We start from the raw sequence: 72,089 nt of genomic DNA, 5'->3' as shown, positions 1-72,089 counted from the left end.
TTTCTTTTTGTTATCTTATTTTTGCTTTGTGTGGACCCTTCGATCCACAACCGTGACGAGTATAGCCTGTCGAATCGCTGGGGTTAAGCCGGCCCCAGAACGGCTCTCAATGTCCCCTTCTCCTTTTTATATCGATCAGGAGAAAAATCTCTCTCCCTTTGCTCCACTAAATTTTAACGTTTGCGGGGGGAAAATTTACAAACCCATCTGGCGTCCACTGACAATTCTAGGGTGTCGGGGGGAATTATCCACGCACGGGTTTCCAGAATGCATTACTGCCCATTTTCTCCAACACCCCCACGTCTCCTCCTTTTGTTCACTTGAAATATTTATGTGATTAATGAGTCATTTGGTGCATCGCCCCTCCCCTCATTCCTTCCTTTGGTTTCTCCCCTCAATGAGAGGCACGTGGGGCACACAGCCGCAAATAAAATTCCGACAAAATCATCGACAATAGGAAAAGCTGTGTATGCAACGTGTTTACAACTATTCAGGACCGTTCATTGAAATTTTTGGGGGATGCTGACTCTAATTGTGAAATTGACTGTGATTTATGATGAGAAGAAAGAGGCTATGAAGGAACAATGTACAGTACAATGGAGGTCAACAATTTGGACACAATTTGGCCTAGATAGTTGGGAAGCCAGGGAAATGTCCGGTTGGAAACTCGATGTGAGGCAGTAATTTCAAAAATTCATAGATAATCTCGAGAAAGTGATCAATTGTCAAATTGTTTCTGCTTTACCAAGAGCGGAAACTCGGTAGAGTATAATCGAGATCTGATAATTAGATCTATGGTTTTACAGACTCGATGTGGTAATCACTCACGAAATTCGATGTCCCGAGTGGAAATTTCACTCAGTTAGCTTGTGTCTCTTATTCTAACCTGATTTGAATTTCCACTTGGGGTGCAGATGGTCTTGAAATCTTTTGGAATATCAAAGAAGATCTTTTCAAGTCCCTGAAATCTTGAAATCTCATTGACATCTATGACATATTGGATAAAAAATTCTTTAAATCTCATGAAATCCCCCAAGTTCGTGGAGAAATTAAAGAATTTGGCAAAATTTTTGAAATTCTCAATCTTATGTCGAATTCAAGACAATATGTTGAGAAAGGGATTTAAACGGTCCTTCAGTTCTGCAACTACTTTCGAAGTGAGAACACGTCTTAATAAAAACCAAGTTCACTTGCTCAAATGAAGAGTGTCTTTTATTTATTCCCATGATTTCCAATGAACCAATGATCTTGAAATTTAGTATACAAGTTTTTTTTGAGTGATTACCCCCTCGCAGACGAGGTTTAATTACAGAGTTGGAATAAATTCAAACTCAGAGACAAAAAAAATGATATTACCATAGGATCTCGCCTCTGTTAATTTGATAATTAAATGTACATCTGATGTCGAGGCATTAGACTTTCTAATGAATATCACAATTAATCTCTTCTCCCCTACCCGTATTATCGTCCAAAATGATCGGCCATTGGAAAAAGAATGTCGTCAAGAATAAAACGAGAATGAGGCGAAAAAAGAGGATCCCAGAGTGAAGGAAGATCTCTGTCTTCCGTTTTTGTTTTTCATCATTTTATCTCTCGTCGTCCTCGGGTTCTTAGGCCCCGAAGAGGAGTCCCTACCCCGATACCACAGCATAACTCCGTCCCTGTCTGACACAGTGAAGTAACTCCTCGTTCTCCCTGGTGAGAGGGCCCATGATGCCACAGCACCGGCGGTGGTCCCCAGGCTCTGCTGGTGGCCCGACTCGCACTTACACACTCGATCGCACATTTGATCTTGGTTCCTCTCCCTTGACTGTGGACCAAGCAGAGTGGCTACAGCGGCTCACCGCGGGAGCATCGCTCTTCACCAGGGATCGATCCTCACGTACCAATACATTTGCACATGCTACCTAACACATATGTAAAATGTATGCCCTCCTCCTCTGCATCACCTATGGCTAAAGTCAAGGGGATTTTGGCGCTAGTCAACGGGTGGTGAGTGGAATTAAGCAGCGCCAGCAACTCGATACTCCCTGGAAGCATCTCAACCCTCCTTCACCATTGGGGGGCAACGTCATGCGGGACCTTGAAGTGTCTCAAAGCCCCCAAAAAAGAAAGAATATAGAGACAAATGTAAAAAAATCCTCAGTGGACCTACCGCCATGTACGCTTGCTTGCGTTCTTCACTGGCGCTTGCTCGATTCCGGTGAATTCATCGGTTGGAACTTTAATTCGTCAACAGAGAGATTCCCCGGCGTTTTAGCCACCGCCAAGCAAGAAGTTCCTTATAATGCTTAAACGACAGGTATTAAAGTTCGAAGTTGGGTGGTATGGGAATCTGGGAATTATCTCGACTTATCGAGAAAACAAGAAAGAAAGTATGCGAGGCGGTGATTAAACCGGAAGAGGATAGAGTTGTGTATGATGATTACGGAGGAATAAAAAAAAAAAATGAAAGAAATAAGAATATACAGTGGATAATTTCAAGTGGAGTATAGCGGCTTATCGATTTTTAACGAGCACGAGGCTCGATTTACAACTGAGCTATTCGTTAATCAAGCCGGCAAGGCATTATGGATACAGCTGGGAAGTGATCAGAGAAATGGATAAATTTATATTTTAAAAAATGAAAGCAAAAAGGAGAGGGAAAAAAAGAAAATAAAAGTCAAGAAAAAAAGGAAGTTCCGAACGAGGACTCAACAAGCGCCGACGGACGCAGGGAGGTCACATTAACCTAATCGTTCTGAGCTCCTCCATCCTCGCGAAAATAAATTGACTGATTTGCATGGGAATTGGGAAAGTCGCGAAGACGACGGTAAGCACATAGTTGGACACTTTGGCATTACTTCATGTCTCCTTCGTCCGGAGTTTTGCCTCTGGGGTTTGGACCAAGCAGAGTGTCCGACCATACAAGACGTCATCGACGAGTATTTAGCTTTCGTTTTTGCCACGAAGGCTTTGACCCCAACTGAACAACTCGTTGGGTCATTAAAAAACCCACGATATTTTTCAATAATTAAATGATGTTGTAAAAAGAATTTTTCAGGATGAGTCTGATATGAATTTAATTTGAATTTATGTTTGTGGGCTTTTTTCGACATACCAAAAAAATATTTGGCATTTTTTCGGCTACTGCCCCCATATTACAGAGGCTTTCGACGGTATAAAAAGAAATTAATGCGACCAGATGAAATGATAATAAAACCGGCAATTACTTTAAAAAGTAAAGGCTAATATACATGGGTGATAGCTTTATTAAGAATTGACTTCTGGGGTCCGAGTGTGGGTAAGGAACACATCTGCCTGTCAGTGATTTGCATCTAAAAACCATTATGTTCTGCCTCGAAAAAAAGAATGCTGTGAGAAAAAGTTATGACAATAAATTGATGGTTTTCAGCATTAATTTTCTTCTCGTCTTCTCTTGAAATTTTTCGGTAGTTTACATAAGATTTACACAAATAATTAATTCTGACTTGATGAGTTCGCGTCCGGTGCTGACATATTACATTATTTGCACCGGTATTTTCAATCTTGAGGGTACACAATAAAGTAAATACATCATATGGTAAGAAAGAAATAATGTAATTTCCAGAGGTCAAAAGCATTCAACCCCCGTAGCTTTCCTCGTGCAAAACGTTTTGCCATAAACTTTTAGACTGGCTCATAGTTGCATGCCTTGACTGTACAGTTATACGGTGAAAAAAGACATAGAGTTGTGAGTGCCTTAACCGTTTGTAATTTCCGTGTAAGATGCCTTACACCATGCTGACGAGCAATTGCCAAGAAAATGAAGAGAAACGAATATAATGTCGAAAAATGTATGAAAATATGAATAATAAGAAATAATCAGTGACAGCAGAGAGCGAGAGTCAGCCACCTATTGAGCGCCCCGTGGGCTCGATAATTTCGAGTGTTTACGAGCCAAAGTTTGCGTTTATAAGAAGGCGGGAGACGTTTTTACGGACTTTTTACGACCGTTATTATTTTGTGGTGTGTGCGGTGCCACGGCTTATAACCCAAAAGAGCGCGTAGCCTTGTATCGGTCGAGAGCAGATTCCCGAAACGTGAAATTAAACGTAGACGCGCGCCAGGCGAACCAGATTTCGTTGGGGTATTCCCCTCTCTCTACGTTGTTTTCTGGCCTCGTTAGTCTCTCGTGTAAACCACAGGGCAACTCCTAGCCTGAGAAAATTTCGTTGAAACGACCTTTTACCGAGAATACATTGAAACTCAAACAAAACAAAAAATTTAATTGTTTGTTTTTGAGCGGGGAGTTTGGACAGTTGGCTACACATGGTAGGGATGTTCAAAATGATTCAATAAATTGGTCCAGGTATATGTCGAATCGTCAATTCTTACCATCCTGTTTGAACATTATTTGCTACCATCTCCACCCGAAAAGTCGTCCTGAATCAAGGCGAAAAATCAATCTGAATTAAGTCAAATCATGCCGGGAATCGACTTATTTCGTGTTGAATTGACGGTATGAATCCCGTCGGGCTCGGACAGGGGGCCTATTCTCGAAATATTTTCGTGCGCGGAATCGACTTCGTTGACGGAACGCCTATATGATTCCTATACGCAATTCGTCTACGAAGCCACTTCCGTGTACGGAAATATTTCGAGAATAGGCCCCCAGATGTAAACCCATATAGCGGTCTAACTCCAGTCGATTTTTCGACTTGATTCAGGTCGAGTTTTCGGCTTGATTCCGGCCAAATGGTTGACTTGATTCAAGACTACTTTTCGGTTTGATTTAAGTCGATTTTTGGGCTTGATCCAAGTGGATTTTTCGGTTTGAAATTCGTTAAAAATATTAGTGGAAATTGTACATTTCAGTTCAATTATTCAATGAAAATTCATTAAAATCAAGAAAATTCAGATGAACATAATCTGAAATATGATTTTGGAGTACAAACATCATTCTATTGAATTACTCCCCCATCAGAATTTCGACCAATAGAAGTATTGACGTTTTTACGGGTTAAAAGCCATATTCATACCATATCTTCATCTATTTTAACAGAAAATCTCCATCCACGGTGGCTATGCAACTAAATGGAAATAATAATTCTATCCCCACTGCTCGACAAAAAGTTAAATACTGAATTTCTATTGGTTGACATTTACATGAGGGCATAATCTGTAAAATTTGACATTTCATGATTTTTTTCCGTGAATCGAACTTTATGTCACTCTCATAAACAGACCTATTGAATTCTCCATGAAATTTAGATTTTTTTCCAACAGTGTATCTTTCCGACTTGGACCAAGTGTTGATTTGACTAAAATCAAGCCAAAAAAGGCTTGATTTAAGCTCGCTTCGCTCGATTAAATCGGGGTTTTCGGGCCTAATGACAAAAAATATTGTTCGACACACAGCGGTGGGAACTTTTCTACCTCATATGATTACAGAACTCGCCTTCGACTCGTTCTGTAACCTCATATTCGCCAGAAAAGTTCCTCACGACCTAGTGTCGAAATGTACTATGTCGGCTCATATCAGACCCGGAATTCGGATTGGCGTAGTCTGAGTCACTCGTCTTGCATCAAGTCGAAAATCAACCAGAATCAATCCGACATTGACTTGAACCTGTATTTTTTTAGGTCGTCATCTTGGAAAAATGAATGAAACTTGAATTTCAATTATTATTATTCAGCATTGTTTGACTCGAAACAGAAAATCTGCTTTCCTCGTTGTTGTGCGTTTACGTGGACAAAAAACATATAATTCACTACCCTATGATACATCCAATTCTCATCCCTTCGAGAACTAAACCCCAGATTAGAGATTACTCCCACAAATTTTCTTTTTTCATTCACTGAAACATCGAGAAAACAATCGGTAGATTATATACTATTAGATGACTCATCGCACTAGATACTTCAATAGACGTAGGTTCCCTCGAGTGAGGGTAGCGTAGTGGGTGGATACACACTACACAAAGAGATACTATAGAGTGGCGTAATCGACACCCTTGAGCATCAACAGGAGATGAGAGTTAAAGCCCTGTGGGATAGCTAGAATTGCGGGTCCTCTTGAGTTGCCTCAAGCCCTTTGAGTGTTCCGTGTAAATGTAAGTAAAACTGGGGATAAAAGGGGAACGTTGGACAAACCTCTATCTATACATATATATCTGTATTGAAACTCTCCCGGAAAAGAAAAAAAATTGAATAAGGATGGAAGATTTGAAATAGTATTTGGAGATGGAGGAGGGTATTATCTCCCTCGGGGCACCATCGTCGTTTACTCAGACGCGGTGTCCCTTTCATCGTTGGCTTTTTCCAATTTTTCAATCCCTCCATTCCCTTTCAGACACGACAAAATGACTCAGTTACACCAGCGTTGACAGTTATACCTTTTTTATTTATTCAATGAGTGAATTTATGAGTTCTTCTTTCATCTTTATATGAGGCATTATACAACGTAATAACTCTATAAGTTTTTAAGGTAAAAAATTGATAAATAATCTTGGATAACGGATACAACGGGGCATCTAATAATTCGCCGTGGATGGAGCTCGATGATAATAAACGTGGCAGGAATGTGCACACTCCTCCATCGTTACCATCAACAAACTCTTGAGCAAAGAGTAGAGTGGGTTCCACGTATATGAGTGACTAGCGCATTGCTCATGGCGATCTCCTGGGAGTGCAGTAGATGATGTGCTTGGGAGTTTATGTAGTGTGTGGTTCCTTATTCGCTTGGGATGGACGGTGGACGAGAAGGCCCACATATATAGCCCCCGTCAGCAATGTGGCGATGGTAATCACGAATAAAGGCGCATATACCCCCACATCGGTGAGTATCGCTTCCTAGTTGCGAGCAATTAGCTTCTGATCGGAAGGTTAATTAAGTTGAATTTCTAACGTCCCATAACGAATAATTGCTGATTACATGGCGAGATATTTTACAAGCAATTTATTTCAGAAAATTTTTAAGCGTAATTTGCATAATTTTAGGTGAAATATTTCGAGGAGAATTGACGTGAAATATATGGGGAGAAAGTACTAAGATTTATTTATAGATTTGACCTTGAATATCGGGGGAAAATTCTCGAAATCTAAGTCAACTACATTTTTATAAATTAAGAAATCATTTTTTTCTCTCATGCTTCACTACAAATTAATTGAAAGTCCTCTATTTCAAAACAGCATAACATCTTGTCCATGTATAATAGATGTTTATTGTCAACGATATTTTGAGTTCATTCATTTTCCAAAAATTTCAAAATTTTATTCTACTCCCACAATTTTCAGACGAAATGGAAGAGGGTGGGGCAATATGGACACCAGATTTAAATAATGAGTTGATTTCGATCAAATCAGGAGTTATAAGGTAAAGCAAAAACGGGGTAGAATGGAAACTTCGATTTCTTCCTCAATTTTTATATTTCAACAATATTATTCAATTTCTGAAATGCTATAGTCATGACTGCGATTTTCAAATAAAAAAAAAATCATTTTTGACTTTTGTCGTGGGGGATGGTAAACCAAATTTTTCTTTGCCCATTTATCCTCCCTCCTCCCATTTTTTAATGGTTTTTTCCTTTGTGAGTAGGAAAATAGCCATCTTACAAATTTTGCAAATGGACAAAAGGTCAGTTATTGTGCAAGGCGTGTAATTGTTCATTGAAGAAAACGAATAATTTCAAAGTTATTTCAATAGTAAAACAGGAAATCCGAAGCTACTCTACATTTCAAACTTCAGTGTAAAATTTAATAGAGTTGAAGTTTATTTGTTAATATCTCTTCCAACTCTAATTTCTCTCCATAAAAAGATATCGACACGACTCTGTTGAAAATTTTCTTGATTAAAAGCTGAATAGGACAAACTTTTTCGGGTGTCCATTTTATCCCACTCGTGCCTAATTTTTCGGCTGTGGACTTTGCCAAAAAGCAATTTAAAAAAATTAAAATATTGAATTTTTTTTTTTAATTTTTTGAGCGCCCATTTTAGTCTATCCTACGTGGATTCATCAGGTGTCCATATTGCCCAATGAACCAATTTTAAAAAATTTGAATTGAAAAAAACGTTTTTTTCGCCAATTTTTCGAGTGTTCGTTTTACCCCAGAGATCCCTATTGCCCCACCCTCCCTTAATCAATCATATTCCGTGCTTTAAATTCCTCTATTTGGATATTTACACACTTGAATGAAGCGTGACTTGATTATATTTCTCACTCGTTTTTCACCTCGCCCTCTTTTTTATTTATTTCTTTTCGCGGTTGAATCGATCGTCGCTGAACCGCGTCCACTGCGGTGTTTTTTACAGCGTTCGGCCGCCACAGCAGTAAGAAACACAAGGTATTTGTGTGCATGTGAACTTCACGGTAAAAGGCAAGATTACACAGAGCATGAGATTTTACGTCTTAATTTCATACTTGATAGAGTCAATAATTTCATCGCATTGGCGGTGAGAGAAGCTGTGAGCGGCCAATTACAAATTGCAAACAGGATCGAGAGTAAAAGAAAACATTCAAGGTTCATTATTTAAAATTGATCATAATCATTTTTTAATTAATCCTTAATGAATAAAGAGGATAAAAGGGATGAGGGAATTAACGTTTTTTTTTCATTTAATTTTTATTACGATCATCAGTACTTTTGGATGCGATTAAAGCTGAAAGAGTGAGTAATCAACGAGGATTATCGCGATGCACTCATTTCGCAACGCCGGGGGAATGTAAAAAATTATTAAATGAGAATTTAAATTTTATCCCTTTTTCCTTCCAACCCCGCAATGTTTTTATTAATACTCAGGTCATTAGGGATGGGTAACCGTGCTGGAATATATGGAGTCAAAACGCCAACTACGGCCCCAGCGACTATTAAGGGTACACACAGAGTGATTACGTATCGTGCAAGCGATATTGTACACGGCTGAGGATGTTTAAGAGTCGACACACGCAGTCATTTTAATATTCCAGAGATGAATATACTACCTTAACCGAGCTCGTAATGACCGATCAGTGCCACTGAATTCGCGTGTCCTTATAAAATTTTTTCTTCATCATGGAAAATCATTAAAGATGTTATGGTTGGGAGATTAAAACGTTGGAAGGAATTCATGAACAAAAATAGGCAAACTTTCATATAAAAAGTTACTAAATTTTGATACTAATGAATTGAAGTTTCTTTCAATTATTGTAACCATTAATGATTAAAAAATCCTGATACACTGTTAAAAATTTTCGTTTCAATTTTCCGTGCCAAATTCCGGGAATTTTTATCGTGTTCAAGTTCCACTGAAATTTTAGGAAATCTTATCATTGAAAAATCAAATATTCCATTGATTTTCTGTTCAAATGATCTGAAAATCGATAAAATACTTGATTTTTCAGTTCAATTATTCTGTGAAAATTCATAAAAATCAGGAAAATTTAGGGAAAAATTGAAAATTCATGTCATTTTGTTTCTGAATATTCATGTTCCATTGAAAATTCAATCAAGTTGTGAAATTTCCAACTCGCACCCACTGAAACCTTATGAATTTCCGGGAACTCTACTTAAACTTGAAATTTCATAACTATTTTTTCTGTAAATCCGATTCAATGTCACTCTCATGAGATTTACTATAATACCTTCCAAGAAATTTCAAAAAATTTCTAACAGTGTAAAATAGACATTCAGAACACATGGAAAGAAAACAGAAGATTTTTCAATGATCGAAATCACGTGGCATAGCAATAAAAAAAGAGAATTTGGCAAAAAATAAAATGGTGAAATCGTTCGAAATTTGATCCATTTTGCCTCTCCTGGGCGTAGGTTATACATCCTTTTTTTTCATTCACAACTGCGTCTGTGTCGCCGGTGTGTATCCAACAAATAAATTTCCCGCCCACCCTCTCCCTCTTTCCCCTACATTTACATATTTCTTCCTTTCTGCGTTGAGGTGTCAACACCGCGTAGCACAAACCATGGAGAAACAGTCTACGCTTGGTGTGTATAGAGAGAAAAGGTAGTGGCGCGGTTTTAAATAAATGTCCATTGGTGAAAAGGCCCCGCCGTTGGCTACTCTGTTTCTTCCGCGCGTTTGCAACACGTTAAATAAATCGAAAAAATGTAAAAAAATGGGTAGATAGAAGGATTCCCACATTCCACCACAACCACCTAGAAATGAAGGAACAAAAAGAGTGACGGAGTGAAGAATAAAAAAAATTAAAGAAACTCGAGGATTCAAGTGTTAGATCGTGGACATAGATTTATCACACGTTATGTGTTATGCATTCTTAATATTTTTTACCTATTGTCTTGTCTTTAGGGTGATTCACAAAATACCGGAACGCTGGTCGAAGGTGTGGAAGGAAACTGCGGGCGTTACAAATGAAAAATAGAAGAAAAAACCAAATGAATAACTTTGGGAGTTTTAAAAAATTCAGCTTGCCACCCGATGAAACCGAAAGGCGGAAAGAAACTCGCATAAAAAAAACCAAAACGAAGGACTTAAATAAATAAACGAAAAGAGGGAGTTGGGGTAGCGGCGGTGTTTTTCGATTCGAATCGGAATTCAGGGCGCATTTGTGTTGCCGCCCGTTGGCTGCTGTATAGTGTTTTCAGAGATTTACGAATCCTCCAAACTGAATCCTTTACCCAGTTTTGGTCAACGTTTACACATATCGAAAGGATCGACACGTTTTTATACAACTTCTTTCCCCCTTTTATATCCCCCACTGAAAATTAATTCAATATCGAATGGAAATAAAATGAGGAGAAAATCATAATGCCATCAATCAGTCTCTCAGTGAGTTCAAAGTACCTCAAAAATCAATGTAATCTTGTGATAATGCTTAATAAAGAAATGAGGCCTTGTGCATCACGAAATTTCAGGGTGATCTGGACGTCACGATCGTCCTCCCAAAGTGATTGGGTTCGTGGGGCGCCGGGAGGGGGGGGGGCGGAGGGGAATGAAAGGCAAAGGGTGAGGTGAAATAAAGGGGGGGGAGGGGTATGAGGGTCCCAGGATCTCATTTACAGTACAAATTAGTTGTAGGCCGGTCCCGGGCGGCTTAATGGCCGCGGAACACGCAAGGAGGTTAGGTTTAATGAAGACCGCGCGTTATCCGTGACGAAGCCCGCGTGGCCAGTTGTGCATTTTACCCCTTCTGCGTTCCCAAAGGTAACCCACATACATGTGTATGTTACTCTATGAGGTGAGTTGGAGTGAAAGAAGGAAAGAAGGAAAATAGAATGAGTACTACAGTTGAATCACGGATATTCCTTGAATACGAGTTAAACGAAGATTTATGCTGCAACGCGTTATTATCACCAACAATGAGCAATCTCGCTCTCATTGTCCGCAACGTCGCGCCGGTGTACTCAGGGAGTTGAGGGAGAACTGGCCGATAATAACGAGATAGATGAATTTACAATCTCTTAATTTTCTTGTACCCCAAAATGTTGAAATGTTCACTTTTCCCTCAACCTCTGATTTTATATTTTAACTGACTTTTTACCTCCATTCCTCAAATGTGTGAGAGACAAATTGTAAGAAAACAAGGGGGAATGTAAATAAAGAGTTTACTCACACTCAAGTCATCCATTCTGCAATTTTCTTGGTGAAATAAATAGCCTCTCAAACTTGAATGTAAAACCGACGGCAGTGGATTATTCTCAACCAAAACAATCGGTTGCACACGCGACCACTAGCTTAATCCTCTGCTCCAGAAAGAAAATAAAACACTTCCCACACGTCGTGACACTTCAATAGAAATCACTTCACAAGAATTACCACGATGATGAGTTTGTGTTTGAATTTTTCAGACTTCATATTTAGCTTTATCACCGAAGGTGACAGTGGGCGGCTGGTGGAACTCCAGGCGACGCCGGCGTCGCTGACAGAGAGTACCGGCGAACAACATCGTCTACCTATCGTCGAAATCACCGTTGCGATAAACTTTTATGAATGAACCGATGAATCACCTCATTCGTCACAATACCAAATACATATTCAGGACCACGTTGGGGCATTTAAAAAATTCTTTCATTCAGTGATTCGCTTTTACTTGGTCATTCATATTCAGAAGGAAAACTTCAATCCAAATCCACCACATCACGACCATTGAATTAATTTCAATTAGATAAAATTCACTTTAGAGATATTTCTAAAAAAAATGTGATTGCTAATTTCAATCATTCATAAACCATTTAAAATAGTTTAAAAATTTTGAAAAAACGATTGACTGACGGATGGCAAAAGAAAGTCAACTGAGAACCCGTAGCCCACCGATGTGTTCACCGGCTCGGTCTGAGGCTCACTGACTCGAGCAGCCAACGGGCCTGTATGTAGCAGTGGCGTACACGCTTGCCAGCCCATGGACACTCTACCCCAAAGAACAGAGTAACTTCGTACGCACGCGTAACGTAAGAGTGAGAGAGACAACAACTGCGTGTAGTTGGAAAACACTGCGAAGCGGGAAGCGGGAGGGGTTGGAGAGAAACCATACTACACTGGACAATCTCCCAGAACCCTAAAGCACATCGTAGAGGCGACGAAGATGAAGATCAGCGGATGGTGCCAAGGGGTTTGTATTTACGACTCGCGTTATCGCCTCTAATCCCATATTATTGATTTTACGTAGTCACTGGAGTGCCAGTGATTAATCTGATTACGAGATAATTGAAGTAAACATGGGCGATGTTTTTGTATTATGCTTGTACGAGGGGGAAACTGCAGATGCTGGGTATTACGCTCCTTTTCTTTCTTATTCCCTCAATTCGTGATATTATGTATATGTACACAGTGTGGTGTTGAAATGAGGAGTGGGGATAGGGGATTTTTCTGGGGACCGCAAGCTGAGCAAGCTGATGGATGAATTGCGAATCGTATGCAGGAGATGATTGGGGTTTGATTGGAAATCTCAATATGATGCCAATGGGGGTGAATGATCGACAGTTGCTTTGTGATGCCTTTTTTGTTGGATAATTCGGCTTAACGAAATTTGTTATTGTCATTGAGCTTATCACGCTCCGATGCTTGTCACATGCATCAAGTTCGGGGGAGAAATATAGGTTTCTTTATTATTTGGCTCTTTATTCGAACTTCTGGTGGGAGATGAAAAACCATGTGGGAAATTGCTCTTGTATTCTATATAGTATAGTTATTTTTGTTAATGAATTAGCGATATGCTTCTGAATGGTTAATATGTGCATAATTTCCTTCTGTCATGCATAATTCATTGTTTACTTTATTTTATTAAATTGAATAAGATTTCCTTTTACCTAATTTTGTCAGCTTCTCAACTTAGTTGAATGTTATCAGCATCATTGTTCTTATTATCCATTTTCTTCTATATAAGGGATTGTCTTTTTTACAGTTCCCTCTTCCCTCAACCCTTCAATAAAATCAGTAGCGAAATGGCAACCCGAGTCAAAATTTTACCGGGTCTCCTGACGCAGTTTCAACGTTTTCAACCTACATTACTTTGATGTTCAAATTCTCCGCCGAATTTTCACCGTACTTTCAACTTATCTCAACGTGAAGGCCCATGGACGTTGAAAAACAGTCAATATCCACCGTGTTCTTATTAGGGTCAGTTGAACCTAAGGGTCAAAAGAGAACGAAGGGTCAGGCGAATGTAAGGGTCAGTTCAGTAAGGGTCAGTTCAGTAAGGGTCAGATAAGTAAAAGGCTCAGTTGAGTTTAAGGATCAGTTGTGTTCAAGTGTCAGTTGAGTTTAAGGGTCAATTGAGTTTAAGGGTCAAATGAATCTAAGAGTCAGATGAGTATGAGGGCCAGATGGTTTTTTTTTATCAATAAGCGTAAAACCTTCAGCATAGGGCCAGATGGATATAAGGGTCAGCCAAGTCCGAAGAATCACACGAATCTGAGGGTCAAAAGGGTACGAAGGGTCAGGCGAATATAAGGGTCATTTGAGTATGGGTCAGATAAGTAGAAGTCTCAGTTGAGTTTAAAGGTTAGATGCGTCTCAGTGATAGTTGAGTTTAAGGGTCAGATGGGTCTAAGCATTAGTTGAGTCCGAAGGATCATGCGAATTTGAGGGTCTGTTGAGTAAGGGTCAGATACGCAAAAGTTTCAGTTCAGTTTAAAGGTCAATCGCATCCAAGTCTCAGTTGAGTTTAAGGGTCAAATAGGTTTCAGGGTTATTTGAGTCCGAAGGATCAGGCGATCAGAGTCAGTTGAGTCTAAGGGTCAAACAACTACAAAGGGTCAGGCGGATTTAAGGGTCAGTTGAGTGTAAAGGATCACGCGAATCTACGAGTCAGTTGAGCCTAAGGGTCAAAAGAGTACGAAGGGTCAGGCAAATCTAAAGGTCAGATGAGTAAAAGGCTGAGTTGAGTTTAAGGGTCAGTTCAATCTAAAAGTCAGATGACCTTTGGCTCACCTGACCCTCAGACTCATTTGACCCTTACACACAACTGGCACTTAAATTCAACTGACAGTTGAACTCGACTGAGATTTTTAATTATCTGACCCTTACAAAACAGATCCTTGGATTCGCATAACTCTTCGTACTCTTTTGACCCTTAGGCTCAACTCACCTTTAAGCTCAATTGACATTCAATCTCAACTGAGGCTTTCATTTATCTGACCCTTAGATTCGCGTAATCTTTTGGACTCAACTCACCCTTATACTCATCTGACCCTTATACTCAATTGATCCTTATACTCAACTAACCCTTCTGACCGTTGGACCCAACTCAACCTTCAGACGCACGATTGTGTGAACTTCGAACTAATGTTATGAATGTACTAACACTAATAATTTAGTTACGTGAGTCGTTAACACGGTAATGAATTCTTTAATTATCGTCAATAATGACCTTGATACAATCAAATGTGGACGTCGAAACTTACAACGTACGTTAACAGATAACAAACGATATTGAGTGTTTTTCAACGTCCATGGGCCTTCACGCTGAGATAAATTGAAAGTACGGTGGAAAATTCGGCGGAAACGTTGAAACTACGTCGGGAGACCCGGTAACATTTTGACTCGGGTTCATTTGAAGCATGATATTTCATGCTTCAAATTCAACGGAATTTTGTCACGGAATTTTTCCGGACCGTTCCGTAATTTTCATCTGAATCTCCTGAAATTCGGATACCGTCACTTAAATTTTGTGAGTCGATTCCGTAATCGGCATTACGGCCGTAATGCTAAAAACCTAAAAATGGCATTTTCGGACTTTTTGGACCATAATGGGTCGATATGACACAAAAAATCCAAAACTTAAATTTGGACGGTTACAACGTTTCCATTCGGGAGCAAAAAGGGATGTAACTCCGCGTTGATTGGGAAGTATCATGTGAAAATATTCATTGTGTTATGTAGTCAATGTGGGTGCACCTTTTACCCAAGGACTCAGTCGCTACTGGCGGCCCCCAAACCCTCAGTCTTCATACGATTTTTTTTTCGGAATTTTTGTGTTTTGTTTGTTTCTTCTTTAGCCTCTCCTTCTACTCGGCGCGCCTGGCGCGCGATGCGATCATCGACTGGCGGTTTTCCGCTGGTGAGTTACGGCCACCTCAATGGCCGAAGGATGAAAAATAAAAATAAAAATAAATGAGAAGGGAGATTCGATTATCCAGTGGGGCTGGCCTCCTCCCGTGTGTATATGGTCTCTTAAATTAATTTTTCATTTAATTGTTTCGTTATCGATCGGATCGAGTAATTCGATTTTAATAACACATCGCCAAGTGTTTTGGGTCAATATTTATTCAGGGTCTACGCCATCTTTTTTCAATCCAATTTTTCGTTTTTTTTTTCAATCGTAATAGTAATGAATGGGATACACACTGACTGTTCTGATTTCATTATCTGCTTTGATGATAAGTAGGTGCGATATGTAGGTGCGAGGAAAAAACGCATGGAAAAAAAGATGAATGAAGGTGCAGCTAGAGGGGGAGGATTAAAAGGAGATCGATTGTGGTCGATTACGAGGGAAAGCCGTAGTTGCAGCTACATAGAATCCCAGCACAAGCATGGTGGTGTCCATTTGTCCTCAGCTTAGACATTTTGGTATTTCCCGTTGTACGAGATCCTGAATCACGATAGTATTTGAATATAAAAGTACGAAACGCGCTTAACAAGATTGGGAAAAAAAACAGCGGCAATAAATTTAATTTAATTTATCAAGGTGACATGAAAATGTCACTCAGTAACACATAAATATTGTGACGGGGTGAATAAAGTGTTTTTAAATTTTTCGACCCGATGATAGTGAGAAAATACTTCTTGGACCGTGTTACGTACAAAATTTAAGGCGGGCAAGCGCGGAAACCGCGGTCAGGGATGGGCAATATTTTACAAAACATCGATGTTGTGAATCGATTCTCAGGAAAAAACATCGATTATTTAAAGAATCGATGGTTTTCTCATTACACAGGAGAAAAAACAAATAGTTAAAAATCATTTTTTTTCATCTAATTTTTATTGAAGAAATATATTTATTTAAAAAATACAACCCGAGGAAATTACGTTTCAATGATAAGTACTGCTGGAGGGATAAATTTTGAATCTCGAAAAAGGGTTTTTGATTAATTAAAAAAAATATATTTAATATTGTCCGTTAGCTGTAATAATTGTTAAAAGTTTAAATTTTAAAAAATTTAAAAGTTTAAATTTAAAATCGATTAATCGGCCGTTGTAAAAATTGGATGAAAAATATCGATGGTTGGGCATGAAAAATCGATGTTTTCGATTAATCGACAAACATCGCCCGAATCCCTAACGGCAGTCTTATCGTGCAAAGTAAAGTTAGAATTACAGATTATCGAAACAAATTACATAATACGAATTCATGGAAAACAAATATTTTATATTGAGACTTCATACTTTTGTCTTTAAAAAAATGGTACATTTCATCACGCGGTGTTGAAACTCCACTTCACTCGTGGGAAAAGTATTTTTTGGCCTGTGGAAAAGCTGAACTTCCACTGAATTTCAGAGTTTCCTAATAATAATTAGATTTCCATCAATTATTATGAAATGAAGAATTAGAAACAAAATGAGAAATCTATGCAAACTTATATATAAAAGATTTCATGGGGAATCTACAATTGAAAGCTGCTGGAGTACTTTGAGCTCGATGAACTTGGGAACAAAAATTGCCCACGATGCGGATAGGTTAAAAAGAGAATAAGGAAAAAGTATGTTGAGCGAAGAATGTTCGTGTGTGTATGTGTAAGGGAAAAGAGGTACATACAAGACGCGCATGGAACGCGATAGGATGTCTGCGGTGCTTAGGATAATCTGTGTAAGTGCGTTGAAGATATATTTTACGTGACGTTATGAGCGCATTGGTTAACCATACGCGTGACTTTTCCTCGCACATATGCAACCAGTCTACTGCTTCTCTCATCCCCCTTTATTTATTTATTTCATTCTTGCACATTCATGGAGTTTCTGCCGCACAAGTTTAATGTTCGCCTACAAATCAGCGGTATAGGGTGGCATTTCATCTTCCACTCAATTACACGCTTATCACCTGTATATTATTGTCCCCCGTCAAATTATCACTAATGTACATCAATTAATTATCAAGCATATGTTCGCGTAATTACACCATAAACAATATTTCAGGGTGAAAAGAAGTCATTAAAAATTGTCTGTAATAACGTGTTATACAACCGCGGAACGTCGGTTACCCTTTGTAGTTATTTTTACTGAAAATCAACGGAAAATTTTATTCCATTTTCATGTCGAAATTCTTGAAATAGTTGATGGAAATCACTTTATGTTAAATTCCAACAGATTCTCAGATTGGGAAAAGAATTCCTTCGTTAAACATTAGTGCATTTTTCAAATTCAAGTAAATGTACCGTTGAATTGTCTGTAAATGTGAGATTTGAAAACTGAAGTGTAGGCCTTATTGAAATTCTATGTCCGTTGAATGTGATAAATTTGAGCTTTCCTTTCTTTAAGGGAAGACTACTATGAATTTTAAAACTCGCGAGCTATTGGAATGAGATTTCACATATATTGAAGATTGATTATGTATGTCTAAAAACAAATAATTAGTGCAAAAAAACTAATTGTTTATTTTTCGTTTACCCCGCAAACGCTTGAAATGTTAAAAATAGTCCAGGGCTTCAAATTTGTGAGCTACAGAGGTGTTTTTTCAAAAATTTTGGAAAAATATGTGGAATAACAATTACGAACATTTTAAGCGTTTGCGGACTAAACAAACAATAAACAATTAATTTTTTTGCATTAGTCGTTTTTAAACCGATAGTCGGTCTTTAATGCATGAGAAATCTCATTCCAATATCCCACGACTTTTAATACTCATAGTAGTCTCCCCTTAATAGCATTGCTGATTTCAAATTTCAAAAAAGTTTCATTAATCACTCTATTCGAACTCCTTACTGTAAGAGTGTGACATATAGTCACAGTTAATTAATAAATATATATAAGTAACACGTTGTTAATAACATGTCAAATTAGCATATGATTATAATGAAATTCCAAAACCTTCTTGACGGGAAACATATCTGTGATTGTCTTATTGCTAATATTTACGCTCCACTCATAAACAACCATATTTCCAATTAATTAGGATTGCAAATATTTATCACGCAGCTCGGTAAATCAATTCTGGATGGCGCAATATGGAGACTAAACAAACTGGAATCGCGGATAGGAGACTAATGAATCCCCAAAGATAACAAATAGTGAAATGAATGAGATGAATCGCAGCGAGTAAATAAATAAATATGAAGAAGTGAATGGGGCATCTGGAGAGAGTATCATATGGCAGAGTGAGGTTGATTCTTGGATTCCTCGTGATAATCTCCGTTAATTGAGGATGCAATAACGGAAACCGGATTTGAAGGAAGTTATCCGAACACGAGGTGTGCATTGAAGTCATATCGACCGCGTAATTGATAAGCTTATCGACTTCCTCCGCATTTCCTGTATATTGTTGAGAGTTCGAGAACAGGACTAAGACATCAGTGTCAAGTGCGACGCTCGTTTGAGCTTTCGTGCATATGAGATGCATAGATTTACGTTTCATCGATTTTACTGGAAGAAAGAGAACAAAACTAAAATCCTTCCACAAATGTTGGAGGATTTTTTTTATATTCAAGGACACCGATGTATTTTCTTCACCAAGCAACAATATAGAGACGATTATTTTGAAGGTGGCCGGAGTTTTTTTCCCCGTTGAAAAGTTCTTGGAATTGTTTTCCCCGTCAATTTTTCCCCTGCGAATTTTTCCCTTGGAACTTTTTTCCCCTCACTGATTTTTCCCGTGTCGAATTTTCCCCGGATTTTTTTCCCCACTGAAAAATTCCCGAAGTTTTTTCCCCGTTAATCATTTCTCAGCAAAGTGTTCTCCCTGAGATTAATTTTCCTTATGAATTTTTTCATGTGGGATTTTGTTTTTCTTCAGAAAATGCTAATGGAATTTCTTTTTTTTTCTCTTAGACGGAGAAAAATGAAAAAATTACTGACAAAAATCGTTTTTTTTGTTCACAATTGTTTAGTCAATTAATTGTTTGCCGACCAATGATCACAGCGAAAACGAATGTCTGAATTTCACACACCTTTTGTAGACATTTTTCAGACACTAAAAATGTCTGAATAAATAAAATGAAAATTTGTCTGAATTTCAAACAAGGATTAAGATGTTTGGGCACTCGTTCGGTTGAAATTCAGACACATTTTTATTTTATTCAGACGTTTTTAGTGTCTGAAAAATGTCTATCAAAGGTGTGTGTAATACAGACATTCGTTTTTGCTGTATTGATATGTAGATTTTAAATTCACATTCAATTTTTTGTATGCTGCTGGTAATAAAAATTATTTTCTCTCGTATACCCTTTCGGGTTTTTACAATTTGTTCCCTTCTCACCCCCCAACCCCCTGTACTGCCTTCGCCGAAGGACGAGGGAAAACCTCACTGGAGGGAAAAACCTGCCCAGGTACAGTCGTCCCTTTAACGAGACTCCCGCTCGACAGTGAAACTGTGAGATTAGAGTGTTACAAATTTTGGCTCCCCAGCCGGGTATCGAACCCGGGTCGCTCACGTGCCAATCCGATAACTCTAACCACACAGCCACGGCCGTCGGTGCTGCTGGTAATATTGAAAATTAATAATTTTAGCTTGTTGGAATGTTAGTAATTTTGCCTGGTTGCAGATGTTCTATTTGAAGAATTGAATCCTATTTTGACGAAAATATGTGTGAATTATTCATGTTCGGAAATTGACGACTTCAAGAAAAAAATGTATATTACATTAAATAAAGATAAATTAATGTAGTGTTTGAATATGTGTCTGATTTCATATTTTCCACGAAAATTTTACATGTTTTTTTTTCTTGGAGACATGGAAACTTTTCTGAGGAACATTTTTTCGGGGAAAAATTTTTCCGAGGATTTTTCTCCGAGGTATTTTTCACGGGTGAAAAAATGAAGGAACCTATTTTGAATAGTCGTGAACTACGGAAATTCACAGGAGCATTTTCTGATACTTCATGCATTAGGGTAAATCGAAAACAGTTGACTTGAATTAGAAAGGCGAGGATTGCACAATCGGGAGCACCCGTGGCTGTCACAGCACTAGATAGGTATTTCCATGTGCACATACCACGCAGCAAGAGTATAAGATTCGCTTAGATACTGAGAAAATAATGGCGACTGCTTTGGTATGGCACTTCAATGCCTCTCAGCCTCCGATTTTTCGAATTGCTATAAACACTAGTACTACTGCTATTCGCACTACTTCCTCTCTTTGTCTCCGTTGTCTTGCGCCTCGTAGCACTCATGAGCCAACAAAACGTATCGAATTTCTTCTGCTGATACTCAGCCCCGCAGACGTTACGAAACAATCGAATTATCAAATGAGAGAACATACAATTTTCAATCACTTTTCACTTTTTCTTCGTCTATTTCGATGGGTAATATCTTTTTACTCTTGCTTCTGCTTCAGGATTTTCCTACCTTATATATTCCGCCGAAGATGGAGAGTATCCATAAATTTGCCATGAATCGATTTCCTGATGCATTTCAAAGTGTTCAAATGCAGACGTGTTAAAAAATCGCATGTGCACCTCGGGCGGAAAGTCTTGACTTTCCGCCCTTGATGCACAATATACTATTTTGACACTGCTGCTACGTTGACCTCGTGCCGAAAAGTGCCTTTTCGTTTACTTGTAACGTCACTAACAACATTGTTTGACACATGTGAAATGGGAATTTTTAGCTCGTGTGATTGGCAGCCCTCGGCTTCGCCTCGGGCCGCCCACTTCCCACTCGTGGAAATTCCATCTCACTCGTATCGAAATATACTATTTCCTCCGTACATATTATACTGTTTCTTCCGTCAAAAATGGCTATGTGAAATAGTAAAACATGGGATTCACAACGTAAACATTCGGTTAAAATAAATCAAACTTCAATGTTTTTCTGGTATGGTCCTCGATATGTTTACATTGCAATTTTGAATTTTATATTCACTTCGTGTAGGCGTATGGTACTCTCCGACGATACATACTTGTCTAGGGACGCTACCGCATCTCCTAATGTACACTTTCCCCTCTCCGTTTGTGTTTCGTTCAATAGTGAATAAGACGGAATAAGATCTAAAAGATGGAGATTTACATGTGTATACATAAGCGGCTTCTGCTTGCGGTTTTGTACATAAGAAAGTTGGAAGTATGATGGTGTTAGTGTGGAAGAGGTGCACGACGCGGTAGAGCCTTGGCGCGAAGGAGTGTTTATGGTAATCTGCTATGCAGGGTGGCCCTCCCTCGCTATTCGTATTTTCTTGTGCGGTTCTGCTTTCACGCGCTACCTCCGCTCCTCGCACGTCGGCAACCGTAACCTCCCCTCCCCCCGCACCCCTCCCGGGCGTCGTTGCTTCGCAAAGACTTATTTCTCGCGTTCTTATATCCACCTTTCTCGTGTATTCGTATCCACTCGCCTCCCTTTGCCATTTGGTTTCTCGTATACCGGGAATTTTTGTTCCCATCATATCACAGCACAGACGCAATTATTTTTGGGGATTTGGGAGTTCTCGGCTTTTTGGAGTGGTACTGACATTAAATTCCTTAGCATTCTTCACGGGATTAAGAAGGGAAAGAAAGTTTTAATTGTGAATATTTATTTATGCTTGGATGTCAGGAAGGAAAAAGGATTTTTTAATTCATACTCAAATGGCAGAACAGAAGCTCCGAAATTCACTGACATGAGAATGTATCTTTCCAATTACTAATTGAGCACATGGTAAAATTCAAACCTGCGAACGCATAGTATTTTAGTGAAGTTCGAAATGTATTATTCCATTATGTCTAATTGAAAAACAAAGAAAATAGTTAAAATCAACGATTTTATTGGTGAATTTTGTTTCTTTTCAATGAGAAGTGCTGACACTACACATTTTACATAGCACAGAACGAACCATACCTTTGCAGGTTTGAATTGTACAATGTGCAATTCGCATTACTCATTCTAATGTTAGTGCAATTCGAAGGGTGCATTGTGCTATTTGAATTCGAGTCCGAAATAGTACATTAACGTACTAGTTGGTACAATTAAAAAAAGTACTAGCCTTCGGATTCCGTATAACATAATGGTAGGGGAATAGAAGCCGACAGCTACAATCTTTCCAGTACGACTTTATATTTGATGAACATGAGGTTGCACACTAAGAGAAAAATTGACAAAATCACGAAAATCATTTCTTGAGCAAAAAACATCGCATGCATATTTGATCAATTTATGGTAGGTTTCAGACAAGAATAGTTTGACAGAAGGAAAAGAAGATATTGCTTCCCTTAGAACTCAAAGCATTGAGCGTCAGCGACGGTTATATTTTTTTAATATTTGGAGGTTTTCCTCTGCATAAAGGATAACTCTCTATTCATTTAATATGAAAGTCTCTGATTCATGATTCACAGAATCGAGGCTTTTAATATTTTTAGTCATTTTCTCACCTGCTGACACGAAAAAACCGATTTCTTGTGGCAAGAATTTCTCACTTTATCATGGAATGTTCATATTCAAGTCGGGAACACTTCACCGCAATCTGACATTGTCTGACACATTATCCGGAATTCTTATCCTAAGAAATTAACCGTCAAGAGATGAGATATTTGGCGTAAGAAATTAGTTTTGTGATATTATGACGATATTTCTCTCAGTGCATCACAGTCGGCAAACATGCCATTTTTGAAAGTGTGAATTATATTACTTTTCCATGCACCTGTACGGTAAGCTCGTACTTTTATGTTATGCCTGGAACTCACGTTTGAACCGAACGAAGTGAGGCTAGAAACGCAATTTATCTAGCATAGTTCTGTAAAGTTATCTGAAGGAAAAAATTCAAGTTTACTCTTGTATATTGAAGAGTTTTGTCATCAACAATTAGTGTGGGATAACAGAATTCATTCTCGAATATTTAATTCTTATCTTCATCATCTTAATTTTGGTTTCCATGAATAATTTATTATTTTAGTGATTTGTGAATAGCTTTTTCATCACTTGGCAGTCGTTGATAGACTATGATTTCTGAGTACGTGTTTATACGCTTTCATCAGCAAACGACATGACACCCAACGAGATCTCTCTACCATCCATGTGTGCGTATAACTTGTGTTCTACGACTCTTTAACCACCATGAGTAATCTACACGGTGATCGCTATTCAGCATATAAGTAAAGAAGTGCGCAACTTGCTTTTACATAATCGAATAGTTGACTCTTCTTGTGGGCACTTGAAAAATCCACTATTTAAATCCACTTATTTAGCTGCTGATTTATTTTGAATATTTTGCAGTCTCTTGAGTAAATTTGTTGAGACGATTTAATACTTAGAAGTCATTGAGACAATTACAAATTATACTTCTCTCAAGCTTATAATGAATCGTTTGTTCGTGCCGCTTGTCATAAAAGAATGAGTCGTCAAAATATTCATTCGCTTTCATAACTTACGTGTAAAACGTATACGTACGGATCACTTAATTCGCAGCGCGTCGGCACTATTAGCCGCTCGCTGACGAGTTCATTCGAGCCGCCAAGATTCGCCTTCTCGCCGAGTCGCGTGACGGGCTCTGCTTTTCTCCTCCTTTTTTCATAGATTTTTTTAAATTCCATTTCTCAGTAATTAATGAAGCGCCGCCCTTCTTCTCATTAATTTTTGTAGTATCTTCTTCGCGTAAATACTGTTTGTTCGCAAATTCTACGAAACTATATTCAACCCCTTAACCTTTAAGTGGTCGCGGTACTTCACCGAATGTAGTTGGTCGCACGGTAAGAGAACCCCGCGCCGCGTATTTTACGATTTCATGAAAAAAAAAAGTAGAATGAATAGGACAACTGGACAATGACGCACATGTAATTTATCCGACGGGAGGGTGTCAGGCGTACGTCTAGCCGAGCTCCTTACTGGCGCGCGAGCGTCGAGATTTCTGTACGGATTATATTTTTTATATATTTTTTATATAATGAAGACCCTGCCTTTGAGTGCTAATACAAAATTATCCGTCAAACATGATTCAAGATAAAACTAATTAATTTGTTTTCCGAAAGAATGACAAATACACTGTTAAAAAATTACCCTTGAAATTTCAAGTGAAAAAACTTGAAATTTTTAACAACGACGAAATTACATGAAATTTTTGTAGAATTCTTCATTGACGAATTAGTTAATTTCTTGAATATTCAAGTAATCCTCGATTTTCAGGTTCATATGGCACTGAAAAACCTTGAAATTATTGAAAATTCAGACAGTAACTTCTCTGAATTTTCAATCTATTGAAAATTGAATGGTATGTGATGTTCAATGTTCCTAATGAGTTTGAAAATTCAAGCTTTCATTGAAAAATCAATGATCGTTTAACATGAAAAACCGAATTTTCTTGAATTTTTGAGATAAATGGGAAATTTAGTGTACGTTTTCAATTGAAATTGAATTCAAACGCACAACATTGAAAATTCAGATGACACTGTGACTGAAATTTCAAGAAATTTCTAACTGTGTAGACAGTGGAATAATGGAATAAATTAGTGTCTGATGTTTATAAATTAATCAAGTTTCCCTTTGTGATCAAATTCATTATAGTTTAAGACATTTTAGGATGTATTAATTCATCGCTCTATGAATTAATACACCCGGGTAAATGGGTTGAAGGTACTTAGATAAAACGTGAAGATGAACATGTAGTGGTAGTATGTAAAAAATTACAAAGGGAAAAGAACCAACGAAAAAAATATGAAAAGATGGCTGACTTCCGGCAGTGGTCGATGGAGGGAAGACAAGAATCGAGAGTCAAAGAGGTGGGAGCGATGGGAGTGGGAGGTAGGAGAGAAGAAAAGGGATTAGCAGGGAAGTCATAAGAAAACGAGTGGAATAATGTCTTTATTCTCGCTCGAGCCGCTACATTCTCGGCCTTGTTGTACCGGTGATAATTATACGTTACCGAAGCTCACCGACTGCCCTTCAATTAAGACAGCGCTATCGAGAAATCACCTGTCCGACCGTACTTTTCTATCCTTTCTTCTAGAAAATTGAATAAAAAAATTATTTGTTCCATTCTTTTTAGTTCTGTCCTTGTATTACATTACCAAACGAAGAAATTGAAATTGGTATAAAAAACTTTTCAATTTCGCGTGCCTGGGAGTGACGGATTTCTCGTGGTTTTTGACTGCTTTTCGCATGATTGAACTTTGAGAGATTCCAGACAAATTCTTTGTGCCCAAGAGAAATAATTTAGTTGAAGAATAATATCAAGGGTTGCATTTAACCATCTTTAACTCAAATTTAGCTCACTTGAAGCTACATTTACAAAAAGTACCAATTCAAGTCGACGTTGACTTGATTCTAGTAGATTTTTGACCTATTTGAAGTGGAGTAACTCAGCCTTCATCCATCTGAATTTTGGATCTGATATGAACAGAAAAATCAATTATTTCAAGAAGAACGTGTCAAGCCGACTTGTTTCAAGTCGATTTGCGCGACCTGATTCACGTTGATTTTTCGGCTTGATTCATGTTTGATTTTCAGCTTGATTTAAGTCGACTCTTCGACTTGATTCAGGTCGATGCTTCGGCTAGATTCAAGTCAATTTCTAGGCTTGATATAAGTCGATTTTACGTTGGGAGTTATACATACGTGATTGTATATGGGAAGGGTTCATATATTTGGGGTTTTATGAATGGGCGAGGGTTTTATGTGTGTGTGTGTGTGTGTGTGTGTGTGTGTGTGGGCTGGGAGGGGGTGAAAGAGCGGTTTCATTAACGGATGGGGGTCTTATCTATGGAGGGAGATTTTATATAAGAGGGGGAGGGGTCTTGTGACCTTTTGGGGGGAAGATCCTCAATTTGAGCAGAAGATCCTGAGGTGAGTCTGATCAGTTTCGAATTCTATCATGCGGATGTCAATTTAAGCAGGGCATCCTACAATACACAATATCAGATTGGGATTTCATCACCCTGACCTCAATCTGAACACGGCGGCAGCCGCTGCAAGGGTCAGACGTGTTGAGGGTCAAACGTAGCAAGAGTCAGGCGTCGTAAGGTTCGCAAAGGTTGCTTAAAGGTTTGCCGTCTGAAGGGTCAGAACAAATGGCTCAATGTGTCAAGGGTCGAACGTCGTAAGGGTCGTACATTTAACGAGTGGCTATTTGCCCCAGACACGGACGTATCTGCGTGCCTACCCGTCGCTAGTAGTTGCTGGGAAAGATATAGGGCTTGTAGTATAAGTTTTTCCTTCGGTGGGTACTCCCTCTCTACATAATTTCCACTTGTATCCGTGTCTCCCACTCCTGAAAACGAAGGAAAAGGTTCTACTGTAAGGCCTATACGTTCGTGAGTGCGGGGGGGAGGGGCACACGGATACGGTCGTGTCTGCTGGAAATAGCCACACCGGACATTTAAAGGATCAAGCATCTCAAGGATCTAACATTTCAAGGCTCAAATATCTTGTTTGAAGGATCAGGTAATATAAGGGTTCGGCTTCGCCAGACCTGATCAAATTTGGATCTAAAACGGCGTTACACTTTTGATCAGGACTTGATTAATTCACACCATCGCAATCTGATCCGACGTCAGAGCTGACCTGATCAAATCCTGATCTGGACTTGATCGAAATTTTCGCTCGGAATTTTCATTGACTCGATTGCTTGGGCTGAGCGGAAAGGGGGGGGAAGTGGTATTTAAGGTAACTTTAACCATGGGTTAACTGTGGTTAATTTAAAGTAAAAGCTGGCCCTGAGTTTCTTAAAGTCAGTAATTTGGTTGCGGAAACTAGACACTTGTTGACTTAGTGAACGAATAATCCGTTAATTTCGATTACAAACAATATCACTGCAATGACCCTTGAAGAAAGTTCGCTATTTCTGAAATTATCTCAGCATGGAAAGAGAGCGCACATAATCTGGAGACCCTTACAATTCTACACAGTGGATCGCGCCATAATTTAAACGACAGCCGACATTGGCGCTCCCGATGGCTCACTAATTATCGTCTACTCGGCATCGCTCTTCTATATGTCTCGAGCCGTATTTACACCGTCGATACTTCTTCCCATCGTGACGGGGGCTTCGGCTGGATGATCTTCGAAGACGAACGCACGTCCCACTCGTCGGCGTCTTTCATTTGAACGAGACTCCTAACCCCTCTCGATCGTTGTTTTTTTCTTTTCATCTGGTGATTTTATTTATTTTTTCGTGTGTAGTTTGATTCCGCAGGGCAATTCCCAGTGTTGTGGGGTGGTTGCAGCAGTGCAGCTGTCACTTTGTCTCAATTATGGATTAATATATAGGAGCACGGTATGTGTACTTAAATATATCCTTCAGTTTATCATGTATGCGACTCGTTTTTTTCCTTATAGAATATTGTGCAATGTCGGGAACGGGTCCGTCTCCTCCTGTCGAAGATTTCCATCCTGATGATGGGGCCAGGCTCAGGGAGATCGTGCGTTACGTGATGAAACATACACGCTACACTGAGGGAGAAGTGAAAAAAGCTGTCATTGAGATACTCAAGTCGGGAATTGCTGCTAAGACAATCGTAAAGACGTCCAGAGGGAAATATGTGCTGCTTGCTACCGCCAAACCGGAAGGTCTTCATTACAAGATAAGACAGCCCAAATTCAGCGACAGCAGCAGTGAATCCAGTGAGTGAGGTGGAAAAAATTGGTGTGTATCACATGAACAATTAAATTAACCTAGGGTAAAAATAATCAGTGGGTCAGGGATATTGTGAGATAGTGCTTTAATAGCACATGCGGAGGAAAGATGATTCTAGATTGCACTGAATTCCAAGACACCTCACGATATCAAGGCCGGTTATGATTATTGTTGTGATAGTTAACTCATTAAACAATCTAATAAATGGAACGAATTATTTTTTCCCCTTTTGGGTGAATAATATATATGTAACACTGGGAAGTGGGAGTTCACTGGAGCATGACGGGAGCACACGCCTACGAAATTAAGGGGTCACAAATTTATGAAGATACCCATTTTGTAACCTGTGAGATTCTCTATGATAAAGATCTCTTGATGAATTCATTGGACCATCTACACGAAAATATCTATGCAAAATAATCCATAAGTTTGGGATTTAACCGTTTTTAGTTGGAAATCTGTCAAAGTTGCGATTTTATCATCGGAAAAGAATGAAATAAAAATATTATGTTGTAATTCACTCGCGTTCTTCTTCTTCCATTTGAAAGTTTTTCAACTTATCGTATAACCAGTAACTTTTACATTCAGAAGTTCCAATGAACACTATTTGGTGAATATTTTGTTTCAAAAACAGCGGTTGTTGGCAACGTTCGTAAAAGGTCACCAACTTCAATAATTTTTTCAATTGTTCGGAATTGAATGCTAAAAAAATGTGATGGAAAGCCAAGTTGGGTTATTCAGAAGTTATGGAGAGATGCTGCGGGCAAAATACGTAGAATTTTGTAACGAATCGAATGTGTTTGCTTTCAAATGGAAGCCTTGTATTTAACCGACTTTTCGATTTTCTAATTTTGATTGCAAATGATCTAGAATTTTATGAAACATAATGAAATTATGTTTTTAGGGTCATCTCTATGTGGATTTATGTGACAACTTGGGTTTTTGATGATTAATTTTTAGAAAATTCAACATAAATACTGTGAAATTTGTAGAGAAAGATCTGAAATTTGGGCTCATTGCAGCTATAATTGAACTCAACTTTGGTGCACTGTTCAGCCCGATCGGTCCAGTAGTTCCTGAGATATAACAACTTGTTTAAATTTCGTTTTTCCTCAATGTCTCAAAAACTACTGTACCGATTTCAATTTTTCTTCTTTCAAAATACTGGAGTCAATGGCCTCTATCTACATCAATCAACATATATATCCGTTCATGCAAAGTTTCCGAGATATCCCCGTTTTTTCGTTTTTTAATTTTTTTCATTCTTTTTTCATTCTTGTACGCACGATAACTTGGGAAAAACGGCAATATCTCCAAACTCTAAAAAAATTTGAAATCGCTGCACTAGATTTTGAGATATTGAATAAAAGCGAAATGTAAACAAGTTGCTATATCTCAGGAACTACTGGACCAATCGGTCTGAAACAACGCGCCAAAGTTAGGCTCAATAATAGCTATAATTAAGCAAAATTTCAGATTTTTATCTGCAAAATTCACCGTATTTATGTTGAATTTTCTAAAAATTAATCACCAAAAACCCAACTTGTCGGAAACATACATCTAGGCATGACCTTAAAACCATCATTTCTTCACATTCCATAATATTCAAGACCATTTGCAATCAAAATTAGAAAATCGAAAAATCGGTCAAGAACAAACGCTTCCATTCGGAAGCAAAAAACCACTCGATTCGTTACGAAATTCCGCGCATTTTCCTGCAACATGTTTCGATAACTTCTCAAAAGTTCCCGAGATATACGAATCGAAAGTGACTAAAAAAATCAAAATCATAATCTCAACTTGGTTTTACAGCACTCTTTTTAGCTTTTTTTTGAATCCCTGCAGTTGAATAATATTATCAAAATCAGTATTTTTTATGAAAAATTGTCAAATAACGCGTTTTTCGAGGTGCATCGACTAGAAGTCAGGTCCAGTGACAAACAATTGCATTCATCACGCGGTCCATAAAGTATTTTCTGAAGAATGTGATTATAACATCACATTTGCCATATTATGGACCCAATGATGAAAATTACGATTTTTTCAGCTCTGAAAATTTTCCAGCGTCTTAATTGACTTCTCTGAACGTTTACGAAATAAAGAAATAAACCAAAAATATTCGCTTTTGTATCTACTCTTTTTACCCTTTTCTTTCTCCAAATGGACGAAATTGTCCAACTCATAGTATGACATTGTTACCTCAGATAGGTCCAGTGGCTAAGAAGAAGAACGCCGTAAATACCCTCAAGTGTTGTCATCCACTTTTCTCTCTGTGCCTTATATACAACACGTGTACAGTATATAAAAGAGCGTTCGGAAGAGGGGCCCATTCGGGGAGACATTATAGTGAAAGAGGGCATTATACTTGGTCACCATTTATCTGGTTACCTGGTTGGTGGCGGTGAAGCTGAGATTATTATCTGGAGTCCGCGCGAGGTCCTGCCAGTATTTGTCATGGAGATGCGACCTACCGATAGGGGGTTGAACGCGGCGTCGCGCCTCAGCCTGTAGAAAGTTTAGTTGGAGTACCCCCTTTGCGACCGGATTCTTCAGCGTACAGAGTCCTGCTGTAATTTACCGTGCAACCACGGGCGCGCGTCACGTCACGCACCATCGCAAACGTGTCTCGGTTCTTTTGGTACTTTATTCTTAATTTCGGTCAACCTTTTACAGTCGGGGAAAAACAAAATTTCCATTTAAAATTTGGTCACATCGCTTTTATTTCAGGGTAACCCATATTATTTTTTTCTGCAATTATGAAGAATTTAGTTGATTTAACTATTTATATACTCTTTTTCTTATATGTTGGTACATTTTCTTACAGAGAAAAAAAAGTTTTGATTTTGAGGGAAATGCCAGTGATTTTATAATTTTTTATTTAAATTTCTAAAAATTTATAATTTTTAGGAATCTATCACCAAGTTTCAGTGATTGAAATCATTGATAATCAAGGTGATTCTAGGCAGTGTGCAGCATCATCGATAATTGATGATAGATTCTCTGACAATTAAAGACTTTTTCCTCTGTGCACACTGTTAAAAATTTTTGTCTGAAATTTCCGATACACTTTTTAGAAATTTTTATTGAATTTAATTACCACAGAGATTTCAAGGAATTTCGTCATTGAAAATTCGGAATTTCCTGGAAAAATCAAAGCGAACTGTCAATCTCAGTTCCATTTTTTCCTGAAAGTGCATAGGAAACCAGAAAATTCCGGTAAATATATTCTTGAATTTTCAGGACCAGGGATGACCGTCAATATTAATTTCTTCAATATTAAAAGGATTTTCTGACTTACATAAATCACGGTTTAAGTATACTAATATAAATTAAAAGATGGTAAAATAATTAATAACTTAAATTTCCCATGGATGATGAATAAAATAAAATATTTAAATGCGAATTGATACCATTGATTCCGATTGATACTATGTTTTAATTCGCAGAATAAATAAATTAATTAATTAAATATTTAAAAATATGGAACTATAAATTTTCTATTGAGTAAATAACACTTAATTTTCTGTAAAGGATTTCCGATTATCCAAATAATTGTCAGTCCTCCTACCTCGATTACTGATTGATGAATAATTCAAAATTTGACTATTTAAATTGATGATTACTTCAATAATTAAAATTTAACCCTAGTTGGTCACCATATGAGACTTTGGTCACCTCCGCAGGGAATCGCCGCCGTGTTATTTAGGCCCGAGCGTTTCCGAATTCACTTTATACTGCCCGGGCGCATTTAGCCAGACTTCGGCAACGTCGCACAACGGGCAATTTCATTTAACATGGGAAAAAATTTCCCCTGTTAGAAATAATTTTTTTTCTTCAGGAATTGTGGATATAAATAATTTTAAAAAATATTATAATTTTCTAGACACTTGAATTGACGCATTCCAATTTTTTAGGATTTTTCCGCTCAGCTAGTCAATGGTAAGAAAAAAAATCGACCTTCTGCAGCGTTTCCCTCCTATGGTGGCCAAACTAGGGTTAAAAGTGATATTAAGTAATTGACAACGTAATAATTTAACGGTAATTATAATTAATGGATATGGCTATCCCTGTTCAGGACAGTGACAATGAATGCGATTTAGGGGAAAAAAATCATGAAATTTCAGATTTCACTGAATGTTCATATTAGATTGGAAATTCAAATAAATTCAAGGAATTCTTGTCTTTATGCTGCCTAAAATTCTGGAATTTTACTGAATTTTCAGTGAAACCTGAAATTTCATAATTTTTTCCCCTAAATCTCGTTCAGTGTCACTGTCCCGAAAATTAGTAGTCCACTGTCCACGAAATTTCATTTTTTCTTCTAGCAGTGTAGTATCGTCGACTCCTGCGCTATAAGTGTAGAGAATTCGAGTGATTAGCTCTAGGAGTCCAGCAGATGAAAGAATTTAAAAAACGGTGAATTGACCATTATTGTCGAAAGTACATTAGAGCAATAGAAAACGGGCATCCTCTACTGCCGAGAACACCCGTTGTACAAGAATGAGGAAGTAATACGCACGATTCGTCACTTCTGCCTATATCTTTATCTCCACCATATATTCCACCAAAACGGTCACTGCCCAACCGCTCCACACACGTACAAATCCCGGGTGTGCATAACAGGGGAATCTTAATTGTCAAAACGGGTCTCCTGCTGTTGCCCCGATCATTTTGCATAAACTGTATCACTCGGGGGCATTAGCGATGTGAGTGGTTAAAGCTAACCGACACACTCCTCGCTCAAATCGCCATTTTTCCTCTCACCCTCTTCCTCTCCTCCCAGTCTCCTTTTTATTTATTTCCTCATTCACTCATTTACTTATATTTTTATTAGCAATTTGAAAACCTCTTTCTTCCACCTCCGGGCGCTTCTTTCCTCGGGACAGGAAGAAGTTGCAAACGGGAATTCAACCTTCTTATCGTCGACTCGATTAGCCGCGACGATGAGAGGGTTCTCCGGGATGTTCAAATAAGGCAAGAAAAGCCGCTAATGTCTTCATCAGCGCCGGGGAATTTGTACACTTGTTCGTTCACATTTTTTTCCTCTCTTTCTTCATTAATCTGTGGAGATAATATTTCTGAGATTTTGAGATAAGATATTAACCCTCACAACCACTTGCATATCATAGACTGCCCGACACAATGCACCATTATCCCCTTCTGAATAATTCACTCGTCGTCAAGAATCAGAATGAAGCACTTCAGTGAGAATATTCATTCAGACATAAATAAAGTATTATAATACTTTATTTCATCGCCGGTGGTGCAAACTCGTTCTGTCGTCGATCAGAGACAAAAGCGTCTTACCTGCGTACAACTCAAAACAAACATCGGACATTCACACTTGAATGTTTCGTAACAATACGCTTGCGAAAAAAAGGAGACTGGTTTGTGGTTGCATTCACACGGGGCTCACCAGCCAAACGAGAATGGTGACAGCAGTGGGAGAGGGTCAAGAGGAGAATGACACCAACGGTGGATTTCATTTTGCCTCGCGCACATATTTTTTTTTGTCATTCCGGCCGTCAGGCAGCGTTTCACGGACGCTCCGCGTCCGTGAATCTCTGCCTACGGCCGTCATAACAAAAAATATTGTTCCTCATACGGCCAAAAACAACTTTTCTGACGAATATGATTGCAGCCCTCGCCTTCGGCTCGTGCTGCAAACCTCATATTCGCCAGAAAAGTTTTTTTCGGCCTAATGACGAAGTATATTATTTTTTACTTAAGGCATTTTAAACCATTTGGTTTACTCCGCCATCTATCCTCTACCTAACCATGCGGCTGTGGCCGACTTGCTACAATGTATCGCATTTGCTCCGTCGAGAGAGACGAAGGAAACCACAGAAAACCTCCTTCAGTACGGTCGATTTCTCTCTATTAGGAACCTTCCGCTCGTCCAGAGCCGAGGTGAGACGGACCCCACCACAATCCGCCCCAGGCGAGCCCCTTAACCCCCTTTACCGGAAGTTAAGGGTCCCCCTCCAGTCGGGATCCGAAGCCCAGCCACACTTTCGAGCCCCCAAACCCTGTTTCCAGAAGTTAAAAAACCCGACCGGAATGGGATTCGAACCCACGACCTCCTAGTGGCCAAGCCGAACTAACGATTTAGCCACCGCGACCATTGTACGTCAGTGCGCACATATTTTGAAGAGGAAAAATTCCAGTCATCATCAAGCAGAAGAATAACATGAGTCTAAAATTTATCTTGCAAATATATACTTTCGAAGTGGAGGAGTTTGAGAGATTTTGTCATCAAAAAAATTTATTCATTAAGAAGTGTGAGGACCGTAAAGGTGTTCCGATGATTTTTTAAGGATATCCAAGTACTTTGTACTTTGTTCAGGTTACTGGTGCGCACGAGACTCCAACGAGTTTTCACTTTGAAGGGATTGTCTCTGCTCGCTCTAAAACAACCTGGAAATTTTAGGAACTGTCTCAGTCTCGATAGGCATAGTATCCATTCGTCCTGATCAAATCCGGATTGGTCAGAGGCGTAACATGTCTGATCAAGACCGGATCCGTCAACTTGATCAATACCTGATCAGTATGGTCAGGTCTAACCTGATCCAAACTTGATCAAGACCTGACCGGAATTTCCACTCGGGGCAGTCTCTGCGGTATCTTGTACGAAGATTGGAGTATATCTCTTTCGAAGTTCTGATCCACGGTTAATATTTTTGTGTTCTTCAATATTCAAATATTGAAAATGAAACTAATACCGCTGGACATTATGTCCTCAAATTTTGTCGCTCCCAAGATATTCTAAAAATTCAGTGTTTTTTCCTTCTGTACGCAAACATCTCTAATCTCCTCGACTTCTCTTACATGAATCTAGAAAAAAACAACCACAAAAAAAGTCAAATCACATAGATTTTAACACATGATTAGTGCGTGGTTTTCTTTTTTCGTGGCTTTTTTCCCCGACTACCTTCTTACATAACTCTTCCATAATCTCAATAACGAAAATCAGAATGTCATCGTCTACGCTTCCCCCAAAGCCGAATCAAACGCAGAGTTTAAAGGATTAACGTCCCCCTCTCGAAATGCCTTGTGTTATTTTCATCCAAGCATTTCATTCCCAGCGTCTCCATATTCCTCCATGATTATACGATCCGGGTAACGGACATGAGATGATAATAGACACAAAAAATGCGAATAAAAAAAATTGCAGGACAGAATAAAAAGACTTTTGAATTATGTGGGTAGCCCGCAGCTTGCAGATTTCACATCTACTTAAATTCACTGACTCGTCACTAACACCCTTTCTCCCACACTCTTCCTATCCCTTCCCGTCTTCCACCAAACACTCGAGGAAGTTGAAGTTAAAAACGAGCATAATAAAAAGTGAAAAAAAAACATCGAAAATAACGAGAGTAAACAAAATAGCGTGGGGTCTCAGATATCTTAATCACCTGTGTGCGGCCTAATTAAATCGTAACTCAATCAAGGTCGCAGAGAGTCCTTAGGTGAGCAAACGAATGAGATAAAGAAAGCCCAGAGTGCAACTGTGCTGTATATACTCAGTTTTACGAGTTCCCCCTTCTTCCTCTTTTCTCTCTCGCTCTTTTACCATCGATTTTTCTTTATTTAAATCCCTTGAGACTCCCAGGAGGGCATTAAATGAATTTGTGGACGAAATAAAAAGTGTAATTAGCCTTGCACCTAGTGTTTCACGGCGACATTCCAGCGGCTTACTTTGGCATAACACTCAAAATTTTGAAGGAAAATTTACTGGCCCCTGGATGAATACGTCGGACATATATAATGGAAAAAAGAATAATATTTAATAAAAAAATAAAAAGAAAAAACGATTTTAAAAAATCTGCTCGAGCGCCCAGGGGAATTATGTCATTACTGAGTGCGATCGGAGCAGTTTTTTTTTTTTTTCTTCATAAATTATGGTCCCCGAGACGCGTCATCGAGATAATACAGAAAAATGGGCCCGGTCTTCTCTTGGAAGTCTTCGAGCATTGCATATATGTATGTGTGGTAAGGACCCCAAATATTTCGCCGCTGTCGCAAACGTTCTCTCTTTGACTCCACACCTTTTATGCTCCTGTTGCCCTCCTTTAAGCCAATCTCGTGGGCTTCTTCTTGTCTCTTACCCTGGGCTTTTATTCGCCCCCTTTTAAACGAGTGGTAAGATGAAGCCCGTCGCCAGCCCGCAGGCACATTCGTTACTTGGTGATATAATGAATCACTCAGGATGAAAATGCGACGCTTATGTCGTGAAACTTGTGAGAGTGTCTGGTGTCCGGGGGTAGCTTTATTTTTGTCACATTCCATAATTAATTGGAGGATTCATTAAGAGACGTCGTCGCTTTTCGCGGTAAGCACATGTGTACGCATGACGCTTTCATTATTCCAATATGATTTCCGTGTAACTCAGTCTCATATTATTCTGCACCAACATTACGTCTATGATAATAATGGAATTATATTGGTACTGGGAGGTTTTAGAAAAAAAACTTGATTGTTTAATTAAAAATTTGTCCAGGTAAGAAAAAAATGTCTGGGTGAAATGAATCCTCCAGTGTTCGAATCACTTGATGTATTTATTACAATTCAGTGGAATGTAACCGTCTTTATTTTCAAAGAGCAATGCCATCAATTCAAGTAGGCTTCATAAAATGCTGCAATAGTCGAATTCAGTAGCGAAGCGGTAAACCGGGTCAAGTCGAAAAATGTGAATTTTACAGGAGAGCTGAAAAACTGATAGTGACTGTCCTTTTGTGAATTGAACTCAGGCACGGATTTCGTTCAATATCGAGGGAGATTTTAGCATGATAAGTTGCAAACTCTGCAGACCATTTTTTAACAATTTTTATCGACTTAGCTCGGATTGTTTTCCACACTCGAAGAGTTAAGTCGACTTAGCTCTCTTAATTTTCCCCTCCAACCAAGTTATGTCAACTTGGACCGCCACTCAATAAAAAAATCGATTGAGAAATTATCAGGTGGATAGGGTAAATGTTAAGAAAGAGGGCCCCATCATCGCTCCGATGGTTAAGTTTTCAGAAAGATCCGATGGTTATGGTTTCACTGATCCGATGGTTGAGGCCCTCTTTCTTAACATTTACCGGATTTTTCCCAAACTTGCGACTTAACCCGTTTTATTTCGTTCCGAAAAAGGCATTAAATATATTTTGAGGCTAAACTCGTCTATGCGGCAGATGCAGCATGCTCTCAAGAGTCGATTTCAGTGAAAAACTCATTTTCGAAAAAAATCGACTTAACCCGATTTACCGCATCGCTACTGAATTATTGTAGAATATTATTGAATTAAACACAGGATGATTCTCCTGGTTTTGATCCGAAATGCGTAACTCACATAAATACTTAGCATATCTCATCATTTATTGATTTTTATTGAACCTCAGATTGAGTCATTAATTAATTATTCAGTAAAAAGAATTCATGGACATCATTTTAACTTTATTGACATCGGTAGTACTATTTTCAGGTCCCATCAGGAACACTCTCGAATGTATTCAACAATAAATTATAGTTTCGATTAGAAAATAAAAAAAAAACCTATTCCAATGCTCCTAGAATCGATTTTTGAGCTTCATAAATAGATTTACAGGATTTAGTTGTCAATTCTTGTTCTTCTTGCGTATATAGATGACGGATATATGATTGAACTCCATTTCTGCCGATTATGCAGGGGAGAGACATGAAAATATCCTTCTCAAATCCATGCTTACATCCCTAAGCAAAACAAACATCATATCACTTCAGGAGGTTTATTCAATAAGTTGATAAAGTACCATGATAAATGTAGATACTGTCATGGAAACACATGTGTTCCTGACAACAGCGTCAACTATCTCAGCGACACAAACTCCCGCTGCCCATTTGTTACACTTCCTCATCATCAGCTCTTCATTACTAGCAACAACTTTATTATGCACTTCGCTCCATCCCTCAGGGTCCATTCTCCCACCAATCTCTCGGTTTATGTCCTTTAGCTGCATTCCCATCACCGAGACCGCAGACCACACGGGCACTGTGAAGTTATGCATAATTAACGTGATTCACTCTACTTCCCTGGAGTTCTAGAAAATATTAATTACCAGATACTGGACTGTTTTCACCGATCACAAAAGCCTGCACACAACTTGGTGAAATGCCCAATTTCTCACCGATAAAGTACTGGAATCTACAGCTATCTAAAAAGGTCCCAAGGCCTATCACACGATTGGGCGGGAATCCAGAGAGTCTCAAGGCTACATATGAAAGGATATCGACTGAAATAACATAAAAGTGATATTGCAAAAGAGTCCTTTCAATAGTCTCTTCCATCATCTCCGCCTCTTTGATGTATACTCTCATAAAACATGAAAAAAAATTTCACCTGGACTCGTCACGATGATTAAAATACTATTGGGAGCAAACTTGCAAACGTTCGGAATAACACTCTTGAATATATCGAGATTACTACCAAGTATTTCACTGGGTTGTTGATGATCATGCTGTCTGCCACCTGCGGTGATGACGCAGACAGCCGCATCACTGGCCGCAAGGTAATCTGGACAGGTTAACATTACTGCTTATGGCTTAATCTTTCTACCACGATACCTTCTTCTCGGGCAAGAACTCTCGCAAGTTTGACCTTTCAACTTGCGCTGAGACTCTCACGTGTGCCCTCTCTCTCGCACTCACTTTTCGTCCCAACGATCTTTGGATTACCGAGGAAAGCACCCGCGTGACTGATATCTTCAGCCTCTGCCCTTGCCAGTTCCTCATTGGTATCTATCAACACTAACTCTGAGGCCAGACGCTGAAAAATCGAAAAAACAGGACATGTGAGGATCAGCTTTTCCGTCAACCTGTATCAAAGAATTTTAGATAGATGGTTTCAGATATTTTCAGTTTTCCAACTTTCCAACTAAACTAGAAAAAAGCGCGCTTCGCGCAGGTATTGTTTTCCGTGGGTTCCAGAATAGTAAAACCTTACCGCTTCTCACTTTCATTAACTTTTATCTGAATAGTAATGCAGGAAAAATTGATGGTTTCAACAAAGTTTTTCACAATGAGAAGTTAATTGTTGAATAATTTATTCGGAATCATTATACTCTTCTCATCCTCTTCTTCGTCTCTCTTTTGCATTTTGCGTTCCTTTTTATTTTTGGTGATGTATTATTTATTATATATATACTATTCTATATATATATAGCATGAATTATATACCATATATAGTATATATTATATAATGTGTACATATATTTTCTCTTTTTTTACAATTACTGTAAAGAAAAGATTACAGTACATAAAAAATATACATAGAGATCATATTACATTACTTGATAAGCGGAATAGAAGTTTCAAAAATCGTTACACTGGATTTTTTAAAAGTGGACTAGTGGATCTAGTGGAAAAAACAGATTTTACTCGTTAATTACAATGGAAATGTTGATTGTCACATGAGACGGTGGGTTAAATTTTGATTTTTCACTATTCTTTCTTTGAAAAACCAAAACGTTAATTAAATTGAGCAAAAAATCGGATTTCAAATTTAATCAAGTTTTTTGGAAATTCTTTGCAGTTTTTAATAATCTTTAAATTTATCGTACGTGTAGAGCTACTTGAATTTATAAATTAAAAGGAGCAATTTGTAGGCCAGAGGATATTTCTTGTAGGCTATCGAATTCCAGAATGAATATATAGATGATTATCCCCAAATCTATTTCCTTCGGAGAAATTTGGAAAACAATCTCCGAATGCAACAAAAACTCAAATATGGGCATTAGTGATTCGTCAAAAATCTCATTTTCCTTTTTTGTATTGATAAATAAGATTTAAAAAAAGTCTGCATAAATATAAATGCGTGAATGTAGCTTCAGTACCACATCAAACAACCTGGTTCCACCATGCAATAATTCATTCCTGAGTAATTACACGTCCTGTGCCCCTCTGGACCATGCTCTTGCCATTCGTATTTTTCCTGGTCCACTTTTAACGTATTTTCTATCCTCCTCAGTTTCTCCTGCTGTGGCACTCCTGCTGTGGTACCGATGGTACCCACTGCCGATCGTTACGTGTGTTTTCAACGGCACGAACTGTCGGCCATTCATTACAGAATTTCAAGCGAGCATGCAAGGATTCGGTAGCGGTTCTTGTAACGCGTCGTGCATCTTAGCTCCACATATGTACATATATGCATGAAGCATGTGAGTTCTGCGTTTTTTACTTCTTGAGCAGAATTTTTTTAATTTTTATGCTCATAAGCATCGAAGGAAGGTTTCAGCGCCCCTTTTTTTCTCAAGGGGAACATGCATTCACGTGTAATAAGTCCAATCAATATTAGCTGCGAGGGATCTTGACGAATCTACTTGTAAGTTCTTCTTCCAAGCCCCTGTGACTGGCGCAGTGGATAAGTTCCTTGATTCACATGAGTGAGTTCCCCACTTTCAAATCTCGGTCAGATGCAACACTGTTAAAAAAATTAATAGGATTTTCCAGAAAAAGACCTTGAATTCGATTTAAAGAGAAAAAGTCTCTGGAATTCCAAGTTTCTCTGAAAGTTTAAGTAAAGTCCAAATTCTTTAGCAGTAGGAAGAAATAATTTACATAAATTTTCAAGTGAAAATGAATATTCACTGCCAAATTCCCTTGAATTTTCAGGGAATTCCTTTAAAATTCGTGGAATTTTAAGAATTTTTGAAGGAGTTTCTTGAAAATTCAGAGGAATCTAGAATGCAAGGAGACGTTTCTCTGAATTTTCCTGATTTTTCATCAATTTTTCGGGAGTAATTAAACTAAAATTTCCAATACCCACGGATTTTGTCACGAAATTATGAATTTTCAATGACAAAATTCCTTGAAATTTCAGTGGACGTGTTACTTGTTAGAAATTTCCAAGACCCTTACCGGAAATTTCAGTGAACAATTTTTAACAGCGAATGCTAATAGGTAATCTTAAAATCGGTTTGTGATTCACCGGCTCTTGTCATCAGTAATCCGTCTAATCATCGCAGCAGAAGAGAGGTATTCTTGAGAATCTACTCGTAAATTCTCGTTCGAGGCTAGGTGACGAAAATGGCGGCTCATATATTGTCACTGGAGTTTCACAGCATCTTCGAGGTGTTGGACATGGGTTTCTTGGGAATCTTGGTTGTTTACACTGACAAAAAGATAGGATCTTCTTGAAGGGACAGTTGGGGAACAATGGTGGACACTGTGGGACTGGGCGCCTCTCATATAGCATCAAACGACCTCTCAGAGAGGGACAAATAGTCTTGGTGGACAAGTACCGTTGTAAATTAGGTCCTGGCACTGCTAATGGCACATTAAATGGTTTGAAATGTTGCTTGCATGTTATGTCACCGAGTGATAAGGAGCTCGATGGATAAATTGCTGGTGCACGGCAGCAACTGGAGGCGTGAGCCGAAAATGGACGAGGCGAACAGAATTGAGACTGCGGGCATGGTGGTGGAATACAGTAGGCTTTTGTGGGGCGTCCGGTTGTACAGGCTGATGGACAATTCTCATACTTGGCAATTATGTTGTTGATGCGGTCTGTTAGACTGAGACGTACGGTGGGACAGCAGGGAGTGCAATTGGTCATTGTTTTGGGCCACTCTGGACCGAATTCAATTCTTCATTCGACAGTGGGACGACATTTTTTCCCATATTCTTAATTTTTCCACTTAAATTTCATTTTTACCATAACGAGTTTGGTTATTATGACTCATTGCATATATACTACATGTGAATTTTGTGACGGAAAATTTAACCTTTTTCTCATCTTCATTTTTTTTCTATCGTGAGGAGAGCGTGACAAATGTCTGATGTAAATTGATTTGGGAAAATCTCGATAAATAGTGGATAAGGAATAAATATTGTAGTAGTAAATATCTTCTATTCCAAGATACCTGTAGAAAAATGTTTCTATCAGTGATATTGGCGGCAAAATATATGTTACCTTTCCCCGAACAAGGCAGAATTTAGTCCATTATCAGACTTCGTTAAAAATTATAACTTGTCTCAAACAGTTAGAAAATTCCTGTGAGGAATCCGGCATGATTTAATAACGCATAACTGGTAATCATCATTGCCTTCTTGAAATAGTCACGAAAGTCCGATTAAACGGACTGTATAGGCAAGAACCCCGAAGTAACGATCCGGGTCGTTAGCGTAACTATATCGTGTTGGTTACCTTGCATCCGTTTGGTCTCATTTGTACACGACATTTGTTACCACCCTCTTAATGATGGACCGGACGGAAGTCGGCCTAAAAATTATCCCACCCAGTTCCACTCCACCGGAATCGCGCGTCCACGATCACATGTGGATTATATATAACACGAGCTTGTACACATGAGGAATCATTTATGTATTCTGCGAAAATTATAACGAGGCAATTCTCCAACCGGAGAAAGTGTTCCTAAAATTATTTCCCTAACTCTTGACCTCAAACTAGCAAAATTTCTGACGTAAAATATTTTATTCAACTGCATCAGAAGTGACAAAGATGACAAAGAAAACTATTGGAAGTTCAGGCGAAGCATTGGGAGGAGAATTAAATTTCGTTACCCCAAGTCGAGACAAGACCTCTGTTTGTCGTGGTCTTGAGTGAAAAAACAAAAAAAAATACAAGAGAGAAAGTCCTGCGGGTGCGCTCCGAGGACTTGTAAATACTCGCCTTACGATCCGATAGTGAGTTCTCTCTTCTCTGTCCAAAAGGGAAGCTGAATTCAGACGCTTCTTTTCTTTTAGCATCCAATTTCCCCTCTTGGTTCATTAATATGAGTTCCCTCTTTCCCCTCTCTCCATCTTGCTCGGACATTCGGTAGCTTGACTCCCTTTTTTCCTCTTCTACCTTTCTCTCATTTTCGCATCAACAAACAACTCAGTCTCTATCTGAGTAAATCGAAACTCGGATCATGACTATTATCCATGATTTTTCTCTTCGTTATTCGAGCAAGCAAAGGAGAAGGGTGACTAGGTGTTGTAAGTAAATAAAGTGTATGTGGGGATAACCAGTAGGGGTGAGGAGAGGAAGGTGGTTAAGGGCGAGAAGGGGCTAGGTAGATCTCGGATTACTAATGGCCATGGCAGCATGACTCCCGTGTCATCATATTAAGAGCCTCTTCCATGGGCTTTCCCGTACTACGATGCTATTTGATCGAGTTATTTGGGTTAGTGTGGAAGGGAATTGTATTGAATTACTCCAGGGGCTGACCATCGGGTGCTCTCATGATTATCAACAGAGATTGGAGATGTTGGAGAGATTGGATGAAATGGGATGATGATAGATATTGCAATTGTGAATAGGATGATTGGCTTACTTTGAATAATATCGATATTGCTGTTGCTATTCCCACATTTCCCGTACCTACTATTACGACCTTGACACGATGTGCGTCAGGAAGTTGCTTGACTTGTTTTGCTAAGAGGTAAGTAGCTGTGTTTCCTGGTTTCTCTGTCATTCTTATTCAATATTTCAAATACTGGAATTTTTGGCACGGTCAACGGTCGGCAATAATTATAAAGTGAGGTTAAAGAATTGACAATTGTGTGTCAAAAATGCTCGGAAAAAGACGAAGCACGTCTAAAAAACTTCGTCAAAAAACTTTGTTTAAAAAACGTGGTTAAATTCAACTTGGAAAGTGAACTTTTGGTTAATTGAACTTTGGTCAAATTAAACCTTGGTTAATAAAACCCTTCGGTAAAACCTGTGTTTGTGTTCAAAATTTTTGTGTCAGGGCAACTAAATATGGTCCAAAAAATCCGAATATGCGGTTTTAGAAGGTGTCTGTATGTACGTATGTATATATACGTATGGACTTTTTTCAATTTCTTTTGCAATGTTCTTGATACGTTAAAAGTTTAAGTTTTTTTCAAGTTTTTTGAAGTTCAGGTTGTTCGAATTTTTTTTTCAAGTTTTGTTGCTATCAATGCTGTTTTGACCGAGTTTTTTCAACGGAAGTTTTATGAACATGGACCCGAAAAAAAAGTAAAGTAAATGGAGACATTTTGTGAAAATCGAGAGATATTTTCTATTGAAAAATAGCAGTATGAAAAAGTTTCTCTGATATTCTTGACTCAGCACGTATAAAAAAAATCGCACAGAAATTTTCTGTATGGACTGCGTATAGAAATTCTATAGGATTCTATAGGTATATGATATTCGGATATTTTCTATATGAATTATTTCTATACATAAATTTTTACGTAAATTTTTGTTTTCATACGAAAGATGTCTAAACGCTCCAGAGAAAGACAATAGAGAAATGTCGCAACTCCATACGAAATGTTTCTATACATGTGGCAGTGGGTCATATAGAATCAAACCTATAAGAATCATATAGAAATAATTTGTATAAAAAATATCCGTATAAAAATATCCGAATATCATATACGAAAATCCTATAGAAATTTTATACGCAATCCGTATAGAAAATTTCTATACGATTTTTTCATACGTGAAATTGTGGATTTTTCAAGTGATCAGACATTTGACAACGTTTAGAGTTAGAGCAAACTATTTGTTACACGAAATATTCTGAGCAAGTATGACAAGAAATCTTCCTAGCAGGCTTTTAACATTTTTCTCTGAATCTATTAGTTTCAGAGACATTGACAAAATTGCAGATTGCATGAAATTTTCTAGCTCGATATTGACTGTATAGAAAATTAGATAGATATTATTTTTTTAATTACCGACGGCGATGGCTGGGTGGTTAGAGCGTGGGGTTGGCCCGCGGAGGACTTGAGTTCGATTTCTGGTGGCGGGGCGAAATGATTTCTTAACGCTCTAATTTTCACAGATTCATTGTTCGAACGGGAGTCTCGCAAGGGACGACTGTACCTGGTCAAAGTTTTTCCTTGGCCCTTGGCGAATACGGTACAAGGGGTTGGGGGTGGGAAGGGAACAAATCGTAAAAACCCGAGAGGGTATACGAAAGAATAAAATAACGTTTTTTTTGTAATTGTTCAAGAATTATGTGAATTTATAAGTAAATTTGCATTCACTATTGACAATTTGCATTATTGAAAGTACAGAATCGTTTTTATTAAAGATCAATATCTTGTTATTGTAATAATTTTTTTCTTCGTCGGAAATGTGTGAATCCAAGTGTATGAAAATTTTAACATCCTTAAGTATTTGCATGAACACATTCACAATAGACAGGAAGCATATGAAACCGTATTGAGTGATCGGTATACAGCAAAACTTGAGGCATAATGACCTGTCCTCCGTTCTCCAGCTGGACACTAGGCTACTTGAGAGGCACGAGCGGAATTTTTCATTTCCGCTGGAGTTCGCCATCGATCCCAAGTTTCAATTTATTTCAATTTTTTTTCTTACTATCATCATCATCCCTATTTAATTTTTTTTTTTCACCAATTTTTATCCAGTGGGAATAAGAAACGGTTCTATAGCCTCGCTTGATCGATCGCCAGATGCTCTATCGCGCAGGTGCGTGTCCCGATCTCCTCTTTTATTCCTCGTTCCTCTTTTCTCCATTGGTAAAGGACTGCACCATGCATACGTATGGATACTAAGATTCTCATTTCCGATAGACTTAACCAACTTATCCCAGTGGTACCCGCTAGCTTCCCATTCACTATTCACTAATTTGATTTATTTTCCGTTGGAATTGAATTGTTTTCGATTGTATTTCTTCATTTTACCTTTTTCATGAATAGTCAAGTATACATTATGCAATTTCTTGGGAATAAGAAGAAGAAAGTGGATAAAAATGGTGAAGAATGCAATTGAAGAGCAATGGAATTCAGTACTAAAGCAGTAAAATTAAATAAGCCTAGAATTCTCGTACAGATTCTTATGCGAATAAGGTAAATGTACCTATATGCTCGCCTCTTTCACATTTTAATCATTTTGACAGTCCGAAGAGTTTATCAAGAGTGAAATACGATTGGAGTTATTATTTTAGTTAATAAGAAAAGTTATAGACACCAATGAACAGTGATTTATTGAAGAATGAGAGAAAAATTCGGTCCACATCAACTATGGTGCTACGATAGAGTGAATTCTTAAGCGGCGAGTTAAGAAACTCACAATTTTAAAATGTTGATATCTCCGTTATAATTGTGAAATGGGATTAAAAAATCCCTGACTGAGGTTTCGGATGGTTAAAAAAACAAAAAAATGCACAAATTATAGTAATATCTTAATATTACACAGAAATGTCGGCAACTGAAAGAGTAGGTACAATGGAAATGGCATTGACCCTATGCTCGTTTTGTAACCAACTGTCAACTGGTAACGGACTAAATGGATCAAAAAATCATTCAAAAGGTTGGACTGTCCAATTGATATATAATTTTGTGCCTCGGGATATTTTTTTATGTTGCTTCATCCCAAACAGGATACTCACGATATAATTAGTTCGGATATAACCTTTTCATATCATTCAAATCACGAGATGAGGATAGGATCATGTGTCGAACGGGCATGGGGACAAATGAGCGAATATAGGAACATACGATTTTCCACGTTTATGGACGATTATTTATTAAAAAATCATAATTAGCATGATTCATATAAGTGAATTGTAATTCTGAAGTTTTTACTTTCTTTGATATATAATTTAAAACATCTCATCTACATTCATTTCAATAGAAATATTAGACTAATGATGTATTCACCTTAGCTAGACGAGTGTAGGATCATTTACCTTATCTTTAAAATAAAGAAATTGGAAGAATTCAAATTCAAAAGAATTTTGTCTTAAAAGTTGTATGGAATTCGGAAAGGATCTTCTGATATATTTTCGTACAGTACACTATTTTCTGAGATATTCATCAGGCAATTTGTATACAATGTTTTGCATAATTTCATACTCTCTGTAGACCGCTTCACTGCAGACTGAAATTCTAAAATAAATGAATTCATAAGAGTATCCTGCGAGAATATTGACGAACGAATCAACTCGATTCATCATCATCGCGTGACTCCTGGAGTATGCCACAATCACGCAGTGTATTTCGAATAGCATCGGCGCATGTCTGAACACATGACTTCTCCTGGTCAGTTAATTTCTGTCTAACAGTGTGATGAACGCCTTCTCTTCCAAGAACACATGGTACAGACATGTAGACGTCCTTGTCGGTGCCATGAATGCAACTCTAAGGTACAGAAATAAGAAAAAAAAAATTAAAATCAAACCTCCTCTTCGGCACCTAGTGAATCACTCATCGATCGTGATCAAGCCGAAGAGTCGAGAGGGGAGAAAATTCTTACGTGGATGTACGTAGAAACCGGGATTACGACCTTCGTATTTCTCAGGATGGCATCGACAATCTGGGCTGTGCATATACCGAGGCACCAGGAGCTTGGTCCGTTCTCACCCTTTTCACCATTCAACTTCGATTCTGTCTCGTTCATCGCATTCGTTACCTCGTACCAACGCTCTGGATCACTTATTTCACCCATTCGTGGATTTATATCGCGCAGCTTCATGCCAGCTACGTGAACACTTGACCAAACTGGAACTAAATTGTTTAAAGTTGATGCGAGAAATTCAATTGTGAAAGTCAAATAATGAATATTGGATTGCAGATTAAAATTAGCTCATTTCGTACACGGAGAAAATAAAATAGTAACGATTACCATCTCTGAATCCGCACATAGGAAACATTACAAAAGTTTTGCAAGTATTACTATGGCTATGGTAATGGCTGCCATGGAACATCGCATGGTTACGACGGGGCATAGTGAGCTCCTCAATGGTAATAGGTACTATGGACACAGCAATATATACTATGTTACATAGTAAAGCTCCCTATGTTATCTAAAATGTCCTACAACACATAACGAAATTGACACATAACGAAACACATAACGAAACTGAGGAAAAGTGTGATATGTAATCATATAGTTTTTCCTTTGAAGGAATGAGGAAGTTTGAATGATTGATATGTTGATAGGGAAAAAAACATGACATTTTATTCAACGTTACATCACCGCACATCATCCATACGTAATATTCGACTTAAATTTCATTTCCACAGTAAAATAATGGATTCATTCACAATATATTGTACTAACATAACAATGTGTTAGCTTGTTCACGTATGAAAAAATCGTATAGAAATTTTCTATACGGATTGCGTATAGAAATTCTATAGGATTTTCGTATATAATATTCGGATATTTCTATACGAATATTTTCTATACGAATTATTTCTATACATGAGTTTTTACATAAATTTTTGTTTTCATACGAAAGATGTCTAAGCACTCCAGAGAAAAACGTAGAGAAATGTCGCAACTCCATGCGAAATGTTTCTACACATATGGCAGGGGGTCGTATAGAATCAAACCTATAGAAATCGTGTAGAAATAATTTGTATAAAAAATATCCGTGTAGAAATATCCAAGTATTGTATACGAAATTCCTATAGAAATTCTACACGCAATCCGTATAGAAGATTTCTACACGAGTTTTTCATACGTATTAGCATGTCCTTTCATTAATAATGATTATTTTTTCGATTAATCCAAGATTTTTCGTGCACGTGATGAGCTTTTATGTGAACTTCTCGAACTTTTCGAACTTCCAGTTATGGAAATGCAGTTAATGCTCAAGAATTACATATTTTCTATACCTGGGCGTAGTCCAAAAAGAGTTTTCCAAATGTTTCAAGCCCTCGAGCGGTAGCCAGTCCTACGCTTTTTATGATAAATAACGTAAAAAATTAAATAATCAAAAATTTATGATTTCCCATGCATGGAATTCGTATTTTTTTTCTCTCCTATACCTTTTCGGGTTTTTATGATTCGTTCTCTTTCCATCCCCTGCCCCCTGTACTATATTCGCTGGAGGTCGAGGAAAAACCTCAATGAGGGAAAAATATGACTACACCTAAAAAAATGTACTGATTCAAGTCGACGTTGGTTTGATTCTGACCGATTTTCGGTTTGATTCAGACCGACTGACTCGGACTACGCCAATCCGGATTCTGGGTCTGATATAAGTCGAAAATCGGTTTATTTCAAGTAGAAACGGGTTATGCCGACATCGGTTTGAATCAAATCGAAAAATCGGTCTGAATCAGGCTGAAAAATCGGTCTGAATCATGCCGGGAATTGACTTGTTTCATGTCGAATTGACGGCATGAATCAAGTCGGACTTGGGCAGATGCAAACTAGAATATTGGTCTGCTCTTTCGACTTGATTCAGACCGACTTCGTTTCGATTCAGGTCGATTTTTCGGTTTGGTTCAGACCGATTTTTCGGTTTGATTTAGACCGATTTTTCGGTTTGATTTAGACCGATTTTTCGGTTTGATTCAGACCGATTTTTTGGTTTGATTCAAGCCGATTCTTCGGTTCGATTCAGGTCGATTTTTCGGTTTGATTCAGACCGATTTTTCGGTTTGATTCAGACCGATTTTTCGGTTTGATTCAAACCGATTTTTCGGTTTGATTCAAGCCGATTTTTCGGTTTGATTCAAACCGATTTTTCCGGTTTGCATCAAACGGATTTTCCGGTTCGATTCAGACCGAATTTCCGGTTTGATTCAAGCCGATTTTTCGGTTTCATTCAAACCGGTGTTGGCTGGACCCGTTTCTGCTTGAAATAAAACACTTTTCGACTTATATCAGACCCGGAATTCGGATTGGCCTAGTCCGAGTCACTCGGTCTGAATCAAACCGACGTCGACTTGAATCAGTAGTTTTTTTTTGGGTGTACAATGATTCCATTCGAAAGCAATAAAAAAGTGATTAGTGAATATGGCCATATTTAGTCATTATAATACTGAAAATTAGGAAATTGAATTGCAATGCTTCCATTTGGATGCTGAGCATAACATTCATAATAATCGTTTCTTTGTCGATCAAACCAATTTTTTTTATCATCGCATTTGCCTGATGCCACCTAACCTGAAGTCTCCCCCTGTGCTCCAATACTCATGCAGCTGATGGATGTGTTGGCCAGCCCAAGCCTCTGACTCAGATAATACTGTAATCTCACAGTATCCACCAAGGTGCCACTTCCAAGCACCCTGTTCGATGGAAATTTTGACAGCTTCCAAGTGATGTAGGACATGACATCAACGGGCTGAGTGACTACCAGCAACACAGCGCGACCGGCAAACTTGGCAATAGCGGGTACAATCTTCTTGAAGATCTCCACATTATGTCGGATATTCGGCTTCTCCAGGGGACCAGGCTCGCCAATAGCTATTATCACCACTGCCGATTCCTTCACCATAGTTATATCTGAAAATCATCCAAATGCAGTGAATAAAAACAAATGTCGAGTTGAGGCAAAACGAGGTGGACTTAATGAAGACACGAGGAGATTAAGATATTCTAATGTCCCAACGGTATTTGAGAGAAGCAGTGGACGAAATCGTGTGTATACATTCTCATTCCAAGAATACTCTCCCCTCAACCTTTTTTTTTATCGTTTCGGCCTTTTGTGTTACTGAATTCTCCACCTTGTGAAGCGTGAAATCATCATTTTTGTCACGAACTTTGATTGAGATAGGTTCGATGTTTATTTTTCTTTCCTATGACGAAAAACAGGGGCCATAATGAGTCTTCAGGGAATTTCTTTAGTTTTGAGAAAATTCCAAATTTAGACATTCTGGGATGTTACGTGAGGCCGGTCGGACCCTAGAGGTTTTTATTTTGCATCAACCGAGTGAATCTCGCATAAATTAGAAACAGCAACAGTACGAGACATTGGGAGAGAAGATCAAGCGATTTAAATTAAAAAAAAAAAAAATTCTGGGGATCAGAGAGGCTATTCTCGAGTCACGATCGTTCGTTTGGGCCAAGCATCACCAGTTATATTAGTTGGTGGTAATATTAAAAGAAGTTATTCGTAAATTACTCAATTTTGTTGGCTTTATTTGAAAATTGGACATTAATAGAATAATCAATAATCTGAGTTCAGTAGCGAAGCGGTAACCGGGTTAAGTGCATTTTTTTTGAACATAAGTTTTTCACTAAAATTGACTCTTGAAGGTATGATGCATCTGCGGCATAAACGATTTTAGCCTCAAAATATATTTAATGCCCTTTTCGGAACGAAATGAAACGGGTTGTGTCGCAATTTTGGGAAAAATCCATTTCAGAGGAGCTAAGTCGACATAACCCGAAAACAATGATTTAAAAATGAGCTAAGTCGATTTAGCTCGTTTTGCATGGATTCAATGGGTATTCTTAATATTCTTTTTGAATTAGAGTAGTTTGAATTAAAGAATTAGGTTTCTAACTTTCCCACTTTACTGACTATACAATTTTATTATGACTTTAGAATGAAGGAAAATTGATTAAATCCATCCACCTGATAATATCTCAATCGATTTTTTTATTGAGTGGCGGTTTAAGTCGACAACTCGGTTGGAGAGGAACATCAAGAGAGCTAAGTCGATAAAAATTGTTAAAAAATAGTCCGCCGAAGTTGCAACTTATCCATGCTAAAATCTTCCTCGATATTAAACGAAATCCGTGCCTAAGTTTGATTAAATTCACAAAAGGACAGTCACTATCAGTTTTTCAGCTTTCTTGTATAATTCACAGTTTTCAAATTAACCCAGTTTACCGCTTCGCTACAGAGTTGTCGATTAGTTATTAAGTAAAGAATTCTAAATTTCAGAGTGCGATTCACGAAATAATCGGAAATTTGACTACCTCAATTAGTGATGGATGCATTAATTAAAAATTAAAATTATTGATTGAGAATATAATTCAAACTTTGAAGAATTGATTAACAGTTGATTTAATAATGGAAATTCGTTTGATATTATTAACTGATGTGTAGTAAAATAACAATATCTATGTTTTGTGTTTTTGAGGATGCCTGTTTTAGCCGTAGGGGAGGCTTATGCGAGCAAATGAACGATTCCTATTCGAGAATAGCCTTCCAGACATTTGACAGTTTCCATCATCTCAAGTGCAGGATAAATAGATCAGTGGATAGAAAAAATTGGTAATCCGGACATCCAGGACGATCCTGGTGAGAAGATAAAAGGTATGCTGTCGCTTGAGGAGGTTTTCTCCAGGTATTAGAGACGAAAGAGAAAAAAGAAAGAAAGAGGGAGAACGAGTGAGAGATCGGTTGATGAGATTAGTGAAGAATGAGTGGGGACGAATGGACCGGGTGAGCGTGTCCTTCCATCGTCTGAGGAATCGTGTCCTGGCCACTGAGCTGTCTGTCTGCCTTTTCCACGTAGATAGGTCTCCGACGCGATGAGCGTGATCTGTTAAAACGACCAATCCTGCACCCGTTGATAGGACGAAATGGTCAGAATAAAAAAGAAGAGTGAAAAGAATGGAGATTCCTGATTTTCAAATGGGAACAATGGAGGGAAAAGCAGGTGGAATAGAGTCAGGTGTCATTTGTTGTTTCCCTTGGGAATTTCCCATTTTTGAAATATTTGGAGCAACAGCCTTACGTGTTTAATTGAGTGAGACTAATCGCTACAGTTTTGGGAGAAGAAAGCAACAAGAAATAGAGAATGAATGCATAGTTTTGTTTGCAATTGATGAATGCAACTTTCTTATTTCTGCAATGCTAAGTACTGGATTATTATCATCTCTCGTCACAATTTAAAGAAAATAGTATTGCTATAGCGGAAAGTGGGGCAAAATGAAATAGTCGAAAAACGACTGTTTGACGCAATTCAAGTCAAAAATTTTTTTTCATTAAATATTTTTTTTCAACTTTTGTTCATGAACTTTTTCTGTATTCTTCGGAGTACTCATGAGAATAATGTACATGCCACGAAAAATAAATAGAAGCTAGAAAAATTTATCCATTTTTGTGAGAAATCCGATTAGTAATTTTTATCATGCATTTGATTCAAAAATTAATTTACCATTGACCAGAAAAATATGCAAAATTATAAAGAATATTAAAGGATTTAATTTTTTATAAGTTATTATCATCTAGAAATATGACCAAAATGCCAAAGATGCATCCTCAAATCCGATTGCATGGAATAACAAAAAAAATTGACATGAATATTTGATGAGAAATGGTGAAAAATATTGGGAATAAATGAACAAACAGGTGAATGTGCTTGATTGCAAAAATTTTGGGAATCCTTACCGGCTGTACCACTGACCAATGGATTCCCTAGGAAGATGCCAGCATGCCGGATGTCCTCGGCCTCGGCCTCCGCTCGTGCCGCATTCTTGTCGATCAGACAGACTTCGCTCGCCATTCTCTGTGGGATTTTGCCGACAGATTAATTGCGGTAATTATCTCACATTTTTGTATGTACGTGCCTGTTTCCCCATTTATATTGTCTATATTCCCTTATTTTTCCATCGAGTTTACATACTTGCATGAGGATAGCAATCGCACAGGCGATGCCAACCTTCCCGGTCCCCACGACAGATACTTTCAGCCTATGAGGGTAGGTATCGCATGGGCTCAGGCGATTGGTAATCAAGGCATTTTTCGTTGTGGTCGTTATCGGGCTCCTGTCAACCTACCGTTAAAATATAACGTATAGAGAAATGGAAACTGAAAAAAAAAGAAAAATTCTTTTCACATTTTACCTGTGAGTCGTCGAGCGTTTCAGGAACTTTCGCATCAGTATTAACACCAAGCTCTTCCTCCATCCTAACCTATTCAGGGAGAAGGAATTTCTAGGCACCGGAAAATAATGGAAAACATCACGTTGCATACATAGTAGCCCTCAGATACCAATATACTTCATGTACAAAAGAATTTCTCACCAACGCATTAAAAACTCAATCAGTCATTCTGAAAACAATCGTCTTTTATTTACTTAATTCGTTTTTCAAAAAAATGACTTGACTTATCAAATTTTCGTCCCCCTTCATTCTTATTACAATATATTCATTCTATCTCAATACTCTGAATTATTAAAAACAATTAATCTTTTGTCCGTCCTTGATCCCTAACCAGTTTTCCTATGAAATCGATTCCCCTAGATGAAATCTAAATGTATGAGGTATTATTCCATGTTAAACCGGTCAACCCTTGATCCTCCCTCTCTCGAAACTGAAAAGGATGTTTTCGCAGCATTGTGGGGTTTGAAACACTATCTGATATTTTTTCAGAATTATTTTATGGCCCTTATAAGAGATATGATTTTTTTTTCGGTTTTTTTTGCTGAACAGAAGAATTTGTAATCTTCAAACTCGCAGTTCCCAGTTTTTTGTGACAGGACAACGAATTTTGGAAGGAATTAGAATACCATGATTTGAGACCATGTCCGTATGTATGTATGTATGTCGGTATGCTGTACGCTGAATGTACGCTAAGAGAAAAACAAACACCCGAGTAGAAATTTCGATCAGGATTTGATCAGGTCCGCCCTGACGTTGGATTAGACTGTGATGATGTGAATTGATTAGGTCCTGGTTAAATGTGTAACGCCGTTTTAGATCCAAATTGGATCAGGCCTGACGGACCCAAACCTGATCAAACCGCATGGATCTGGATAGGAGGAACGCGTCCAGTTTCATTACTAAAAGATGTGCAATCCCGAAGTGAAGGAGAAACAATTAATAAATTCCTTGCAAGAATCCTGTGGAGGAGGATTCAACCCCTCTACGATTACAAACTCAGCTTACCTTCGAAGGGTGTTCTTCGTAGACTCGTGTTCCAATTCTACGAGGGATTGATTGCAAGAACAGAAGGTCCAAAATGCATTACAGGCAATGACCAATTGTCTTCGAATAAGTGGTAGCAACTTAGAAAAATTTTGATAACTGCATCAGTAGTAAGCAAATTCCTACGTCCCAAAAGTCCTGATCAATTGCTCAACTTGTTAAAAGGCCATATGTGGGAAGATAATGTAATTCATGCGCGATGTTTTCCATTATTAAAATGCGGATTATTTTGAGAAATGGGAAATTATGTAGGGAATTTTTTTCAACATTTTAAGTAATTGAAACAATTTTTTCAAGGCCTCTTCTCCATTTTTTCTTTTTTCGAGTATCTGAGGGTGTGCAAAAATCCACGGACTGTTAGTTTATCTCGATCTTTGTTTGATGGAACAATTGTTCCGTACTCTTCCTCATTCGTATCCATTGTGAACTGTCCATAAAAATTCAATTGTCTGAGTTTTTTATACGTTTCTAAATTTGAATTTCGATCTATCTTCGTACGTTTGTACGTTGGTCGCGTGTACGTGAATCTGGTTTGGTGTCCTATCAATGGGTAATTGGTTTTGAGTTTCTCGGGTTTGTGTTTGTATTTACCTGTGTTTATGGTGTGTTTATGCCGTTTAATCTGGGCCGAATTGGACGAATTGAAGAAACCGGTAGTTGGCTGAATCGTAGATACCCAGGATTGGGAGCTTCTCCCGATGGATTGGTTGTGGATCCCAATGCCAACAAGTCGCTGGGATTATTGGAAATCACTTGAGTGTCCAAAAGTATTGGAGCAGGCAAAGCCCACCGATGTACACGTACTGACGCCCCAGCAAAGAAGTTCGTTTTGCTGCAAGTGATCACACTTCTGATACTCATGTCTCTCTGAAGTTGAACCACAACCATCCCTATTATTATCAAGTTCAGATGGAAATGGCAATAACAGAGAGAACTTGGTTTGATTTTGTTATCTGGACACCTCAAGGCATCAACATCGAGAGGATCCCATACAATGCAACAGTGGCTAAATGTATAACTGAAGGAGCAATGCATTTTCATAAAAACAATCTAGCCCCTGAGTATTTTGAAATGAGAATACCTCGTTGGCTACCACCTTTCGACCTGTCCAAAGATTAAGCATCGGAACCAATGCATGAAATCAGTATTTGTTTCAAGTCTTGAAAAACAAAACTGTATAGTTATTTTGTTGTTTGTTCATCATTAAAAACGGCAGTGGGAGAGAGAGGAATGTTAGATTCATACTTAGACAGTGATAAAGGAAAATTCTATAGCAAAAATCTATAACTTTAAAGTTAGACATAGTAGAAAACATCCGAAATTTCTATAATCGATAGAACTTGAGTAATAAATGTTTTATTTATTTATTTATGATTGGGTTTCAAGTCAATGAGTATTAAGGATTTAAATATTGATATTTTTATTTATCAAAGACATCAGAGTCCAATATAAAAGTTATGAATATACATAATACGAGTAATTCATTTTGATTCAATAAATATAAAATGAAATATTGAAGAATTTTTCGTTCAATCCTTCACAATAGGCTTCTGAAAATTCACCAGGCATGCACAAACGAAAACGATCTGTGAAATCATACCACTTTAAGTTGTGGCAATGTACTGTGTAATATACGAAATTGTTTAATCCTACCTACAGCATGTTCAACGTATATTCTCTGTTTAGCAATTAACTTTGTCTGAAGTTCCTCTTGAGCTGTTAGGCGTTTTCGTCTTTTTAAGAAGGGAGGTATATTCAAATGGGCTCCCCTCGCTTGAACAAAATCTGAAACTGTGAAACCTCTATCAGCGAGTACTAAGTCGCCTTCTTCTAGATAATCAGCAAATTAGGACCGTATAAAAATTTCTCGATCGGAAATGCACCCCTCGTATACATCAGATACAAAACAAATTGCTCCATTAGGTGTGCATCCTATCAATACTTTAAAAGTTGAGTGTGCTTTATATGACGAATACATGTTACCTTGCTGTTCAAAATTAGCAGGGGATTGACAGAAAAACTCTGTGCAATCTATCAAAACTCGAATTGTTCAATTTCTTGAAAGATTTCGGTAATGTACGAGCAATTATTTGGCGCGGTGGAAACATGCGCAATTGTTTTATGCTCCTGTTATTTGGTTGCGTGTACATAAAATGAATCCAAGTTACTGTGATTTTTGTTATAAGTCCGACAGAAATTATGAAACGATACGACAAGTCTTGAATTAATAAACCAACACGTAATCTGACCACAACTAATATCAATAGTTGCCTGATAGTTAATTCCAATCTAGGATTATCTTCATCATCACTCATTCTATCATCCTCATCATTATCAGTTAATCCATTTTTGGAGTGTTCCAATACTGCAAATGATAACATGCTGGACTCAGAAATGACAAAAGAATTTTTATCTGACAAAAATATAGACCTGTATAGAAGAAACACTCTTTGGGATCAGATTGCAAGTAGTTTTCAAAGTCATCCATTACTGATCTCTTCTCAGTTTGCGTGCTCAATGTCCGCGATGCCCACTTCTCTTCACGGTCTGAGTCCCAAAATCTTTGAATACATGTTTTACGTGTTTTCCCTGGTCATAATTGTGGCTCTCAGCACTGGCAGTTGGCGATGTTGTGAAAACTTCTGTGTTTATAGATGAATTGATAAACTCCTGGATTTTCTCATCGATTAGTTCATCAGAAACTTCAACTTCTGCTTCATAACTTGAAGTCTCAAATGCTGCCTCGACTTCATCATCAAGAGCAGACTCGTCATTCGTCACAGAGGAAGTCGAGGCGATGGATTCTATACAATTAACATCAGAAGCTCTGTCTGTATCGTTCATGACTTCAAAGTTATATGTTCTTCCATCATTTGCCTTGGCAACACGCGTCCCCCAGACTACGTTTCTCTGAAATTCGAAAGCGTGGAATTAGAAAGAAATTTAGGGAATATCATAGTTGCTGTTGAAATATCGAACTGTCACGTAAAAATCAACAGCAGGAGCAATTTGAAAAAATAACGTAGACTAAAAAACTTCAAGCCAACAATTAAATACTGTCCCAATGACAATTATCCCAAACTTTTCGAGACTTTTTATTCTCCATTCAAGGTAAAACACAAGTCTCATAATTTTTTCACCCCCGAGAATCCGATAAACAGAAAAGTCTGCGAGGGGGAAGAAAGTAACGACGTCGATGGTACTTCACTTTTTATTCTTTCTTTATTTAATTGTTTTGCGAACGCACGACACCACAACCAACAACTGCCCATTCATGGATTGATTTATGCCTTAGCGCTAGTATGACGCTGAAACTGGGGAACGATTCTGGCGAAAGATTAGCTTAACTTTTGGTGCTAACTGTACTAATAAATTGCGTAAAAAAAACCGGGAGTTGGGTCTTTAAAGGGGGTGGAAAACAGACGCATGTATGCGGAGGGTTGAACATTTAGGGGGGTGACGGGGAGGGGTCCCGGATTATATTTTTATGAAATATACCCCTCGGGAAACATGCGTTGATTTTTTATAATTTTTATAAAAGTGAATTTCTGCACATATTATTTTTCGTCATAACTGCACATTAAAGTTCGATTTTCTTTCGTAAATGCAGGTAGGAACGTGGGTTATGTCAATCCGAGGATCGTCGAAAGCATCAGAAATCCGAGGAATGGAATAAGCCACTTTCCTCCGGTCATTTTTCATTTGAGAGGAAAATCGAACTTTCCCTGTAGATATTGATGAGAAAAAATATCTTCTCGATTTCTTCTAAAGGCCGCTTATTATCAAGATAATTCCAGAATCAACAGAATAAATAAGGTTCGCTTAACTCCTCTTACCATGTCACCATTCGTCATGTTGAAATTGCATTAATTAAAAAAACGAAAGTGACGAGCATTATATTAACATTCGAATTAAAGCAGTCGTCGATAAAGGACCCATGGAATTTATGTTAAGACCCTGAGTGCGCGTATCGATAATAATCGGAAGCGCCGTCGTATTTTTTCTCGGCGCGGTTTTCGATCGCGATCAGCTCTGCACCTCTCGTAGCAACCATTGGGGCCTCCCTCGGAGCCGATTTTTTACATCGCACGTGGGTCTCCCGACAGGTTTGCTTGGAGTACCAGCGCCGAACACCGGCATTCAATTTCAACATTAATAATCACTGAACAAAAATGACGAGGGAATCCCCTCCTCCTCTGCCGCCCCCTCCTCACCCCTTACCCACATTCATCAGATCCACCGATCGATACCACGAATGCGTGCCGTAACCATTCAACTCTTTAGTATCTTTTCTCCCCCTTTTTCTCTCGCTCCCTCTTACCCATTTTGATACAGATAACATCTCACAAACCTCAAGCCGTTACTACGCGGCATAGGTAGCCGGTGGTATGTACAAATAATCCTTTGAGCTCACGCCAAAAGTAATATTGAATCGCGCCAAATAATATACGACCCAATAATGTACGCAATCCGTGGTACAATTATCTGGCTTCAACCTCGATTCCTATCTAAACGTGAGATAATAATAAACAAAATAATGGGGATGAATTAAAAGTTGTGGCTTCAAGCTGAATATCAATAAGTAAAATAACCGATAATAATCTGAAAATAATATTCACTTATTTGAATGGATTTGTTCTCATTGCTAGACTGAGAAAAAAATTTAATTCTGCCAATCAAATATTTTTCAGACAAGACGTTATAGCGAAATTTTGTATGAAACATTACGGGTATTTGCTGGTCTGAAACAAATTTGGATAAAAGAATTATATTTTTATCTCAGTGGAAGATGCTCTGAAGAAAGCCTTTGCAAACAACGTCAAAAAATGCACTGATCTCCGTACAATGTTGCATGCAGTCTTCCGCTACCAAGAAAGTAACTTCGATACACCTACGGATAAGATTATAAACGTAAAAACTATTGACAAGAGTGTCATTGATATATTATACATGTTACTCCCTTTTTCGTTTTTTTTTCTTTTCGTTTAAACTTTGAGGAAACCGAGAGGGAGTAAATGGCATCGTGTGAACGACACGGCGAGAAAAAGTTGGACTACAAAGGATAAAGAGTGAAGGGGGGAAGACAACAGTGGGGACCTCATGCAGGACTTGCAAAGGCAGCAGAGGCCCCTCTTGCATGCCACAGTATGAATGTAAGTGAGCGTTTGCCTTTGCACACGGAATTTTAATTGGCTATTTGTTTGCCTCTGGATTTTAGACGTCCGCACCAGGGCCATTGGCCATTGTTCTTGCGCCAATAGAGCCGATTCCGAGCGGTTCAAAGGGGATTCTTTATTTCACCCTATAGTCTATTGCTATCTAGCCAAAGTCGAGCCACTTGGGGAATTTTTACCAGTGAAAATATACATATGTACACACCTACATACACTTACGTACTATTTTGATTTTTATGATATCCACAGACCCCTGTGTAAAGCAATTCCAATGATAATCCATGCTTTATTGATATTTTGCGATATAATGTATACACATAATGGTGGTATAATGTAGAAAGACGAGCGTTTCCCACCCGAGTCGAGGTGCACACGCATAAATAACAAACATCCGCACACCGGCGCACGTCTCTTTCGCCCAGTCTGCCATTTGCAACCTTCAAGGCGGCTTCACCACGGTCCAGGGGTCGAGGAAGGAGGGAGACTGAGCGTGTGGAGAGATAACTTCCTAGACCCCCATAGCTCGCTGAAATATCACGGTGAACTGGTATATCGTATATACCAGCGTATAAAACGTGTATCTATGCGGTTTCTGTACCCGATGCGCTGTCTATTGCGTACAATACTTTTGCCTCCCCTCGAAGTTGAGACACTCCGGCAAACCAAACTCGAGTTGAGTACCTGTATGCACACCCAACAACATTGCCTGCATTTTTGGTTCTGTGGTGTCAGCTACTCCATACTTTTCTCACATTGCCAGTATTTTTAATCTTGCGAACATATCGGCTTTGGCATACCGGATGTTCCTAAATTGATTGCTAGATCAAAGTAGATCTAGGAATGACATTGCAAATTGTCTCTTTTAATTTAATTTACAAAGAGTCTAATGAGAGTTTAATGAGTCTGCTATTGTAGATCTATTGGAGTTTCTGGCGCATCGCCGGCTTGTAATAAAGATTGGGTGACTCTGAAAGTGTAATCATAATTAGTCTCAAATGGGAATTTTAATCAGAATGAAAAGTGAAATGCGATTTATTTGATTTTTAATTGAGTTGCAATTGAAGTTGAAACATGTCTGAAGGTGGCAGATGGCGGAGCACAATATTTAACGGTCGGTTCTCGTGTGAAAGCGATCCTCCCGTTAATAATAGTGCCCAGCATGTTAGCTAAGTTGCAATTGAAGTTTCTTAATAATAATATAATTTTGCTTTTGTTATCTATTGCTCACTCCTTACCAATTCAGCTTATTTGTTATAAAACTTTTTAATTCGACTCATTTTCGATTTATTTCTCTCCATGGTTTTTTCTCACTTTATCGAACAGTTTTATTTTGTTCCGACCACATCGGAAGGGGCGAGGCTGGTGTGCACAATTGTTTATGCCCGTGTCCCGCCCTATCGGGACGCATCGGATACACACACGCAACTCATACAGACATTGCCGGGACGACCCGCGAGTCACCGCGGAAAAAAGCAGATACGCACCATAATCCCACGGCGAAGGAGGGAGGAAGACACTGTAGCGTCATATCTCGAGGGATAGTCGAAACCACACACGGCCCATTCGTTACCAACGGTATATACCCCCTTGTGTATCTCTGTTCATGGGGGAAGTTCTCGTGGAATTTATATACTCGAGCTTTATTGTATGGCATGTGCATGAAGAGATTTATAATATCAACATTTTTTGGGGAGAGAATGCTGTGCGAAGCATCACCTAGGGCTGCTGTGAAAATCAATTTCGTGAGTTTATCATTACAAAATTGGGACGAATAGATTGACCGATTTTTAATAATTATATACAAATGTAGTATAGAGTGAGTGAATAACGAACTTAACGAACTAATAAGGAACTTGATGATTGAGCTCAAGGGGCACTGCTTATTCAATTGTTGTGACTGTGCTGTTACCGTGGGGTGAATTGATTTAGGATTAATAGCAATTTTGACGATTGACTTCATACGATTTTTTCGCGAATATTATCTAGATTCTTGAAAAATGATAGTTGGAAACTGTGATTTCTATAATCTAGATACGATTTTCTGAAGTCGATCAACTTTTTTTCTTTGTACAGAGTAATAAACTCATACACCCACAGATATACCACGATTTCTCAAGAATGACCTAAAAAGAAAGTGGAGATTTTGAAAAATCAAAATATCGTCGTTGTAGAGCCAAAGGTGCGTAACAGCTATGCATATACACGCCACTTACGCATCTTTGGCTATACGGCTACAATATGCCATCGATTTTCAATTTTCAGTATTCATAAATAGTTATCCTTCGACAAATAAGCTGTAGGCCCAATTTTTTTTTAGGACATTTAATCTATTATTAATCAATCACCCATTACTTCTATTTTCTTTCTGGACCGGGGTGATCAATGCTTAATCGATTTTGTCGTTCATGGTAGATTAAGAAGTGCATCAAGATTACCCAAAAGTATATTTGAGTAATCTTGACTCTCCGTATGACTCAGTGACTCATAGTTTATGAGAATTAGTAACGAATATTGGCATAGGTAACGTCCATACCTTCTGCAGTGGAATGCCTCATATGTGAAATCAAACTTAATTCATGGTGAAATTAACTGAAAATAACAACGTAATTGAGCAAATTACGTTGATGGTAATTTGCTGAAAATAATTTTCAAACGATGTTATGAATTCTTTTTCATAATGACCGATTTTTAACAGAAATATTTCTTCTCCTCACTGATAATATTCTGCAGAAAAAGAGGAATGATTAAGGGGAATAAAATTAAAAATGTGAAGGTTTTACATTTTTTTGTATCTCATCTGAGATCACAAGAAGTGTCGTAAAGTTATGCTCCAGTCATTCGGTATCTTATATGATGTACGTTATGTACATTCATACATATCGAAGTCGGGGTGGTATGGCGGTCATAATACGAACCCTATATACGTAATTACCGGATCGCAGGGAAGCTTTATGACCGCGTACACCTTGGGTTTTAATTTTCTCGAGGCACACGAGGCACCGAAGAGGAGAAAATGTAAGAGAAGGAGAAAAGAGGCCATGAGCAAGATACAGTTCTGTAGGTACCCTAGGAGAGATAGTAGTCACCTCTTGTTGCTCTTATGTTGGGGGAGGGAACCACAGTTTTATGGTCTTTTTGTGCGTGGGTTTTTTTTTAAGAAAAATTCTTCAGTTCTGTGAATTTCATTTAAATAGAAAAAAAGGCTATATTTATTTATATAGGAGCCACCGTCGACGCACAGTAAATCCTTACCAGTGAACAAAAGAGACACCAAGCAATATCAAGTGGCACTGACTAGCCTCTCGATCTCAACCATTTATTTTCATGCCTGAAGATATCGCAGGTGTTTTTCAGCTTCTTTTATGTTAGGAGGATACAATGCATGGACATCAATCTAGTGAAAATTTTACAGTATAGTGGTACGATTCTGCAATTACTTATGCAGGATCATTTTCAACTGTGATTGGTATTATATCGAGTATTCTAAATATACCATCACCAGTTCGAATCCCAAATCGATCGAATCACGTGTATGATGAGGGCATTATACACGTGATCCGAGAAAACTTGGATGCTTAATTTATTTTAATTAAAGTATAATGATCCTTTTTAAAGATTGAAAATAATTATTGATATTGGTTGATAAAACTTGATTTGAATAGTATAATAATAGTTAATTAAATTATCCGAATAACTTATTACCGGATCAGAATCTGATCATTTTCGAGTACGAAGGGTCAGGCGAATGTAAGTGAGTTGGACCCAACTCACCCTTCAGACGCACGATTGTTTGAACTTCGAACTAATTTTATTAATGTACTAACATTAATAAATTAATTAGGTGAGTCTTTAATNTAGCCTCTCGATCTCAACCATTTATTTTCATGCCTGAAGATATCGCAGGTGTTTTTCAGCTTCTTTTATGTTAGGAGGATACAATGCATGGACATCAATCTAGTGAAAATTTTACAGTATAGTGGTACGATTCTGCAATTACTTATGCAGGATCATTTTCAACTGTGATTGGTATTATATCGAGTATTCTAAATATACCATCACCAGTTCGAATCCCAAATCGATCGAATCACGTGTATGATGAGGGCATTATACACGTGATCCGAGAAAACTTGGATGCTTAATTTATTTTAATTAAAGTATAATGATCCTTTTTAAAGATTGAAAATAATTATTGATATTGGTTGATAAAACTTGATTTGAATAGTATAATAATAGTTAATTAAATTATCCGAATAACTTATTACCGGATCAGAATCTGATCATTTTCTCTTCAATTGACCCCGTTCAAATGCCGATCAAAGACATCAAATTCGAATTTGCTCAAATTGGGGTCAGGCAGCCGACCTCAGGGTGAGATCGTGCCTACCTGATCAGAACTTGATCTGAATTATCCTGCAGTTTTTCGGATCCGATCTACTGGATCAAAACTTGGTCAGGTTCTCATCAGGCATCATCTGATCATGTCTGCCTGATCAGAACTTGATCTGAATCCGCCTGTAGTTTTTCGGATCCGATCTGCTGGATCAGAACTTGGTCAGGTTCTCATCAGGAATCACCGGATCAGTTGAACCTTACAAAAACCTGATCAAGCTCTGATCGTGCTTCAAGTGGGCCTGAAGCAATTTCCACTCGGGTGATTAAATCTTGCATAAATTAATCGGTGGAAGAATGGCAAAAATATAAATATTATTAACTCGGTGAAACAAAAATGGGAAAAAAAGAAAAGAACGGATCGGTCCAGTGGTTCTCGAGATATCCCTGCTTGTAAGTTCTGCCGTGGTCCCTTTCAGTCACCCATCCTTTTTCTGGTTTTACTCGCTACTATTCAAGCTCAGTGATCGCAGGATATCGCGGTATGCTTCTGAGCTGTACAGTTGCTTGTGGCGAGTTGTATTTTTTTCAGGTTTATATAAGCAATTAATAAGATGAAAAATAGGAAAAAATAGAAAGAAAGTAGGCAATAGAGCAATACAGGAAATTAAGAGGGAAGGAGCAGGGCGTCTAAGAGTCGGACCCTTCATATAAACGTCAGTGAGTTTAAAGATCCATAAGTGTAAGAGTTAGTCGAGTCTGAAGGATCACGCGAATCTAAGGGTCAAAAGAGTACGAACGGTCAGGCGAATGTAAGTGAGTTGGACCCAACTCACCCTTCAGACGCACGATTGTTTGAACTTCGAACTAATTTTATTAATGTACTAACATTAATAAATTAATTAGGTGAGACTTTAATACGGTAATGAATTTTTTAATTATCGTCAATAATGACCTTGATACAATCAAATGCGGACGTCGAAACTTACAACGTATTTTAACAGAAAACAAATGTCATCAACGTTAAGAGTACGTTTAATATACGGTGGATATTGAGTGTTTTTCAACGTCCATGGGCCTTCACGTTGAGATAAGTTGAAAGTACGGTAAAAATTCGGCGGAGAATTTGAAGATCAAAGCAATGTAGATTCAAAACGTTGAATCTACGTCAGGAGACCCGGTAAAATTTTGACTCGGGAACTGTTGTGATACTACAGGCTGGAATTTTTGGACAGATAAAATCGAACGAATCGTTTAGGAGATATTCAACTTTTTGTGAAAATGGTTTGCTCAATATCTCCTAAACTAGATTGAAATTTTTGAAACAGTCAGATGGCTTCTACCAAAAAGGCTCGTACCCCTGCATATTTTTTAACAGTATACTGTAACCGTTAGAAATTTTTTTTCGTGACTACACATATGAGAAAAACCCCATAGAGGGCATTTTTTTATTACAGGACTTTCAAATTTCAGTAGTGTCCTCCCTTAAAATATCACCCCAACTTGGGCTCGAAACCACGACCTCATAACAACTAATCGGACGCCCTAACCACTAGCCTACCGCACAGTCAGTAAAATCTCTACTTTAAATGGTCGATATTAATTCCACCTTGGTTTTTTCCGACAGTAACGTTTTAATGTGCAGTAGTTTAATCGGTAAATTAATTCAATAACAAATAATCATAATGATAATTATAATATAATGATAATTATTACGATTTAACCCTTGCAAATTTACTCTTCAGATGTCCCCCTCATGATTTTACCCCTATGGTACCATCTCATCATCTCACCCTTACCAATTACCCACACAATTATACCAACGGCTGGAGCCCAATGAACAGGCTGTGGGCTACCGCTGGCTGGAGTTTGGTTATCGAGCTCCAACATGACAATGTTCGGGCGAAGGCTGGGTCAGATCGGTCAACCAAGGTTCGGTTACACGCCCCTCCCCAGAAAGTTAACCCGAGAGATGGTCAAACCTCGGCCCAATTTGGGTATTAAGGCTTGGCGAGTCCAGCCTTGTGCCCCACTTGACCCATTTGTCCAACACTGGAATTTCCGACCTGGTCAGAGCAACAGTATGGGGGCAGCCAAATATTACGTCACACGAACGGGGGGCGGAGGGGGTCTACAGTTTGAGATGCATTGTTATGAAGGGACTACTTAAGTTGGTGGAAGTCACAAATGCAATTTTGTTATTGCTCCTTTCTTCACAAAAAATGAAGATTTCACCAGTTCTTCAAAGTATTCCAAAAATTCATGAAGAAGAATTTCGGAATGCGATGATGGCAACAATTTAATAAGTTACGAAATGTGCAAAGAGCATCGCTTGGAAATTTAAGAGTAGAGGGGGGAGGGGGGGTCGTGGATTTTGTGACGTAATATACAAGGGGAGATCCACGCTTAAGATAGTTGGTGACTGAGCAGGGGGGTCTAAAAAATCCAAGAGACATAGGGAGAAATAGGGGAAAATGCTCATCCTAGCTAGGAATTACCATTAGCGCAGAAATATCCGAGCCATGAAACAGCCCCGGCTACTGACCCTTGGTATACCCAAAGTGGGCCAAGTGTTGGATGTATAGCCTTGGCATACCCCTCGTCAAATCTCGACTGACCAGTCAACTATTAACATTTCTACTCAGGTGTAGAAATGTAAAATTGCTCAATATTAATTGTACGTCATATTCCCTTTCCGCGTGAGGATCTATTCATTTCTTACAGTAAATAGGAGAATAATGACGATCAAAAGGTTCTAACCTCTCCTTTCTACGGCCGGTTTTCCAGCATACCCACATTTACCATTAGCATTTATATGCATTCTCAATAACCATACCGTTGGGATGACACATCCCCCTAGTCTGTACACCGCGGCAGAGACTCGTGAAAAATCTCTGGTAAACCTATACCCAACATAAAACGAGGAAAAGTATAAAGAGGAAGCGATCGAGTGTGTCGGCACAAAGACCGAGAAATACCAGCATAAAGATAGAGATGAAGAGAGCTCTCGCTCGTAGATGAATTATGTTAAACGCCTGTAAATACATGTATGCCTGACGGGAGGAGCGGGAGGGGGTATATAAGGTTTAAGAGACGGGATACATATCCTGTGAGTCACAAGACACCGCATGCCATTCGTCTTCTCGATTTATATTAAATCGCCTCGCGAATGACCCAACATACGGTCTAAACCTCAGCGCATAGCGCACCAGTTCATCTTTTCTTGTCTCCTCCCCTTGTCTACCTCCCCCCCCTCCGCCCTTTCAATGTACTCCACTCCTCATAAACTGTATCGACATCGCGACCAGTGAGTTCATAATACTCCCCGCCATATTGAAAAACCAGAAGAAATGTTTGGCAACTCATTTTGATGATTGGAATCCTCGAATGTCCCCTAGCAAAAGTGAACAACTGAAAACATATAAACATATGTACATCGATTGGCATGCATGCAAGTGGAGTGATAAAAGGGGGAACAAGTAAAATATGAGGGGAGAGAAAAAAGTAGGGTGAATGCATAACGCATGGCATCATGCAGAAACTCTGGGATCCCCGGTGATTTATACAGAATCATATCTCAATCTGAATGTCTTCATTTTTAACGCACAACTGCGGCTTCGTTTTACCCCCTTGCACTTTCTTCTTCATATCCGGGCATGACACACACCGCCGGCAAAGAAGAAGGAAAAGAAAAAGGGTCCAGGGTTGAGTTAGCTCTGTCTTTTTTTCCGTCTCTATGGCTCTCTCACTCTGACACAGAGAATTTCAGACCGAAGTGGTTTAATTTCTCCAGTGAGGCTCTCGCACTTGGGCGGAGAGACTCCAAAGAGCAGTGGACACAGCACGCAAAAAAAAGAAGAATAAAAGAATGAACGTTGAGAAAAAATGAATATTAAGAGTGAGTGAAGTGCCTTGGAGGGCCTACGCATTTGCACCACTCGTTCTCTGGGGGTATATCCCAATGATGGAGAATTTTGCTACGGTGAATATATATTGCGGCAATATGTGTGGGACGATGAAATTTTCGACGACTTGTGGTTTTCGTCGGAGAATATTTATTTGACAGCCCGGGCAACTTAATTTGCCTGGAAAGACATTAAGTAAAATTTGAAAATCAACATGTAAGTTTGAATGGTTTTTTTCCACTCTTGCAGTTCGAGATTTATCGTTGGTCATCATTCTAAGGAGGGAGCAAAGCGTCGAAGAGATCCAAATGTCTCGAGCCTTCGTCACCTTAGCCGCACAATGCCCCGCACTTTTCTGTCTCCTCTTTTTTCCCCTCACTCACCTACTCGTCTTTGCACACTCGGCTTTTTTTCTGGTATTTTCAAGAGGACCAGAGTCATCACATAGTGAGATGTCTAGGCGTCTCCTCTTCAGTCTCCTGAGGGGTTTCGAGTGGATCCACCACTCATCATTGCACAATCAGACGTCTTGAGAATTTCGTAGACTGCTGAAGACCACCAGTGTAGTCATTACCAACGGAGAACACCCCTTTTTTCTTTCATTTTTTCCCACAGTCGGCATTGATAATGAGTGCGAATTTTTTTTTCAATTTAAGTACAATTCAAATTAATACCGTTAGGAATCTTTAAAATCGACTTTCGATTCAATAGTGAAGTGTTTAAATGGGTCAATTGCACTTTGGGATAGCTTCTTAGTAAATAGTAGTATAATTACTTAGAGAGAATTACTGTATTTTGCACGAAAAATACCCACGTTGAGTAATTCATCATAAAAACGACGTTTTGCTAACTATATTAGCTTCTTCAGGCTCTGGAAAATTTGCATCCAAACAAACATAAACGTCCCAGGTAAGAATTAACAAGGTTGACGAACGGAACAAGTTGCATCAGCCGTGGTTTGGCGAGGCTCAATGGCTCAGGGCTCAGAGCGGCCTGTTCTCAATGTTCAATCCAGGATCGAATGGGACTGATTGATAAGACCATCGGTTCAGGCCTCGCGTATTGAGGCTGAATACGTCAAGACTCATCTGGGACTCAGCCAGTCTTTGCGAATAAAGTTCGCTGTCAATTCATGTCTTTGGTTTTGGTGAACAATAATATTTGTTACATCCCATGGAAAATTGTGAATTGTGTAATTTTTCTTCCTTTATTTATTCAAGCTGATTAATGTGGATTAAAAGAATAGAAAATATACATCATTTATAATTACAGCGATTATTACAGTATATTGTATCAGAACCTACGATATTTTTTGTTCAATATTGTTGAATTGTGCATACTTCTCTTCGTTACAATACATAATTACTGAGTGGTATTGACATCCACAGCTGAGCGATATTGCCTGCACCAGACGTGCGGTACTACCGACTTTCTCGGACTGATAAAAATTATCAATATTTATTAATTCGAGTTGAGTGAAAAGTTCAAATTGGGCTCAAATTGCGAAAATAACATTTGTAGCACAATTCAGAGTTTAAAACTATAAAAAATCTTATTTACTAGTTGACCATTTGTGTTTTTCATAATTGAAACTGATAGATGAAGTGAAATTTTTTGGAAAATTACATCGTCAAATCAAACATCTTTAGAAACAGAAAAAAAAATTCAAACTCGTAATTGTGGAAAAAATCGGATGAGTGGCATTGCTCGTCGAACGGTGCACACTCCCCATATATTTTTGATAATACACAAATTCTCATAGCTTCTTCATTCTCCATATATCAAATCTCTATCTCATTCCTTCTGAAAAGAAAATAATTTCTCTCTTTATAAAACTCTGTAAAATTATTTTCAACACTTTACTGACGAATTCAGGTTTTGACAGTCATCCAAGATTTACAGGTGTGTAAACCGTGTCCTGAAAAGACAGCAAGGAAAAAATGATTACCCTTGAAGTCAATGGCTGCGTGTTAAAATTCGAAGATAAATTATCTTTGATTACATTCGGAAGGAGTCTCAGCGAAGAAGTTTAGTGGAGAAATATATAAAAAATTCCGGAGATAGTGCGAAAGGGGGGAATAGCTGCAAAGGGCACCGTGCAGGCATTAAACGTCACTCGGCTGCATCGTAAACCAAAAGCTCACGCTGCCCACCGGTCAACGCACCTATTTGCGCTACACAACTGCACCTCGAACTCCTCTCTACCAACTATTTTCAGATAAAATCGTTTGCGTTGTGGGAATGCGTACTTTTTTAACTCACCCGATTCCCGGAAGTTATGCTTGATAAAAACTTATGGATACACATGTTATCAAATTGACACGAGAAATGGCAAACCAAATGTATACATACGCCAACGTAATACATAAATTTTTCCATCATTTTTGTCATACCATTAATTTTATTGATCTGCTACGCCAGGGACGATGAAATAAAAAAGACCGGGGGAACAAAATAAAAATTATCTTTTGAAAATAATAAAATGTTAGATGACGATCATGGAGATAACTAAATGCTGTTAATTGAGTTGGATGGATACCTTATATGAACGACCAATGGCTAGAGTCAATCGTACCAATCGACGCTCTCCCTGATGAAAATCCGATTACAGGTACTCAGTACTTAATGCATCGTATGCGAAAGGTGTCTCTCCAGTAAGAACAAATAAAAAATATTTACGGCCGAGATAAAAAGGTAATAGCATCGTCGTTTTCTGGTCGTAATGAAATGCACTGCAAACTAAATAAACAAGTACACCAGGACATTATATACCGCTCCATTGGCTCCCTATGTATCTCCTATACATGTATCAATATATGTATAATAGCGAGAGTGAATTTATCTTGGCCGAGGTGGACGTTTATAAATGCTTTGCGCAGAGTGTGAATAAGTTGCGTACCTATCGGGGGAGGGCAGGTGACCCTAGTACAATAGTGAGTCGCTTTGAGCAATAACTTAGAACCGTCGGGACATTTTTATCCGATGGATAATCACGACTCCGAGATATTTGAACGTTTAGATAAATGTTTGAATATTGAATTCGTGAATTATGGTAAAAATAGAACTAATCTGAGTGATGATGGATCACTAAGCGAAATTAAATTTCTTCACGCGTGTAGACGATCAATGTGTTATTATTCCAATTGTTCTACTGCCGTGTCATTGATTTTTCCTCAAGTGTTAATGAAGTATTGAGCGTGCGATTTGCTTTCATTCCCCAAGATTGTGCTATTATTAGACTTGGGCAATGTTGTATTGCCGGGGAGTTTGTATCTCCTCGGCGAGAAAGTGGCGGTCGAAGATACGATGAATAGAAAACGAGGTAGGAAAACAAAAATTCGCAAAAATTATGAAGAGAATACAAAAAGACTTTCCCGAGTGGAAATTCTGGTCAGGTCTTGATCAAGTTTGGATCAAGTTAGACCTGACCACTGATCAGGTATTGATCAAGTTGACGGATCCGGTCTTGATCAGACATGTAACGCCTCTGACCAATCCGGATTTGATCAGGACGAATGGATCCGAACTTGATCAAGTCAACTGTATGAAAACCGGATGACCTGTCTGTCAGTATCAATAACGATTATCAATGATAATTAATCCAAAACAAAAGATAATTCAGTTCTTTCACCGTAGGCCGCCTCCCTTAATGAATCTCTACTGTTATTACCTCTGAAAAAGCTAATTTTTTTTACCAATACTGGGGATCGAACCGGGGACCCTATAATTGCTAATCCTATGCTATTTTTTTGTGAGAAAATTTACTTTTATTCAACCAATATACATTTCTTGAACTTATAAGCGAAATAAACTTGTATAAAAAACACTTAAAGATGTATATATTTTTTTCTTTTGACGCATGTGCCTAGCAGAGGACTAGGATCTCAGGATCTTTGTATTACTCGAGAGTTTATGAACATTAATTAACAGTATATATAAAAAAAATTCCAAGTTTATTTTTATAAGAGGTTGGTAGGAAGACACTCAGGCAACCTGGTATTATCGG

At 38.3% G+C, this 72,089-nt stretch overlaps 3 protein-coding genes across 3 annotated transcripts in view; all 3 read right to left on the bottom strand.

The window, feature by feature from the left end:
• LOC107048498 (TSC22 domain family protein 1) overlaps positions 1-11,574 on the bottom strand; it is a 45,645-nt gene extending 34,071 nt beyond the window's left edge. Inside the window, exon 1 of the mRNA XM_015271679.1 lies at positions 11,526-11,574. Coding sequence (XP_015127165.1) covers positions 11,526-11,540 — 15 coding nt within the window. The 5' untranslated portion in view covers positions 11,541-11,574. The remainder of the gene's footprint in view (positions 1-11,525) is intronic.
• A 26,054-nt stretch (positions 11,575-37,628) lies between these two features.
• Positions 37,629-43,528, bottom strand: LOC107048465 (L-lactate dehydrogenase A-like 6A). The gene is made up of 6 exons (XM_015271634.1): positions 43,388-43,528; positions 38,760-38,877; positions 38,452-38,625; positions 38,171-38,344; positions 37,865-38,103; positions 37,629-37,805 (listed from the first exon to the last, which is right to left on the bottom strand). The coding sequence occupies exons 1-6, from the start codon at positions 43,526-43,528 to the stop codon at positions 37,629-37,631; spliced, it is 1,023 nt and encodes a 340-aa protein (XP_015127120.1).
• Positions 43,529-46,880: 3,352 nt separating this feature from the next.
• On the bottom strand, positions 46,881-53,655 carry LOC107048464 (L-lactate dehydrogenase). Its single transcript, XM_015271633.1, has 6 exons — positions 53,593-53,655; positions 53,373-53,522; positions 53,138-53,255; positions 49,957-50,295; positions 47,311-47,561; positions 46,881-47,195 (listed from the first exon to the last, which is right to left on the bottom strand). The coding sequence occupies exons 1-6, from the start codon at positions 53,653-53,655 to the stop codon at positions 46,995-46,997; spliced, it is 1,122 nt and encodes a 373-aa protein (XP_015127119.1). The 3' UTR covers positions 46,881-46,994.
• Positions 53,656-72,089: the final 18,434 nt, after the last annotated feature.

Source organism: Diachasma alloeum, unplaced genomic scaffold, assembly GCF_001412515.2.
Source record: "Diachasma alloeum isolate Michigan unplaced genomic scaffold, Dall2.0 Dall_scaffold_00194, whole genome shotgun sequence".
Lineage (NCBI taxonomy): Eukaryota > Metazoa > Arthropoda > Insecta > Hymenoptera > Braconidae > Diachasma > Diachasma alloeum.
This window is presented reverse-complemented; position numbering and strand designations above follow the sequence as displayed.

Excerpts from the sequence above, each read along its gene's own strand:
- LOC107048465 (XM_015271634.1), bottom strand. The coding sequence starts at position 43,528 with ATGACAGAGAAACCAGGAAACACAGCTACTTACCTCTTAGCAAAACAA. Across the intron at positions 38,878-43,387 it reads CAATATCGATATTATTCAAA|CGTCTGGCCTCAGAGTTAGT; the intron begins GTAAGCCAATCA and ends TCGATTTTTCAG. Across the intron at positions 38,104-38,170 it reads TGAAAACAGTCCAGTATCTG|TGCCCGTGTGGTCTGCGGTC; the intron begins GTAATTAATATT and ends ATAACTTCACAG.
- LOC107048464 (XM_015271633.1), bottom strand. The coding sequence starts at position 53,655 with ATGGAGGAAGAGCTTGGTGTTAATACTGATGCGAAAGTTCCTGAAACG. Across the intron at positions 53,523-53,592 it reads AAACGCTCGACGACTCACAG|GTTGACAGGAGCCCGATAAC; the intron begins GTAAAATGTGAA and ends TTTTAACGGTAG. Across the intron at positions 53,256-53,372 it reads CGATTGCTATCCTCATGCAA|AGAATGGCGAGCGAAGTCTG; the intron begins GTATGTAAACTC and ends AAAATCCCACAG.